Below are 71,670 nucleotides of genomic sequence, written 5' to 3' on the forward strand. Positions count from 1 at the left end.
CTCTGGCAACCGCCTGAGGGGAAAACTCGGGGGATGGAAGTCCAAAAAGCCAGTGGAGGGTGTTTACTGAAGGAAAGAAGCTCCCACAAAAGACAAAAACAAAAAACCATCTCACTCTGGAGCTGGCCGCTGTCCGGGACGGATGTGGTCCGGGCCCTGCCCAGCACCTCTCCCTGTCTCTCCGCTTCACGCCGACGGCCCCGGGGGATGCGGTCCACCGAACGGAAGGCTACCAAATCTTTCCTCTGCTGGCCCTGACCTAATTCCTTTCCACCCCCGCCCATATCCGCCATCCCTTCCCCACAAACCGAAAAGCTCCCGTGAAACTTATTTCCCCGCCCCCCCCCCAATTAAACTTGCTCGGCGTGGCCCCCTTTTCGAAAGAATTACGCACAAAAAAAAAAAACAGAGAAAGAAAAATCCCACAGTGCGGGATGTCACAGACTAGACAGGTCTTTCAGACGGATGTGCTTCCATGCCACCCGTGTCTGACACCTTTCAATCAGAAACTGAAGGTCCGAGGTCAAAACAAGTTTTCCAGAGAGAAAGATGCCCGACTATAAGAAAACCCTACAGTGGAGGGTTAACAAATCATTTAATAAAACAATTTATGCTTAACTAATATTTCTTTTTAAATAAAACTGGAGTTTGTAAATCAGGATTTGATTTGAGAGGCATGAATTCTATTATATGTACAATTTAATCACGAGGTATTTAAAATAGACATTTCCATCTAAAATCCAATCAGAAATCAACACAGTACCTCGAGGCATTAAGATGATCATCTCCATTTTGCATTTGTAAACTGGTAGAAATAAATGTGGCTTGTGGATACCAAGAGGTCAAGTACGGCTGCTCAAATATTTTTCTTACAAAATGACGGATTTATTAGACAAATAAGTGGCCCGGCTGATGCAAAACCCCCAGTGATTGAATTTTGACGTTGAGTCAACAACAACTCGAACTACATCAGTGCTCCAAGATTTAGTTATGATGGTAGAGATTACTGAACAAATAGGAGGCAGAAATGAATACAGATTTCCTAGGATCTGCCCCTGGCACCCTGCTCTTGACATTCCCCTCCATATGCTATCCCTATTCACAGTGTATTCTAATTAAAGGACTGGGCTATGTCTTCTAATTTTACAAGAACTTTTAAATAATTAGTCTGGTGTGTGTTAAAAGGGAAAGCTTCAGACATGAGGGGATTTCAGTCCCTTTAGGATCTCTCCCCGGCTTTGCAGTTATTCCAGTCCCTTCCATCAGGAAGGCTGGAAATCTTGCCTCTGATGTGATTGCAGAAAGACACGAACTCTGATCAAACTGCCGTATGCAAACACAGGCGTCCTCCGTTCATTTCCAGCCTCTTCAAAGAGGGTGGTTTGGGTTTTTTTTTTATTTGCGATTTCACTGGAGATTTTATCCTTTTTCTTTTTTTTCCCCCCCCTCAGTGGAAGAGATGCCGAGGGTCTAGAATTCCTGGAAAAATCTGTCCACAAATCCAAATCATCTGTGAAGCGAGGTTGGGATGCAGCCTTGCACAGCCTCGACAGTGGATTTTTTTCACGTGTTGAACCTGCCCCCTCCCTTCTTCTCCCTTCCCTCTCTTCCTCCCCCACCCCCATCCTCACCCTACAGGTGTATGTATCTAAGAGAGTGGCCCGGTCGGAGGGTTGCTAGCCGGCAGGGAGCTAGGCATGTGCTGGGAAGCCTACGTGAGCTGTGGGAAAGCCATGTTACTCTTGCTTCATTTCTTCAGAGCTTTGGAGTGTTACTTTTACTTGCTAATCACGAAGGGGCGCTTAAATAATTGAGAGTACGTTTAACCATAAAGCAGTCAGTTTCTAATCTTTTCAGGGGAAAAGGGACTAATCTGCACCTGCTGTGAGAGCCCTTTTTTTATTTATTCTGTATATTACTTCCACTCCAAGCTGGACCTGATGGCTCCAATTACAGTCGAGCCTTGCGGAATCCATACCCTCCCTTTCACAGCCCCTTCCTCCACTCCCCCTCTTCTCCACAGGTATAAACTTTTCCTTGACAGAGAGGAGGGAACAGGGGGAATCTTACCAGGTATCATTTAGATGAGATTATTTTGCTTTAGGTTTTTTGTTTGCTTGTTTGTTTGTTTAAAAAAGCAACTTCAGAATTCCCAAGCTCTCCAAATTTGCCCTCTTTCTGTTGCCTCCACTGCATTGACTGCAGATCTGTAGGAGAGGGGAAAAAAAAAGCAGCATGAACTGGCTGCCACAGATTATTTTTTCAATAAGGGATAGCTGAGAGACGGTTTTTAACATATATTTCCTACTTTTTAACATTTGGAAAGCAATTGTTTAATACTCCTTTCTCCTGCTATGTATTTTCACTGCTGAGTTTTCACGTTGGGTAGAGGCTTCTTAGAGTACTGCCAAAGTTAATTCCAGATTTATATTTCTGTAACCTACTTAGGATGCAAAAAGAAAAAAAATCCTGTCAAATTAAAGTGAGTCCTCCCGTCTTGCCTGCTCCCAGCAAATAACTTGCAGCACCTAATAAATCCAGATGGAGTTCCTCATATAGCCTGGTGCAGAAATAATTATTGTCCTGGCTTGTTTCATGTCAGAGGCCTCTTCGGCTCATCTGTCATGAAACCAATTTCACTTTATTTACATCCATTTGCTAGTTTAATTACTGTGCTGATGAATAGCCTGAAGGAATTAAGTTACGAGTCTTTGGAAACCTAAAACGACAGATATATGGGTTACCTTTTAAACAGAGGAAGAAAATGATGGGTGGTGTGTGCACCAAAATTTAAAGGTAATAAGAGCCTTTCCCCAGATAGGTAGAAATGTAGAATCAACTGACACTCAGACTGTGCATTTACCTCTGTCTTGATGTAAAGTATTGCTCAGAAAGGCTTTCATATTTTTCGCAGTTTATATGTTAAATCAAAGGTTCCTGAAGACGGGTGCCAGCTTCAGATCTGAGCACAGACACACTCATTATTTTTTTTCCAGCCACTGAACAGGGGAAAAAGGTCAGAAAATAATCCGTCTTAAAAATTGGCATCTACATAGCCCGTGCAATGTATCATCCGACACAATCAATAGGGTTGCTCTCCTATGTCTGCAATTGCAGAAATTGTCTCAAGCGCTTCTTCCCTCTGACTTGCCTCTCCCTCATGTCCTGTATCAACAGAGGGAATTTCTACCAGCTAGAGGATCTTGTGCTCCTGTTATAAACCTATGAAAAGCGGAGTTTACACTTGTGGTCTGTGTCCCTGGTCTAGCCCGCGTCTTTTCCCTTCCTCTGGGTGTACTCTAACCCTTTCCAGCTTGGCCTGGAAAGGAAGGGTAGGGGACCTGCCCCATCCATCTCCAGGAGGTGACCCTGCCGCTGAGTCCTGGTGCATCGAAGTGAGTCACTCCTCCCCCTTCTCCACCACTCAGTAACTTTCCTAAGCCGCTGGATCACTTTGTAATAATAAAGAATTGTAATAATCAAGAATTTCAGAACTTTACGAGCCATGTGCCTGAGTGAAAGTCTCTTTAGTTACCCCATCATTCATCATGAAAGAAAAGCACAACAACAACAAAAAAACTCCCATCAGTCTCGGATTTGGATTTAGACCGGGAACGTTGTTTGACCGGGCTGTGCCCCGACATGTCACCTACTGGCTAGCCAGCAGGATCCAGGAGGGACCCGCGCGCACATATTCGTTCTCATCCTGAAGAGGAAGTCCCCCCAAACACCCCATCTTCCAAGCAAAGGGCAGAAACCAGACCCGAGAGCCCGTGCATTTCCTCAGGCGTCTAGCCTTGGCGTCAGGCACATCAGGACATCTTTATTTGCCTGCACCGCAGCAACTGGCGGGGGGGGGGGGGGGGCGGGGACGGGACGGGACTGTCCCGTTTTGAGGGCTGCGTGGAAAGTTCAATCACGTAAGGGCTTTTATACACCACTCTCCTGCACAAACCTCGTCTTCTCTTGCTCCTGATATAATTTTGGGGATCCAGTGCTTTTGTGGATCTCACACACTTAGTCACGGAGGGACAAACCTCCCGCGGTAGAAATATCATGATGCAAAAGGTAACGGGTCACATGTCCGAGAGGTAAGGGAGGTCGGGGTCTGGCAGGGGCTGTCCTTGGCTCGCTAGAAATGGCCTTCCCTCAAAGGCACTCTCTGCAAAGAGAGGGATGGAGGAAGAACAAAGATCCCCTTTTGGTCACAGAAGTTGAACAGCAATTTTAAACCAAACCTTTTGACGGGGGAAACGTGACATATTTCCCCTCCCTCTCCCCCCCAGCAAATCCCACTGCCGGTTGACCTGAGCTGCTTTCACTAGGTTATAAAAGCGCGGATCAAAAGAGGATTACAGTTGTGTGTTCGAGGTATTCCGGGTCTTTATATCTGAGAGAAACGAAAAGAGAAAGTATACAAGGGAAATAGGGTGGGGTAGGAAAAGCTCCCTTCCCCTCCCCCGATCTCTCTCATCTTCCCTCTCCCCCTTTGATTAATAGATCCATGTGGCTAACGGCCTGACATATGGTGTGCGAAGCAGCTTGAGATGGTACCTCAGGCATACCCCGCGGCCATTAACATATTACAGGCTTCTGTGCAGACACAGGCAGGCAGGCAGACGGGCAGGCGGACAGACACACAGACAGTCAGCCAGAGCCTCCCCCGCACCCCGCGCTGCGCGCCCCGTGGAGCTCTCCGTGGTGCTGAAGCGCCGCTGCCACCCGCCCGCGCGCTCCCAGACCCTCCGCCGCCGTACGAGTTCGAAAAGCCGCGACGCGCGCACACACACACATACACACACGAGCGCACGCACACACGCGCGCACACGCAGGGATTTGGTGGTGGTCCTGCCCCGCTTTCAAGCGCAGAGGTAGCAAGAGACAGCTACATCACTCCTAGTCTTTAAAATGGGAATTTCTCTCTCCCTGGGTTTCCCTCCCCACCCCCCATCTATGAAAGGGAAGTATTGCTATATATATAAACCCGTTACTACTGAGAACACGAAATTCACCTCGTGTGGAAGCTTGCATTTGAAACGCGATGCCTGCTTGCAAGACAATTTCCTTGCAAATAACTCCAAAGTTAGACAACTCGCAACTATAGCATCTACAGGGGGGAGGGGTTGCTCCCAACAGCCTTGTTTGGAAGCGGGAAATCTCAGTACGGTCGCTGAGAATGCAGCAAAACCTCAGGTTTAATTCACCCGTTTCAGAGGTTCTGATAGAAACATACTTCACTCTCTGCACTTTGCCATTTTGTCTCCTCTAGATAACTGCCCTCGCTCTTTCGAACTTTGTTCTGGCTGTTTTGTTGGGAAATAAATGCTAACACTATATTAAACGTTCCAGGTAGCTTCATCTTCTGATTTCTGGAAAATAGTGTTAATAAGGAGCTTTGATGTTGTTTTACTTTCAGACTGTATGCCTTAAGGCAGAACAACGCATAAAGGTAGACGGGAAAGTAAATTGCCAGAAGCGAAGAGCATCCTCCCTTTCAAAATCCCGTAAGTACTCCTCTCTCCCGCATCAAACCGATCCTATGCAGAGTAGCACTGGCTGGTTCGAGGTTCCCTGTTTTTTGCAAACATCTCTCATCTCAGCACAGACACGGCGGTGTGTGCGCCTGGGGGGGAAGGGGGAGATGCTCTGGCACTATCCGATGTTAATGAAGCCGAAGACGATGGGCGAAATAGGAAAAGCTTATTGCAATAACTGCTTTTGGTTGTTTGGGGGTTTTTTTAAAGGTTATTGTTATTTTCTTTTTCTCTAATAAGAATATTAAAAGTCCGGGGGGTAGGGGAGAGGGATCCCCGAGCTTTGCGGTGAGGAGTAAAGCCGATGCAACGTGAGTAGAGAACTGCAGACCATGCTGAAGCAGCCCAGAAAAGTTTCGCTTGCTGTACATTTTGGATCTTTCTACCTATCCTACCAGCAGCCTCCTCGGTTCTTTCGGGAACCCAGCGCACCCCCCTGCAATCGATACATTTTGCGTAACATGGGTCTCTCTCGCATGCTCGCTCTTCTCTCGCTCTATTTCTGCTTGCCTCTCGCAGGTGGACTGGGTTTCAACACCGGGCTTTGCTTTTTAAAGAAATTAGCACGATAGAGAGTCTCAAAAGCCAGCCCTGCGGGGCAGCTGGTGCTAGTCACTGCTTCCTCGGGTCAGAAATTTGGCCGGAGCTCCCTATAGCCACCTTTCAAGCATCGTGCGCATTGGGCTCAGACTGACACAGCTTGCCTCTCCCCAGTCTTTAACATTTCCCCCCCGCTCCCCCCCATTCTTCTTACAGCAGTGCTTTAATAAAGTCACATAAGTGATTGAAATTAACATAAATCATTATTAGTTATTAGGATTTGCTCTAAATTACTCTGTGAATATAACACCAAACCCCATCTGCCACTCCTGCTCTAGCAGCAATAGATTGCAGATAAAATAAATGTCCTTACCCCATTAGAATGTTCCTGTCTCTGTAGCCAAAAGCCAAACAAAAGCAATAAATACAGAGCTTTTTTTCTCTCCACTATTCAGCTGTGACTGTTTTCATCAGCTCTTCCTCTAGAAAAGCTCGATAGCTGCCTGAAAATATTGCATTTTATATCACCAAAGGGCGATTAATATTGCATTAACTGTATTTAACATTTTTTAAGCGCAAGTAATCTGAAGTGAGTAAGTTTCTGTTACTAAATACAGAGGATGTCAGAGCTGGTGAAAACAGCTTAAAATATCTGTATAAACAGATTATTTGTTTCATACTTTGTATTTTTATAATGTTATGGTATAGTGTGCTCTGTTTGAAGTAGAAGAAGCCATGCTAATGGTCTGTTTAAAGTATTCTGACACTGTCTGGAGACATCCAAGTCTCTGCCTTCATTAAATGTTTATTGTCAACACTTCAGTGAAAAAAAAAAAAAAAGTCTTGTGTAAGTGAATTTCCACTGCTGGATGCTGTCAACACTTTGTTTTATTCTGATCCGCGTGTACAAAAGTTTGTATACATTATGCTGAAGTGAAGAGAGGCAGAGATTTAGTGAACTATAATTAGTTACCAAGCAAACTTTTGTTAGTGATTCGCTTTACATAATGACCATAATCAAGGGCTAAGTTATGTGTATCGACGCTTTGTCTTCTATCTACCTAGCCTGTAAAAAGATATAATCACATTGACATGCTACCCACTTGTCAAGGGACATCTTCTTTTTAAAATAAATACATTTTAAAAACAAAATAATCCACCAAAAAAACCCTCAAACCTGCAGCTTTTACATATTTTAGCTCCGGCTTACACTATTAAGTTTCTTTTACCCGGCCGAGGGATGCAGCTACAATCCCCCTCGGTACATCTGTGTCTGCAGCGTGAGCCCAGGGCCATGGGTGTCTGCTGGGGCTCAGCGAGGGTTGTGCCCCCACCGGCATCTTCTCCGCGGCACCCGCGCCCACGAAAGGAGGAGGCTGTTTCCAGGCTTTTGCGACTCCCTTGCGACAATCAGTGTGAAGTTACAATTTATCTTCAACATACCAGAGCGGTGTGTCTTTATCACTTAGTATTTTGATATAAAGCCTTCCATATACTTTAGAATAGTGAAGGTTTATGACATCAGAATTTTTTAAAGCAATTCTCTTCCTCACTTCCCGATTTTTTTTTTAAGAAAAGAAAAAAAAAAGGAATAAGAAGAAAGAAGAAAGTATTTAATAACTTTCCCCCCAAGAGTCAGAGATGTTTTGGCATACTTAGGTGAACAGATTGAAGGAGTTAAAACGCATTTCAAAGCAGTACTCCTGCTTTCTCCGCGGAAGTCCTGAGACTAATGTGGTAAACAGTTGCCCCTTGACCATCAGACAGAGTAAGCTCTCGGGCAGAGTTTGGGCTGCTGACACGGCCACAAATCCGCACCGGTAGAGTAGACCGGCTACTCTAGCCCCCTCCGCCCGCGGAAACACCGCGCAGCAGGAGGAAAGCCATCTCATAAGACGGGGGGGGGGGGGGGGGGGAATATCCTGCTGGCCTCCACCTGCGAGCAGGAGCGGTTAGGGGGACTCGCATCGTCGGCCTCTTCTGTCGGCGATGCGAAAGCAAAGGCAGAAAGTGCGCGTCCTTGCCTGCCCCTGCCTGTCCCTACCTACTCCTCCCTGCCCGCAGCCCCTGCCTGTCCCAGCCTGCCCCTGCCTGCCCCCAGTCTCTGTTTGTCCACTCAGGGATGGAACTGAGCCCTACCGGTGCAGGCACCACTTTCTGCTACCGCTGCTTTTTCAAAGATTTATGCGTGACATCTTATTTTTAAATTAACTTCAGAGCCCGGAATTTCCACCGTCCACCCGCCCTCCCGCCAGCCTGCTCGCCCACCTGCCCGCCTATTTCTCTTGCCTTGATGCAGAGAGGCTTGTTTGCAGTTTTACCACCTCGGCCCCATCTCTGGGACCTAGATATTCATCTGGTCTATATATCCACCCACTGATTTTCTCCCAAACCGAGTTTCCTCCAGGTGAAAAGGGGTTGCAAAGTAAGAAAAAGAAAACGTTTTCCAAAAGCAGAAGGGGAAGAAGGGGAAAAGAGGTGGGGGGGTGTCGTGCAGCACGCCTCCCATCAAGCTGTCTCGACAACAATTACTAAAGTTTTTAATTAGCCTCTTGTTATAATTCATTTTATTAATTTTCCAAATCTCAGCCCATGAATTATTAACGGCGGCTCCGTAATGGTGTTTGCCGCGGCACACGTGACGGCGGCGGCCCCGCCGCCTTCCCCCTCCCCGCACCCCGCGTGGGTCCCCTTCCTTCCTTCCTTCGCGCCTCTCGTGGGTCCCCTTCCGTCCTTCCTTCCTCTGCACACCGCGTGGGTCCCTTTCTTTCCTTCCCTCCTTCCTTCCTTCGCGCCCCGGCTGCGGGGACGGAGCCCCGGCGGCTGCCGCGGCGGCCTCCCAAGCGTTATCCACTCCTAAACAACGTAATTATCCATCATCAGCCGCTCGTCTGGCAGGTGGAAACGGGTTCCCAAGTGGATTGGAATTCTGCCGCTGATCTTTTAAAAATCAATTAGGCTTTCCTCCTCTTTGGAATCAGCAGGTAAATAATAAAAAAAGCCTTGAAAATAATGGGGGAAAAAACCCCTTCACCCAAATTAAAACCACTTGCTGAAAAGAAAGATATAAATAACTGGAGGGATTTAAAATCGTTTGGGAAATGCCAGAATAACACAGGTCAGTAGCGGCGGTATCGAGCTTGATGCACTCGAGTCCATCTGAGTTAAAATAATGATCTTTCGACAAATCTCTCTCGAAGGAGGGAAGGGGGGACACGGGAAGGGAGGCACATAAACCATAAAATGTGTGCTGTAGGGACACTTCATTCTCCTTCTGGAGAGCTTTTTTACTTGTTGAACCAGGACCGAATTAGTCTTAATATCACAGGAGAGTAAAAATCAATACGATCGTGGCAGTGGGTGTCTATTATTCACTTATGATGGCCTAATCTAAGTTGAAAGCAAGTGTTACACAGAAATTCCTGGAGCCAACCCGGGTCTTGCCGACTTAGGACTGGAAAATCACATCAGGAAACCAGCGAGATCCCTCAGGTGTGGAGAAAAGGGCCGTTCGAGATACAGCAGTACCGAAGTGTCCCCGACCAGGGTCACAGCTGCTGAACTGGCTGAAGCTCAGGAGCCGTCAGAGGAAGCAGCCGCCGCGGGGCAGCGGCCTCGGCACGTGTCACAGGGGGAGCGGGGGGCGAACCTAGTTTGGGGTTTTTTTTCTCATAAATTGCCCTTCTGTATACGAGAGGTTATATACTATTGAGGAATAAATGCGAATCCGTGTTCTGTCTCTTCTTCTTTTTTCACTTTTTATTCTCGAATGCGAAAGTTTTAACAGTCGTTAAGTTAGACCTTATAACACGAATATAACCACTCCTCCTCCCTCTCTTTCTTTTCTTTTCTTTTCTTTTCTTTTCTTTTCTTTTCCTTTTTCTTTCGTTTTTCTCTCACTCTGTTTCTCTCCCTACTTATTTCCTCTCCCTTTCTCCATTTCTTTCACCCTTTAATCTCTTTCTCTCTATATTTTTTTTGTGAGGCATTTATTAAAAGGCCTCCGGAAGATTTCGTGGGTTTACGAACCGTTCAGATTCACCCGACGGAAAACAGGATGTTCCGGTTTTGCACAGTTTCCTACCATGAAAAATAGGAAACTCTGCAAAGCGTTTGATTTTCACCATCTGTTTTATTAACATATTATTTCTTCTTTGTACTCGATAAGGATTGTACTTGTTACAAAACAAACTCCTTAACTTTTCAATACATACATCGGTCATTACTGTATAATACAAATGTGGTACCGCTTGCAACATTTCCATCGTTTTGGGGCAGGTGAAAAAAAATCTCAACGTTTGTAATTATTTTTATTTGTTCATTCCTGACTCTCCAAAAATGATATCCGGTAATACTTTTCTATAAAATAATATTTTTACAAATGCATTTATTAAAAATTCTGATGACATTTCAAGTTAATAACAACAGAAACAAGTCAATTTCTGGTGGACGAGACTTACGGGTTTTTTTAAAAATACCTTTAGTGCTTCTTTTTTTAACATCAACAGTTGTTTAAAATCACAGCTTTTTGAACGCATTATTCTTTTCTGAACATCACGTGTCTTGATTCACAGATTTACCGGCGAAATTAAAAAGATTTGGCTAAAATATGTCTACAGAAGAAAGAATCCCAGCTATTCAGTAACTTTTTACATTTGGCATCTGATCTAGTCACAGGTCATCAGAAAATAGAAGGAGGTTCTCTGATCCCTTGGAGCAGTAGGTGGCATCCTATGCGCTCCTAATGAGCCATCGCATGCCCAACAGGAGAGATCAGTTTAGGCTTTTCATATTTATTAACCCCAAAATAAAAATAAAGTATCTTGTTACATACTTAAGTGCAATTAGGCCAGTCAGAACAACATATAAACCTGAAGCCACCCAAGCTTTTCGTCTTTATACATATTTTGTAGGTGCATAATCCTTTCCAGCAAACTGAAAAGACATAATTCAGAAGTCCTTCTTAAAATTTTACTTTGATTTATATTCTGCAGTTATAGAATAAACTTCAAGAAACACACGCAGCTAATATACAGTTAATTTTATTCGGAGCACCGATTTTCACATAAGAGCTATCTCAAAGTAATGATTTCTGGATTTAGCAGAAAAATACATCTCTCACTATTTTCTTTTTGGTAGAATTAGTCTTATTGTCTAACGGCCATACCTGGAATTAACCAGCCGTGTCTCGAAATTGACTTGATTTGATTTTTTTAAATGCACCCAATAGTAATAACTATTCTGTTTTCACGTTTGTTTTATTTGTAAGTATGCTGGGACACATCTCCCTGATGTATTTTGGCGTACAGAAATATTTCTGATAGAAATAAAAGTAATAGAGGAAAGACACAACCAAGGAGAAAGCTCAGCAAACGTACATGGACAGGTAGATTATTCAGTGAGACATTTCAGGATCCACACGTGGTTGCGGTTTGTAGCCTTTTTTTTTTCTTTTTCTGTGCATTAAAGAAAATATTTACAATCATCTTTCTTCTCTTTTTTTTCCCTCTTTTTTTCCCTCTTTTGAATCTAAATACAAGAACGTGACAAGAATGTTTGTGTTTTCAGTGAAAACAGGCAGTTAAACTGTGAAATTACACCATCCACAAAAGATTCTACCAGAAGCTAGTCTATTTAGTGCTCAGTTTCAAAATGCATAGAATGTTTGCGCTGCAAACAATGATACACGAAATAATATTATTAATAATAGTAATAATATTAAAATAAATAGATAGATAAATAAATAAATAAGATCGAGACTTTATCACGGATCTTTCTATGCCTTTTTTTTCCTTTTCTTTTCTTTTTTTTTTTTTTGAACAAGGTCATGTATCGTTTCAGTCTATTGTTTGTTTTGATTTAAACGGAAGGGTTTTCTCTTTTTCCGGAATCCCTTGTTACTTGAAAGCCTGAACAGCCGTTTGGTAACAGCCCGAGTCAGCAATGGCTTCTGGACGTAACTAGCTTTTTTACCTAACGAGTCCTGATGATAATAATACTAATTATTATTTTTTTCAATCCGCGAGACATATAATGCACCTTGATGACTACGAGTAGTACCAGTATCGTTATTACGGAAAAAAAAATAAATAAATCATCGCTTCCGAGTCGGGAGATTGTGACAGTGCAAACTGAACCTCCACACACATTCCTTACACCCTCCCAGAAGCCATCCTCTACCTCACGTTTATTACTTACAATAAAGGACTTTTAAGCCCACTTGGGGTTTTTTGGCGTGTTTGTTACCAACATGCAGACCGCTCAGAAACAAATGTCATTTGAAACCATTTCTCCACTGGTGATTTCGTTTGCCCACCGGGTGCAATAACCCCGAGCCCTCGGAGGAAACCCAGGCGGGACCTGTCATCCCACCGCAGCCCTCCGCCAACATAAATCCTGCAGATTTGGTAGGGATGCCGGGGGGCATGGAGGGGGAAGCGGGGGCGGGGAGGGAGGGGAGACGACACAGTTAACCACGAACCTTAATGAATCTGAACGTATTCTTTCGGAGAGCATCCCAGATCGGGCAGGTTTTGCGTCTGCCTTCAGACCCGTCTCTGCGGACACAGCGACATGTCTTCAAGGCACCGACGGAAACGCCGACCACGCGGAGGAGGGAAGGGAAACAAAGGGGCTGTGGAGTAACTTTTAGTTTTGTTTGTTCTCCTTGAGCTAGCTAGGACTACTGAGGCAACAGCGGAGAGCAAAGTGGGGGACTGCCCGAGAGGTCCGGTTGCCCCGGCTGCGGTCCCGCTCTTATCGCTAGCCCGGCACAGACAAGTCCCATGGCCAAAGCCTCGCGAAAAAACGCATAAAAGGGAAATTAAAACAAACAAAAAATTAAAATATCAAACAAAAAAAATCCCAAAACAACAACAAAAAACCACAACCTCAAAAACCAAGCCAGCCAAAGAAAAAGACCCCCCCCACACACTAAACCACCTCCATCCTCATTCATTACCAAGCCAGGGAAAAGAAAGAAAAACTAGAAAGCAATGAAAAGAGACCCAAACCAAACGTAGCGTCAATCACCGACAGTTTCACCTTCCGGGTTTGTTGTTCAGTTTTGTTTTTCTTCTGAAAGTTGTGACTTAGGTTTCTCGGTTTGTGGTTGTTGCTGTCACGGTATTTATTGGTGTGTGTCTGTGTGTTTATGCTTTAAGTTGCTCTTTCTCCCGCTTTCTATCGAGGAGTGCGGGGAGGGGGGGAGGAGGGGGGAGACCAGAGAGGAGATGGGGCCGCAGAAGTGACCCCCACGGGTTTCTAGAGCGTTTTTTACCTCCGCTCTCCTCCTCCTTCTCGTTGGTGTCCCGGTGTCTTTTTCTTTTAATAATTGATAGCGCACCCGCCCCCCCCAGCCCGCCCCCCTCCCCCCTTCTCCTTTCTCATCAAGTAGTTCGCCTTTAATTTCTACAACGTCCCTTGGTCCCCAGGAGCTTCCCACGGCGTCTCGGGCGACGGCGGCGGTGCGTGGGCATCCCCCGTGGCCCCAGCCCGGCCCGGCCCGGCCCGGCCCACCCTCCCCCCCCGTGCCCCCCGGGGCCGGGGCCGCCCATCCCTCAGCCCCTAGTAGGTGGCCGAAAATTTCATCCGTTTCTGCTTCTGTCTCTGGTTGCAAAACCAAACCCGCACCACGTTCTTTTTGAGGTCCAATTTCTCGGCGATGGCAGCGATCTTCTCGGAGGAGGGCCGGGGCTGGACGGCGAAGTAAGCCTCCAATGAGCGCTTCTCCGGGGCGGCGATGGAAGTCCGCTTGCGCTTCTTCTCGCCCCCGTTGAAGAGCTCGGGCTTGTTCATTTTTTCCCGCTGGGCACCCTCGGCCTCCTCCAGCCAGGCCTGCAGGATGGGCTTGAGGGCGATCATGTTGTTGTGGGAGAGGGTGAGGGACTCGAAGCGGCAGATGGTGCTCTGGCTGAGGGACCCCACCCCCGGGATCTTCAGGTTGGCCAGCGCCGAGCCCACGTCGGCCTGGGTCACCCCCAGCTTGATGCGGCGCTGCTTGAAGCGTTCGGCGAAGGCCTCCAGCTCCCGCGGGTCCGTGTCTGAATCGCAGATGGAGGCCAGGCCGGCCGCTCCAACCACTGCCGCCGCCGAGGCCACCTGCCCCGCGGCCCCATGGTGCGCCGCCACCAGCCCCGGGTGCGGCAGCCCCGACGGCATGTTCATGGCGGCCGGGTGCGAGAGGTGGCCCAGGCCGTGCATGTGCGAGTGTGGATGGGCCGAGGTGGAGATGAGGCCGCCACCGCCGCCGCCGCCGCCGCCGCTGCCCCCGCCGCCGCCGGCCCCGCCGCCGCCGCCGCCGCCCGCCCCGTCGTGGCCGCCGCCGCCGCCGCCTCCGCCGCCTCCGCCGGGCATGAGGGCTAGGGAGGGGGAGGTGATGTGGTCGAGGAGGTCGCCAGGCTCCAGCGCCTGGTGGTGATGGTGGTGGTGGTGGTGGTGGTGCGCCAGGGGCACGGTGGAGGTGGAGGTGCAGGGCACGCTGTTCATGGTGTGGTAGGTGGCGTCTGGCTTGAACGGGTGGCTCTTGCCCTGAGAGACAGCGATGTCGACGGCGGCCAGAGCCTCGGCCCGCGCCAGCAGGGTCTCATCGAGGCTGGCGAAGATATTGCTCTGCAGCTGCAAGGGGACACAAAACAGAGCGGGGCGCGGGGAGATGAGGGCGGGGGGGCGCCGGGGAGGGGGCGGAAAGCGCCGAAAGGGACAACGATCGGTGGGGGGGAAAGTGTGGAGAGCGCGGTAGGGAAGGAAGGGGCACAGCAGGGGGTTCGAGGGAGGGGAGAGGTGGGTAAAGTTGGGGTGACCGTGCAGGAGGGGAGTCGGTAGCAAGGAAGCGCGTGTGAAGCGGTACGGAAGCGAGGGGTGAGGGAGAACCAAGTCAACGGGGAAAGCGGGATATAGCAGGAGACAGCATGGGGAAGTGAGGGGATGGGGTAGAAGAATAGAGGGGAAAGAGAGAAGGGGAAGCAAAGGAAGAAAATAAGCGAAGAATGGAAAGGGCAGGAAGCCGAGGGGGGGAATCCGGAAAAGAGGACGGGGGCGTGAAGGGTACAAATAAATGAAACCAAACCAAACCAAACCAAACCAAAAACCACAAACAAAACAGAAACGAAAGAAGAGAAAGGAAGAGAAGAAATGGAACTGTAACTCTCAGTTGGGGAATTGTGTCAAACACAAGAACACGTAAAGCGCATTCCTTTTCAGAGGCCGAGTCATAAAAATTAATACAGAAAGTGGATGAAGTCGGAGACTCGTGTGAACACCGCTTTCAAAAAAGATCACAGGCGCTCAGATGATTGCAGAGGAAGACATGAAAAAAACATTAAGCGCCGCTTGTCAAAATGTGCCTCGCAGCGGTTTTTTTATTAATGCACATACACATACATGCAGTATACAGAAAAGAGAGAGAGAGAAAGAAAGAGTGTGTGCGTGTATGTAAGAGAGAGAGAGAGAGAAAGAAAGAAAGAAAGAGAGAGAGAGAAAGACGAGAGCTGCAGCTTCTGTCCCTTACCGGTGGAGTTGGTAGACATGCTCTTCTTATTGCTTCCGAGCTGGAGTGTAGCGAGGGGTATTTGTGCTCAGGTAGGGTGGGATGCATGGCAAAATGCGGCTGTTTGCTGTTCATGGACATCATCTTGAAGGCTTGGCATGTAAATCCACAAACACTCCTAAAGTCGGGGGAAAAGTGCTCTCCGATTGCTCTCCTCCCGCCAGGGGAAGCCGCGGTCGGCGGCGGGTGGCAGTGGCGGAGCCGGTGACGGTGGCGGCGGTGCGGCAGCGGACCCTGCCCCCGCCGCCGCCGCTGCCGCGGTGGCTGGGGCTGGGCTGGGTGGGTGAGCGGGAGGCGAGGCTCCCTCCGGCCCCCGCCGTCTCACTCCGCTGCCTGCCGCTGCCCGGCGCCGGGCGCGCTGCGCTGCGCTCTGCCCGCACCTGAGCCCCGCATCCCGTGGCTACCGCCGGGCGGGCTCTCGCGAGAGCGCGGCGGCTCCGGCTTTGACAGGCATCAGCTGTCTCCCCCCCCTTCCTCCTCCTCCTCCTCTTTTTCCTCCTCCTCTTTTTCCTCCTCCTCCCGCCACCCCCGGTCTCTGCCTCCCCGCGCCTTGTTGCATCTCCCGCAGCCCTCGCCCGTCTCACCGGGGTGGCGGCGGTGAGGCCGCTCTTATACCCACCGACGCCGAGCACCGGCCGGGCTGCGGCACCTGTGGCTGCCGCACGTGTGCGCTGCGCTGCGCTCCGCTGCGCGGCCACCCGCCTTCCCGCCCGGCCAGGGGCGCCCCGACGGGGCGGGGATGGGCGGCGGGGAGCGGTGGCGGCGCGGAGGCCCCGTGGTGGGGCGGGGCGGGGTGGGCCCGTCCGGGAGACGCTTCCTGGCCCTCCGAGCGCCGGCGGAGTGTACCCGGTCCAGGGCAGCGAGACATCGAAGCTATGGGGCCGGGGCAGAGACCAGAACGCGCCGAGGGCCTTCACCGCGAAACGGGGAGTCTTCTGGCAGCAACCCGCGGCTGTCGAGAGCTGTGCGTCGGCTCCTTGAGGAGAAGCGCGGCGGCTGACGTTGGTTTGAAGCGCTCAGAGGCTGTAGATTTCCATACCATGTCACTGCCCCCAACCCCGTGCATAGTTTTGTGGCAAGTACGATTGTCAGGCACCGTGGGTGACAGCCGATTTACCCACGACAAGCGTGGGCTTGTCGCAGGGATGAACCCGTGTATTCTCTCCTGGCTCCTCAGGCAGCCCCTCGGTCCTTCTCCCTAGGAAAGCCCTAGTTTCGCTAATGTGTTTTAACAGTCGTTAAGTCAGACTGTATAACAAGAATATAACCCTTCCTTCCTTCCTTCCTTCCTTCCTTCCTTCCTTCCTTCCTTCCTTCCTTCCTTCCTTCCTTCCTTCCTTCCCTCCTTCCTTCCTTCCTTCCTTCCTTCTCCCTTTCTGTCTTTTTCTTTCTGTCTTTTCTGTAGTTTATTCTTTGGTTACTCCTGCATTTGAATGACGCGGTAAAGGTGTGTCACTTGGGTTAATAACGCATGGTTGTTTTTATGAGTGATCCATTGTTACTGTCACATCTTAAAGCAGATTTTTTTTTTCTTTCTTTCTTTCTTTTAGCTTCTTATGAAGTTTGGAGGCAAAGCTGCCGAAGCAGTAAAGCTACTACTGTGCCTATGAGATTAGCGTGAATCCCTTGGGAACGGCCTCTGGTGAATCCTGTCCCATGGGTCAGGCTAGAGCCGTCTCTCGGTGCCCGGCCAGCTGCTGCCTGGCTCGTTTCAGCGAGGCTGCAGGCAGGCACACGGCGGGGAGAGGCAGCAGGGTGTTTCGATCAGGGACGCTGATAGCCTCGGAGTGCATCGGAATTACTCTGTTTCTCCCGAACGCCTCTTATTTATGCGCATAAACAAAGCCGAAAGGGCACGCAGGCACATACACACACATCCCACACACCACAACCCCAGGTAAAGTCCACATTTGTCTTCCTAAGCCCTTCCCTAGCTCCCCATGCAGTTCAGGGGAGAAGGAGTGGACGACTGCCAATTACTTGTGCAAAAGGGAGCCAGGGCTCCATCCATTACTGCGTCCTCTGGGGTGCCGGAGTGCAACTTCATCTCTGAGGGGGTGAACCTGAAATCGAAAGACATTGGTCTGAAGCGGGCTTGGGCTCTTTTTATTTATCGAAATCATTGCTTCAGAATAGCCAAATCGTACTTTATGTGGATGGAGTTCTTTTTAAAGCCATATAACTTATTCTAGCTATTTCTAAGCTACCATGCCTTGTAAACAGAGTCTCCCGGGGACGGGATGGAGAAGAGCAGGAAAGCGAGAGACACCAACCGCTTTTTGCGGAGTCTGAGAAGTGACTCACTCCTGCAGAAAGGCCGGAGAACCCTGCCTACCCCTTGCCTGCCACCGGTCAGAAGCCAGTGCCCCGCCGGCATCCCGGCAGGGGAGCCCGGACAGTCGGGCTCACTTCCTCGCTCGGTGGAGGAAAATGAGGGACGCCTGGTGTTCCTCTGCTCCTCTCTGCGCGGCCCCAGCTCTCCGGGATGCTGTCAGGCCAAGTTCAGCAGGTTTCCCTAAGGACAACGCTGAGAGTGAGGGGAAATCGTGCACAGGCAGCCGGGGGCGGGGGTGTGCGTGCTGGATTTCTAGGCTGAGCAGTGACCTGCGTTCTTCCGCACATGCCACCGGGCTTGCGGCCGGGGTCTCTAACCTCTGGGCTGGCAGGGGCTGGTGAATGTCTACAGCAGTGCCGGCAGCCCGGGCCCCAGGAAGGGGGACTGGAGCAGGAGCTGGAGGGAGAGACCCTCTTGTCCGAAGGAACATCAAACCCCTCCGGTATTTCTAAAACGACCCCTTTTGTTCACGTGCTCATTTTTTTCGACTAGAAAGACATGACATTCAGCCATCCTTCCACCTCCGCCCCGTGCGCCAATCGAAGCGAAGACCACCGCATGTCCTAAGGGTCTTCCGTTTCACCTTCCCGGTGTCTTCTGGAGGCAGGGATGGGAGATAGGCATGTTGTCTCTGGGACAGCTTGCGATGCCCATCCTGCTACGCTCTCCTCAGTTTGGCAAATAAGGGGCAAGTAGTCCCACCCGTCTGGAGAGAGCCCCCCGCCCCTTCCCCGTCAGGTGCTGCTCCTAGGTCCTTCATTAAAACCCCCTGGGCCGCGGTCTCGGCTGCAGCCCAGAGGCTGGGGCTGACTGCCTGCCTTGGAGTGTGGGATCCCGGGGCTGCTGCCGGCTCCTGCCCCGCCGCTTCTGCTGCTCTCGGAGGCAGAAGCATGCGGTGAGAGAGTCACAGCCAACTTTTCTGCTGTCTGAGCCTTCAGAGATGCGAGAAGAAGAGGGGAGGAGGAGGAGGAGAGGATTTTTTTTTAAGACAACTCTCGGTCTGTCGCGTATCATGCCCGAGAGGAAAAACTTTCCTCTGCAGTCCCTGGGACACTTTTCTTTTTGGAAGAAGGGTAGCGTTAACCTCTGAGGCAACGCTTCCAATTCCAGCCCCCTCCTTCCCCGACTGTAACGCCCGCTGTGGTGTTGCACCTCCTCTCCGAGTCCCCGCTCCCCCTGCCCCACCGAGCACGAGGGCTGCTGCCTCAAGAGGTTCCAGAGCTCCCCCACCCCCCAATTGTCCCCAGCTCCTGGAAGCCCCTCGCTTTCCGTGCCACATGCGCCCCGGGAGGACGGCTTGAGCCAGGAAGAACATCGCAGGGGCCTGGTAATAGATTTTATCTTCATGTTCGCTGTTATTTCTGTTCCTCGTGGGTATGTGTGTCCAGCCTCATGAATACTGATGGCAATAAACTCACAAGGCTTTGAGGGACGAGTTCGTTGGAGATACGACCATGCTGTAGCCCTACCTTTATGGCCCAAGATGCTCAGTAAAGAGGCATATATATATACATACATACAGATATATATCTCACATTTACTTGTCTCCTGTAGTTTTCTCTAGCTTCAAACGCCAGAAATAGGCATATTTCCTTAATTGACTGAACTGCCTATCTCCAGAAAGTAATAAAGTAACCTCTTATTCCCACAGTGAAACGATTTATAAATTAATTACCGTAACCCATTGTGTTTGATTTCTTTTTTTTAGGATTCCCCAAAGATGAATATACTAAAGCCTGGATATTAAGCATTAACGTCTGACCGTGGCTTTGCTATATATCCCGACTTGGAAAAAAAGAGAAAGTTACCGTGGCTCTTTCAGAACAGCTCACTCTAAAACCTTCTGGATGTTTTATATTCACCAAACGTTAGCTTTACACTTGTGAGTCGTGGTATTTGTCCTGCCCTGAGTGTCAGTGGGAGAGCTGAGAGAAAACTTACAGTACATGTGTTATTTGGTGAAGTTCACATGAAGTCAATATCCCATTTCGTGCAAAAAGAAAAGGCTGTTTTCCCATTAGATGATAAAAGTCAACCTTCAGAACTAAAAAAATACCCACCCCAAACCAACCCGACAACCAACCCTGTGGGTGAATGCACAAAAAGTGTTTTCATGTCCTAATGAGGACTTTCCTTACATCAGCAAAGACCTGCTAATTACTGATGCAATAATTGCTTTTGCAGCCAAAGTGTAGAATGTTGTCGTATTAAAAATTGAAAGGCTTGATGGTGGTTTAAGTCCCAAGGTAGTTCACAACGTCCCGTTTCGGGAAAGTAGGGAGTGCGGAGAAGCCAGGCAAAGGGGTCCGGTGGAAACCACTGCGAGTCCTGTAGCCCCTGAAGTTTCTCTCTCTTCTTTTAAGTGACGCGATGATTAAAAAAGCTCAGCGAGAAGCCCCTCCACCTCCCAGACCATGCTCTCCGTCCGCATCGGCTCCGTGGGCAAAGTGACTGGTAGCTTCCACCAGCGTCCACGATCTCTCCCGCTCTCAGGACGCCACACTTCCACGGAGTTAGCTGAAAAACGGTGTCTCCCTCCCCTCAGAATGACCCGCAAGGGGGGTCGGTCATCCCCCGCACTCTGGGATACGCTCGGCGCCAAAAGCGGGTGCGGAGAGCAATTCCCCCCTCCCCCCCCCGTGAATCAAAACACCTTCCGAGGGGCTGGGAAGTAGTTGCCTTGTCATGTAACACATTGCCCTGATTTATTATAAAATTTTAACGAAATCATGCATATTTTAACAGCCTTTAATCACTGCATGAAAATTTAATTCATGAACTGTAGCGCGTTTAAATAAATGAAGTGTTAATTCATTAGGATTAATTAATTTGTTAAAGGATTGTGTGCAAGGTTAAGGTGGAAGAAAAACTCTTTGTTAGTTTCGCGTCTTAATCACCGGGTTTTTTTAGCAGTGAAGAGGCGGGGGAAGGAAACCCGGCACCGAGGGTTTACATGGGGCGAAGGCGCCCAGAGAAGGGCAGAGCTGACGGGGAAGAAAGCATGTGGTCTCTCCCGGACCGTTTTTTTTGGCGTCTGAGGTCGGGCCGGTGAATTCACTGCGGGCCGGCAGAGGCTATAGCTACAGGTGCATTCCCCCGCCGGCCTCCGGGCAGTGGCTGGGGTCTCCGCGCCTCTGTCCTGACAGCAGCTGTCGATTCTCCTCGAAATTCGTAGACAGTTCTAAGCCGGGCGGGAGACCCCTCCTTCTTAAACAAAAATGCTTGACAGCGTTTCCAACCATGTCCGGTCCCCTGTGGAGTCGCCCAGCCCTGAGCCCAGTCCCGGCTGCTCCGGCCGCGGCCTCAGCCCTCAGGTGTGAGTCAGTGGGAGAGAGACTCGGGAAAGGCTCCTTCGCGATCGCTCCCCGGGCTTTAACCGGCCCATTGTGCCAGCTTCGAACCAGCACCTGACGACCCTGAGCATCAGATGTGAGAAGTAGCTGCCTGACAGATTTTGGCACTGTCCCTCTAGGTTTCCTGAAACAAAGCAGACAGCACCTACACTGCCTGTAAGATGAAGAGACGAAGCTTTCTACTGAGAAAACCTGAAAAACCATCAGGAATACTAAACTTCACTTGTTTTCAGCCAAGTTTCATCCTCCCCTGCAATCTCCTGCAACATCAAGGGCTGACAAAGCAGATCCAAGCCTTCCTCCCTGCCATCGGTGCTTCTTTTTTTCTCCCCTTCAGCCAACGAAGATGGCTTTTCTATTGAAGGGATATTGAGGCAACAGGCTATGCTTTTAGGCCAGGGCTGAGCGTGGCTTGTCACAGTGGGTACAAGACTGCTGCAAGGGACTGAAGTGCAGGAAGGGTCACACCTACATTAGCAACCACAGTGAACTTCTCCTCATCTCTATCAGCAAACTTTGGGATAACCACCAACTCCCTCCACCAAATTACCTCAGAACTGCTTTTTCTCTCATCAAAACCTAGGAGGGGTGAAGTGAGAAGCCTTCGTCTATTCATGTGGCACAGTGACAAAAGCAGAAAGGAAGATGCATCATAATTCACAGCTTGTGAGATGTCCACCACAGCCATGAGACAAAAGAGGTCTGTAAAGGCCAATTTTCAAGCCTATGGCTGGTGGGAGTCAGAGGCAGGATTGCGATGCTGTACAAGAATTGGGATCAGACTTGGATGGCTTAAACTTGCAAAAAGGCATTAATTGGTGAGGGAAACAGTTGTGACATGAGGAAGGGGGGAAGGAAGAGAGATATACACTGGCGCATCTTGTATTGCGTTTATAAGCTATGCATTGTCCCACTTGTCCCCTTTTTGAAGGTTTTCCAAAAACAGACAATAAAGCACATCAAAAGCCAAACACAGCCCGAGTCAGTATCTGGTGCTGGTAGGTAGAGCTGTTCCAGTAGCTCTTCATCTGAAGAAGCAATAGTTAGTAGTACCGGGCCCTCAAGAGGTCTTCAAAGAATCATGGAGGAGGAACAAGTCACTTGGCAGACTGTGTGTTGGTAAAACTGCCCACAAGGAAGCAAGAAAAACCCTGACCCCAGAGTTCTTGCCCTTAAGTGTAACTCAACAGATTTCACTGGCCATGACCTGAGGGCAGCAACCACCTCATGGTCCCGTGTTACTCATCCTCCTGCTGAACCTTCTTCCATGGTGATAACCGCAAGTTGCCTGGTGTTTAGCACACTCTGTATCATGAGAGAAAATCAAAAGGGTATGAGCTATATAACGAAATACTGTGTGCCATCATAGATCTCTACATCAACTTTGAAACATCAATGGTCTCAATCAGAACTGTAATGCTAAGCTTTAGGTCTCATCTGTTCCAGTTCTGCATTGGTACTTAATTTTTTAGGACAGTTCCTGAGTTAACAGCAAGGATCTCTCAATGAAGATCTTGTTGAATTCAAAGCACACAGGGAGTGCTGCAAGAGATTAAGCAAGCAGTGACAGAATGCAGCCTGGAGAACTGACACTCTGTGTATGGACAGAATTTGTAACTGAAAAAGTTCCATTCATTACATATAGCTCTCATTTCTAAGTTGATATTGTAGCAACTAACAGTGTCCAACATTTTCCTTCATTCTAGTTCAATTTCAGCCATGGTACTAGTTACATTCATGTTCCTATCACTGAAAGTTACTTGTGTATCAGAAATATGCTGGAGCATATAATGAAGCCCAGATCCGCCTCTCCCCTTGCCTCCCCAGCTAAAATGAAACAAAATGACAACCCACTCTAGGTGGTCCTGCTCTGGCAGTGGGGTTGGACTAGATGATCTTTCAAGGTCCCTTCCAACCCTTAAGATTCTGTGACCTTAACACTTACTTAGTGCATCTTTGCAACTGTTTTGCAATATAAGGATATTTTATGAAAGTACTAGAGACGTATTTGAGATACCTTTGCCTCTTCTTCCAAAGAAGGAAATGGAGATGTCATTTTCGGACTTAATTGTTTTGGGGCTTAATCAGTCAAATGAAGTAGCAACTCACATCCAGATGGTTTTGTCAGCTCCCTAATTTCTGAACAAAAGTAGAAGTTAAAACTGATGAAGTAGGCTGCTCTGTGAAAATTAAAGGTTTGTGTGATATACTGAAGCAGTGCATTAAAGCACTGCCTGGTACCAGGAAAAAGTTCTTGGATTTATGGCTGGAATGATGATTTTTTTTCTTGGTAAAAGCTGTTTCTCAAAAAAAGGGATTCTCAAGTCCCACTTGAGAATCAATATAGCTACAGCACGAACGCCCATACACGCGTTACAATGTGGAATGCAGTTCTCATTCAAATCAACTGCAGGACTTCACAAAAGATGAGGCAGCCTATTGAAATTTTCCAAGTGGCTTTGCCTTGTTTCAAAGGGGAGAAAAGGCAGCATATGGATTTTTCATATCCATAGGTATTGATGAAAGAAGGATGTCTCTTCGGGAGACGTGCCATCAGAGGCCCAGAAAGAAAGAAAAACCTGCATCTTGCAATTAAATATGCCCTTAAAAAAAACCTTAAAACACAATAATGCAAAGAAACCAATTTTGCTCTGCTGCTTAATTAGGTCTCCTGCCTGTCGCAGGCCATCGCATTGTGTTGACCTATGCAATACTTTATGGAAGAGTCACCTCCAGAGAGGCCGAAAGCCATTTCCATCAACTGTATTGATGCTGACACTAGAATGGTAATACGTCTAACAAGGACAAGGAAGGGAGATTTGGGTTTGGGTTTCTGGTTTGTGGGTTTTTCTTTGGGTGAATAAGCTCAGATTTACGTTTTACAAAACTCAAGGTATTTTCCAAATTATGAAGTGGGGGGGGAAAGTTTCCTCATTCTCCTTTTGTTAATTCAATATTTGAAGCAACATCAAGGATTACAGTGCTTATGTTTTATTCAATTCACATAGAAAAGCATGCAGTATTAATGTAAAATGGTACAGTATTAATGTAAAATGTTCAGTGCACATTAGGTAAACAAGTCATTAGCATACAAACCCATTTTTATGGTCTATACAGGCATCCTGAACACATTTGGAATAACAATGCTTTTTGGGAACTAAATTAAAAATTGTGCTTAACTTCAAAAAAAAAGAAAAATCCAAGCCATGTCTGCAGACTTAAAAGGCATTTTATAACCCAAGTGCTATAACCCTGAAAAGAAAGAGGCTGCTACCTTACACCCACTTAAAGCAAGACTTTCAGTACAGTACAGTGCTACAAAGCAGTCCAAGCAGCAACATTTCCTCTGGGAGGCAAGTTTTATGGCAAAACTGACATTGTTTTAATAGCAATTTCATGAATCCATAGGATATATAGCCAGTAGCTGCCTTACACGCACAAAATGTAATCTTTAGGAATTGGAAACGTAACCTTTAAAACCAATTCTTACATAAATGACTGATTTGACAAGAACACTTTAAACCATCCTCTTCAAGGGAGCCGTTGGCTGCGCTCACAACTGGAAGATCATGTAATCTGAAAAACTGAAGCAAAAAAACCCAAACAAAACCCCTCAACCTCCCCCAGTAAACAAAATCCCCACCCAAATAAAAGAATCTGGAATGGTTCTTCCCTAGGAAAAAGCTTGTAACGGGCAAAGGAAGGTTCAGTTTTCACACAGTCGAAAAAGACAGGATCAGATTGCATGGAAGTCATTAAAAATTAAGTTCACCTGTAAATATTAAACATTTGCAGGTTGTCGACTTTGAGTCACGTTCCGTTTCCACACAGAGTCAGTTTTTGGTGGTTTTTGATGGACTTGCACTGGAAAGGCTGCTTTGAATTTTCCTCTTGGTCGACTGACCGGCATTTTTATTTTTCCTTTCAGCTATAAATGAAGACACCCAAGGAGGATTAAGCTGATTGTTCAGGTCAGAGGACGTCTTTAAAAAGCAGGAGCTGAACTTTTGTTCCTCACACAACCTTTGCGAGTTACCAAATAGTAAACTCTGGGAAAAGTCTCTTTGAAATAAACAATTTGGAGGTTTGATATCACTACCCACTACATTTTGGCCTGTAAACAGAGGGAAGTGGTCATTCATACCCAGCTCAGACGGGGATAGGACAGAAAACACAGCAGGTTTCCAGCCAGTTCTGTCAGCCGTCAGATCACTTGTCTCCGGACACTTCATACTCTGTTCTTCATTCATCTCTTCCAGTTTCTTCTCAGTTGTGCTCAGAAGCTTAGAGCATTCTGTTGACTTTGAAGAATTATCGAGGTCGGAGGACTTGAAATTGTAGCAGGGGCTCTTGCTGTTGTCAGACTCGGACATCATTGAATCCAACTCAGAAATTTTATCGAGGTATGCTGCGTCCATCGACGCCTCGCTGGAGGTTCTCGTGCGATTCATTTCAGAGGAGCAGAGAGTGTGTAACCTTTTAGGTAAACAAGAACTTGTTTTATCACTGGACTTTGTTGATGTCTCATCTGACTGACCAGCTACCGAAGCTTGTTCTGATTCATCAAACTCTACGTTCTCAGCAAAATTTGTTGGGCAGGTCCCCCAAAACCCCGTTTTTCCTGTACCAAAACAGTTTAGCTTCTTTTTGCTATTACAGCTGCTTGTGCTGTGTTCTGGAGAACCTTTGCTGCAGTCACCTGAAGCATCACAAAATTCTTCAAATTTCAGTTTTCTCAGGAACATTGATGGTTTTCTTGTGTTTTCTTTTCCATCAGGAGTGTTCAACTGAAGGCGACTGAGAGACAGAAAAGGAGTGCACGGGGGTGGAAGATCGTAAAGTTCTTCATCCTTATACGAGGTACATTCCTCAATTTTATTCCACTGCTCTTCTAAGCAGGCATCCATATTGGTAGTATTTTCATCCAGGAGAACCCCGTGACATCCTGGAAAGAGTTCTTTCTTTGGGGCACACTGGGTATTTGAGCCATTTGAATCATCCTGACTAGAAGAGCTTAAAGAAGTCCCGCCGCTTGTCATCTGTTCGAGATTGTCAGGACTTTGACTGGCAGTCAGAGCTTTGTTCTCCTCAACTTGGGTTTTCAAACATGTTGCATCTTTGCTGCTCTCAGCTCCTTCAGCATCTGTGGAAAGTGCTCTCTCACTAACAGCACTCGTTGCCTGGGCTCCCCCGCCTATCTTTTTCAGCTGTAGAAGCTGACACTCCATTTCTTCTATGTATTTATCACTTCTTTCCAGTGCCTTTTTTAGACGGTTCATTTCACGTTCACTTTGTTCTACTTTGGACTGAAGTGCAGCTACTGTAAACCTACCAAACCTGCAAGAAGTAAAAAAGACAAAGAATGTATCATCTGGAAAGAGGCAAAGACACTGAGCTGTTAAACACTGGGTTACTTTGAAAACAAAAGTCAAAACTTAGGATCCCGATAGTTACAAAAAAACCCCAAACCGTCATATATAATGTACAGGTGCGGGTGAATTCCTGAATAGCCAAAATTAACCTATTAGTAGCAGTAAGGCAATAACAAGCAGATTATCCTTCCAGGGGCTGGTTCTATCAATTCAACTCAAATATGCATGAAGAATTATCCCCTAAAACAATGGCAAAGATTTATGATAACATTTGAACAGTGGTCCACATCTTGAAATATTTACATTCAATCATTTTCCTACAGTACAGCAGCGTTTTACAATACAATTCTTACCCAATGTCACCTTGTCAAATACAAAATGCCAGTATGAAATTCAGAAATCACAGTACTCCTTTGAGGTGGTTTAAATACTTATATAGACCATTTCAATTACGTCCCTGTTAGCTACACAGCTTTTTCTTGGTCATCGTGGGGATGGTACTTCCACTTACTTCAGAGCAACTTGGGATTTTTTTTGACCTTTACAATGTGAACAATCTGATTTCTTCTTTGGCTTCAATACAAAAAAACCCTGCCACTTGTGGTTTGTGAAAGCTTCGTGTTTGTGGGGCTTCCAGCTTGAGCACATTTTCAACTGCCAAGATATGGACTTGCCTTTCCCCCATCCTCCATCCTCTTTGAAGACTGACCTTCCCCAGAGGGCAGGTGAAGGTTTCAGCTATATGCCCTGACTAATTCTAACCTGTTCCTGACAGGTGGGCACCAGGGAATTCCTTGCTCCATTCGAAGCTTTCAATTTACAGAAAGAAAAACAATTAAAGTCCTGATATTATTAGGAGGGAAGGAAGGACCCGCAGCCACCCTACAACTCTGACACGTAAGGTTTTCTATCACAAAGAAATGACAATTCGCTATGTGGGCTTACACCAACCTCTGCTTTCCATCTTGCAGCTCCATGTTACTGCATAAGTTTATATTCACTCTTCCTGCACAAACACTGCCTGGGACTTCTATCCTGTTTCTTTTTCTCTCTGTCCCTCCTTCAGCATCTTGCAGAGACACAGGGAATTCCCCTTCCACTTTCCCCATTCCATCCCCTCACCCCTTTGCAAAATGCTCCCAGGCTGGCAAAATATCCTTGAATCTATGCATGCATTTACAGCAAAGGACCAGACTGTTTTTTGTTTCTTCAGTTCCTGAGGCAAAAGCAAGTAGGAAACCACTCTATGCTGACAATCTCAACACAGTTATCTGGGCAGTTGAGGGAAGGAATAGGGGGGTATCACAAAGCCCCAAACATGTTTGGCAGCAGCAACTGGATGTACTGACATATATGACCCTTCAACTCCTTCTGCATGTAAGATTTTGCTGTAGATGGTTCAGTGATGGGGAAGTCTAAGTCAGGTTATTCACAGAACTGCTGCCAGACCACTTTTTCAACCAGATCAGCCTAAGATGCAGGCAGTTTTGGTATGTGCCACTCGTTGCCTTTGTAGAAAAAAAATGGCAAGGTAGTAAGCTTCATATTGAGAAAAATATTGTTTGCTTTGTAACATATTTTCCCCCAAAAGAAGTTGGCTGGATTAGAACCCTAGAGGCAGGGGACTTCCTCACTTTCATACCCAATTACCTTTATCTCCATAAAAATAGGGTCAGGTCATTTTTCATTTGCCTACTCTATAGGGCACAAGTCCTTAGCTGATTATAGCAGTTTTTCTGTTTCTGGTTGCATGCAAGAGGGAAAAGGGAGAAAAGGCAAACAAAACTTCCTCCCTTTCCCCTACGAAACTAGATAAAAGTGGAGTTACAGACAGCTCAGGAATGTTGAAATTATATTTTCAGGTGAAAGGGGTTACAAAAGAACAAGCACTTGCTCATATACAACAGATTTTGGCTTATTCTCTCCTTCAGCAAAAGGAACTCAGATTTTGGTTTCAAATACAGAAGGAGCCACTGCAGCACAGCAGGGCCCAAGCAACACCCTTCGTGCTTCCTAGAGTGATCCGAAAGTACATATTTTGCCTTCCTCTAATGGACCTGTTCACATAGCCTCACCAGAGCAAACCTTACACTGCTTAATAAAGCGCCTAAAAATGTTGCAAAAATACAATTTAGCTTAATAGCTAAGTGAGAGATGGGGAAAAATGCTTACATAAAATAAGCAAGATTTTCTGGGGTCTGCTGTAATAGACACTTTGACATATAAAATTAAACATGTTTATGATTATATGCACACCTGGCAATTCCCTTTTAATGGAAGAATGGTGTAATATGTTTATTTAATGCAAATAGCACTAGTGACAGCCTGAGATTTGTTTATGAGGAAGAAGCACTGTATTCTCAAGTGCAACTTTTATAACAAGTGTCCTCAGGTTAAAAAAAACCCCCACAACATTATGTTGTTCAAAGCCAAACAGCATCACTAATATGTTAATTGTTGTAGAGGGATGTGTTTGGGAATTTTGGTTTTCAGAAATAAGACCATATGACATGGTGCCTACAGTTACCTCTGCAGCTAGGCACCAGAATAGTAGTTGCTTTCTGTTCCTGTTTCGAGACTTGCATGCATTAATTTCAGACTATCAAGGACATGGATGTTTAAGAGCCATACTACAATGCACATATTTAAACCAATTACTCCAGACCAGAGCATGACAAAAAGTGTTTTGGTGACTGATCTGACAGGTCAGTAACTAGTTTAAAAGACAGGCGTATTTTGGTTAAAGAAGTTGGGACACTTGAAGTCCGTATTTCAGGACTTTTCCTCAGACAAGAGACCTGATATAGGTTGACCTGCTTCTGCACTGGGGTTGGACTAGATGATCTCTAAAGGTCCCTTCCAATCCCTACAATTCTATGATTCTATGACTCTTGTCCTAGCATGATTCTAACTTGACACCAATCAGATAGTTGCAGTCAGCTCTCACCTGCAGTGAGCAAGAAAAGGTAACATTATAGCTACAATGTCCGAGTAACCCTTTTTCACATTGTTCCACAACTGTTCCTTCAGTTATGAAACTCACCTACAGGAGAGCAAATTTCTCCAGTTGTTTCTTCTCTTATTTATCAGTTCTGCAAATTCAGATTCAGGGTTTTATTTTCACCCATCAGTGACCATTGACTGTAGCAGATCTGTCTACTTGGGCCTTTAACTCATATCAACTCAGTTTTAAACCACACCACCCCATCCAAACTTTCTTTGAGTTTGTAAGTAGTTGCAGCTATTTACTTGTTAGTAAGCAGCTGCAGCAAGGTTTTCCTGCATGATCATTTATGACTGGGGCTGCAAGGATGCCACAGAAGGTGACTCTCAAGTTCTAACCACCTGATGGCTCTGACTGGGGACCACTCTCCAATGATCAGTCCTCCAAGGGAAAGAAGGGTGAGAAGTGGGAAATGACAATGTACAGTCAGGACTTGTCAACAGTTTGAGACCAGGGCAATGCCAGCATGCACAACCAAGTCCAATCCCATCATTTAGAAACGTATTTTTCACTTGGGTCCCACAGTTAGATGGAAGAAAGAGGTAGGAATTCCAAGAACACAACAGCTGAAAGCCCTGCTGGCTTCTGCTAGTGATACTTCTGTGCTATCATGTAGCTGGACGAGAACGAGTTCTACAGCCAATCTCCACATTAACTATGAAAGGTTATGCAGCAACAACCTGACAATATCCCAGGTTGTATACAACTGCCTTAAAAGTGTGTCACTTTTGCATAGGCACGTTTAAGAAGAAAAAACAGTTACTGTAAGATAGAAATCTTTTCCTAGCAAGCAAAATAAAAAAAAAAAGAGTCAAGAAATACACCTCAAGCTTGTTCATGTAAGATTTGAAGACAGAAAAAAAAAAAGAATCAGTAATGGAATTTGGTTCTGCTGAAGAAGTAGCCCTGGGTATAACCTGATACTGCTTTCCATTCTGCAGACCAGGTTGGCTGACAAAAGAAAGCAAACAATATCTCCTTCTTGAAGGCAGCAGTAGAAACACCTGTTATAAGTAATTTTCTAGGCTTCTAAAAGAACAAGTTATTTTCAATCCAAGCAAACACTGGGCAGTAAATCTCCCCCATTGCACACTTTACGGAGTACAAACCAATCTGAGGACACCATGGCCTCCTCATGAAACCTCTCCTAAGCACCAGAGCAATCCACTTCCTTCACAATTCATGAGCAATATAAGCTTTACTGTTTGCTGGATGACTGTAGAGCAACAGGATTTGAACAGAAGCAGAGGCAAGGTACATTCTTTAAAAAGAGCTTTTCTTTTCACTTTGGGAATTGGATGAATTTGGAGAAATGTGCAAAGCTCCTTCAAGCTTTTTGACATATTTCAGTGAAGCACTACTGGTCTTCCATGTGGGAAAGCCAGACTATACCTGAGGTTGGCAAACAGCAAAACCCAGGAAGGATTACTTTGGAATTAGCAAAAAAACCCGCCACCAAAGCAATACCACACTCCAAACAAATCCCACAAAACTAAGCAGTGACATCTGAATGTCCCGATTCATCTGCTTAAGGTTTAGAACTTCATGACTGGAGTGAGTGCTTCCTCAGGATTTAATGCTATGATTCAAAGTTGTTTTGAAGGCTACTGCAGAGCATTTTCTCCTATTTACTTTTAAGGCCACTCTGCACTTGTCTTTGAAGATGGCCATTCCTTTGGGACAAGCCTGTGAGTTGCTGAGAAAGAAGTTCATTTTTGTGACCAGGAAGATGGTCTCATTCTGCTCCCTGGACATAGGTTACTGGAAGCCTATGTGTAGGCTCAGTGAAATGCAGACTGAATTAAACAGTCTGGCATGAGTGGAAATACTTGAGTTTGATAACAACTGAATATTGTACAGAATGATAGCCTTACATTTCAGTGTGAAGGTACCTGAAGTCATAAATCTAGACAAGATAAACATTAACATTGGAGGAAAAAAAAAATTCCCAACCCAAACCAATAACAATAAAACAACTCACAAAACAGAGAAAAGAAATAATGCAACAATTTTCCACGTTACAGATAGTTTTTCAGACTGGGATTTTAACTGGCAGAAGAAATTAAATATTTAGGGAAAAGACTCCTAGGAAGCCTAGAAGTCTGCTTCAAGCTAATTTGAATCTAACCATTCATAAAATACACTATACCCTGGAGTAGATGGGCTTGCTAGTTATTTTCCTTCAGGTAAAAAGCAAACATCCCTTTGCCAAAAATGCTTTTAGAACCATTGTGCCCTGCCAATAGGCCTAACAGTTTTCTATTTCACGTGGAGTTGGATGTAAAAGGGCTTACATTACTCTGCAAAAGTTATAAAACTTAAGTTTTCCCCATTTTGTATCAGGAAAACGCAAATCACTGAAAATCCGTCAGGAAAAAATGCAAATAAAAACCAAGCAATAACCACCAATCCAACTGATTTGTCTGAGAAATGGAGACTAACATAGGTCTTTGGTAAGAACTGGAGTGAGAAACTAACCTCTACTTGCCTTTCAGGCCTATGTCTGAACTACACTATGGTACAGTATTCTGTTGAAGGTCCACTCTCAAAAATGTTTCAAGGGAAAAAAATGAAAGCTAATCTATCAGTACCATCAATTAAAAATCGTGTGAAAATCCCTGACATGGCTGCAATGGCAATTTTATTGACATATATGACATTTTTCATCAGATTTTAATGGACACAAACAAAGAAAATGAACTCAAGACTATGACAAAAGGAAAGTTTTTTATTGACCACTGAATAAGGCTAATTATATTTTTCCTGTTATGTCACAGAGTTTATGTTACAAAGAGATCGTTCATCTGCCATCAGCAATTACTTTGCTATAAAGCAAAGCCTAATGAAATAATTTACACTCTGATATTTAGTTTCATTATGCACAAAATAAACTACATTTGGGACAAGGAGACTGAATACTGACAAATTCTTTCAAAAATAATTTGATATCAGTTTTATTTAGTAACCTAGCCAGTTTTTTAAGCATGACTCCATATCTGACAATCTGAAGGTAAGAAATATATGACAAATAAAACCAGGGTGGTGATGCTAAATAATGAAAATCTAATCCAGTAGCTATTTGAAATTGCATCTGAGAGCCATTCAGAAGCTTCTGCAAAAATTACCTTCTGGTAATTTTTTTACCTAATAAAGTCTACTGAAACAACTCCACTGGCATATCAGTGTACCTGCACAGAAAAGTTTAATTACAGTGACACTGTCAGGCTCTGATACTTATGCCTTCAGTTCTGATTTCACAAGCAAGGTAAGAAAATATTTATCACAACCTCTGTTCAGTGTGTGAAGCCTCATTGAAAGAGTTTTCAGATATTATTGAAGTTTGTCATCATAACTGCAAGCACATTTCAAAAAGAAAAAAAAAAGGCTTGATGTTAGGTCTGGTCTAAGTATTGACCAGACTAATGACTACAAGGTTGAAAGTTAATTTATAAAGTCTGCTAACAACATTAAGACAGGAGAGACCACCTGAAGGACGTGACTGGAATTCCAAAGAAATGTTTTAAATTTGACATGTGCATCAAAATATAGAATCATTGAATGGTAGGGTTGGAAGGGACCTTTAGAGATCATCTAGTCCAACTCCCCTGCAGAAGCAGGTTCACCTAGATCAGGTCACACAGAAACACGTCCAGGCGGGTCTTGAAGACCTCCAAGGAAGGAGACTCCACAACCCCTCTGGGCAGCCTGTGCCACTGCTCCCTCATCCTCACAGTGAAATAGTTTTTTCTTACGTTTAAGGGGAACTTTTTGTGTTCCAGCTTCATCCCATTACCCCTTGTCCTGTTACTAGCTACTATAGAAAAAAGGGATGCCCCAACTTCCTGACACCCACCCTTTAGATATTTATAAATGTTATTATGATCAACTTATAAGATCAACTCCTCTCAACCTCCTCTTCTCCAGACTAAACAGCCCCAGTTCCCGCAGTCCTTCCTCATATGAAAGATGTTCCAGTTCCCTGATCACCTCGGTGTCCATATGCTGGACACTCTCCAGAAGTCCTCTGTCCCTCTTGAGCTGAGGAGCCCAGAACTGGACATAGGACTCCAGATGAGGCCTCATCAAAGCAGAGCAGAGGGGGAGAAGAACCTCCCTTGACCTGATGGCCACACCCTTCTTGATGCATCCCAGGATGCCATTGGCCTTCTTGGCCACAAGGGCACATTGCTGGCTCATGTTTAGCTTAGTATCAATCAGGACTCCCAGGTCTCTCTCTGCAGAGCTGCTCTTCAGCAGGTCAATCACCAGCCTGTACTGGTGCATGGGGTTGTTCCTTCCCAGATGCAGGACTCTGCACTTGTCCTTGTTGAACCTCATGAGGTTCCTCTCTGCCCAACTCTCAAGCCGGTCCAGATCCCGCTGAATGGCAGCACAGCCTTCTGGGGAATCAGCCAGTCCTCCCAGTTTGGTGTTATCAGCGAACTTGCTGAGGGTACACTCAGTCCCCTCATCCAGATCGTTGATGAAGTTGTTGAACAAGACTGGCCTCAGAACCCATCCCTGTGGAACTACAACTCCAACTCGATTCTGTGCCATTGATCACCACCCTCTGTGCTTTGTCATTCAGCCAGCTCTCGATCCACCTCACTGTCCACTCATCCAAGCCACACTACCTGAGCTTTCAGATGAGGATGTTATGGGAGACAGTGTCAAAAGCATTGCTGAAGACAAGGTAGATGACATCTGCTGCTCTCCCCTCATCTAGCCAGCCAGTTACGCACTCATAGAAGGCTATCAGGAAACCCAATGAAGTCTCACACTTTGGAAAGGGACGTTAGCTACTTAGAAAGTAACCTTCCCACCTTTATTTTGCATTTGTGTGGCTATTTAGTGGAATTGGTACTAGCCATTTGCTCTAGAGGTGCCAGGTAAAAGAAAACAACAAAAAGGGTACCAGGAGGTGTCAATAAAAGATGCTGTAGGAAGACACAATACAGTTTTTCTGCTCTACATAGTGTTACTGAGGTATCGTTTGGAATTTAGTACCCAGTTCTAAGCACCGCTGATTCAGAAAACCGTGGAGAGCCTTGTCAGTACAGTAAAACCAAGTAAATGAAATTTACTCTTAAGTCACACTTACGTAGACAAACTGGACAAAGTCAGCCTAGAAGACATGACTCAGATTGAATAGGTACAGGTAGGGTGAATCAAAATTGCTAAATTTAAGGTGTGCAAGGGTTTCTTCTAGGAGGTATTTTTCTTTGCATATATTTAAATTCTTGTAGTACACCACTGGGCTCAAAGTGAAACCAAAGCTGAAGACAGCAAAAGTAGGGTACAGACATGCAATTGTCTCCACTCCTGAAGTGCCTGAACTATTCCTGGCCCAGCTTAAGCCTGATTCAACACATGTGCTCCATTCCCATGCACAGTTCTAGAGTTACCATGGCTCAAAGATCATTCCCAACACGTAAGGAGGGACATTTGCTCTGGAGACTTAAAAATTCCCAAATTGTAGAGAAATGGACGGGCCAATGTAGCTGGCACCTGGGTTGCAAAAACAACCTTGATACTGTCCAATTTCTAACAACATGTCAATATACCTGTGCTCCTAAAGAAGAAAGGGACAGGCTACTGTTTTAGGTCACACTGGTAAAAGATAGGAACATAATCAGCTTGCAGAAAGACTAGTTCTTCACAACCCTGCCCCTCAGGTATCTTTTTTTTTCTGACCAACAGTGTGGTAAACAATGCACAAGCTAGGAAAAAAAAAAAAAAAAAGATATGCTCTCCACTAGGGACTTTACCTGATACCAGTAGAAATCACATCAGATGATATGGTTTCCTCTATCTCTTCCAGGATTTATTTAGTTATATCTATTTAATCTTCAAGTTTGCCAACCTGCAAGGAGCCAACTCACTATTGAATCTTATGGGAAAATATATTCTATGCCATTAAAGTCCTCCCTATTGCCAAGACCTTAAATGGGGCTCTATCTCTCTTATTAGGGGCCTTCAGGGCAGAATGTACTTTTACGCATTTATGAGCACAGTACAAGTGTCATGCATCTTCTTTCCTGTGGTCTTGGATGACAAGCACTCTGGCAAGCAAGTTCACCATAAAGATGAATTTAATCTTCCAGGAACTAAACTGGGAACTAGAATGAAACCTAGAGAGTTCTCTTCTCTCATTAGCAGGTGCCCCCCAACTCCCTTCCTCAAAAGCACTTCTGGGCAATGATGTTCTTAGATTTCTGAGTTCTAAATGAATGAGAGAAAAAAAGGTAGAAAACCAGTGAAAGAAAGGAATACAACCTTTAAAATATGAATACTTTGCTTCACAAAGTACTTCCAAGGAAGGGTACCCTAGCACACAGTTGTAATTAGTATGGCAAAGTTTCTGCTTGTTGAGGTCACAGAACCACAGAATCATTTCATCTGAAAGAGCTCTTTAAGATCATTGAGTCCAAACTTTGTCCCAGCCCTATCAACCATTAACCTAAGTGCAACATCCAACCCTCTCTTAAACACCTCCAGGGACAGCGACTCCACCAGCCCCCTGTGCAGGCTGTTCCAACACCTGGCAACCCTTTCAGTACAGAAACTCCTCCTCATATCCAGCCTGAATCTCCCCTGCTGCAACTTGAGGCCATTTCCTCTTGTTCTATTGTTTGTTACTAGGGAGAACAATCGACCCCCACCTAGCTACAACTTCCTTTCAGGTAATTGTAGAGAGTGATAAGGTCTCCTCTGGACCTTCCTTTCACAGAGAATCACAGAATCTAAATGGTTGGAAGGGACCTCGAAAGATCATCTAGTCCAAACTCCCTGCCAGAGTAGGACCACCTACAGTAGGTCACACAGGAACTTGTCCAGGTGGGTTTTGAATGTCTCCAGGGAATGAAACTCAACAACTCATCTGGGCAGTCTGTTCCAGTGCTCCATCACCCTGACAGTGAAGAAGTTTTTCCTTGTGTTTCTTTGGGAGGTCTTATTTTCCAGCTTGTACCCGTTGCCCCTTGCCTGTCATTGGACATTATTGAGAAGAGCCTGGCTCTGTCCTCCTGACACTTGCCCTTTATGTATTTGTAAACATGAATGAGGTCATCCCTCAGTCTCTTCTTCTCCAAGCTAAAGAGTATCCCTCAGCCTCATTGTCATTAATGTTTGTTTTAACTGTTTAAGACATAGTATTAAACACAAGTGTCAGTTCTGGGAATGATGTTCTCAGCTACAGAAGCTCAATTCTACATATCTTGCCCAGACACAAAGCTATCAGGGGCTTTGCCTGAAAAGGGAGATTAAGTCCACAGAATAAACCCGAAAGGTAGAAAACCTCCTTTCCAAAATAAAACCAAATACAACCAGAACATCTCCACCCAGCAGCAGCCTCTTCTTCTTTGACCACATACCAGATTTAGAAATTTCCCAATTACAAAACCAAGTTCACTGTAGAATTCAACTAATAAATGCATTCCTTCAACACTGGCCAAACAATAAGAAGGAATAGCACTTGTAGTGGTGTTACATTCCTTTGTTGTACATGTGCTGCTATTCTGTAACTTGCATTTGTCACCTAACTCTTTGAGGATAAGATCTCCAAAGTCCACCTGGAGACATGTGCAACACCATGTACACCACCACAGTTTTAGGTTAAAGTCCTACAACAGCTAAACAGTCTATTAATAAAATAGAAAAGCTTTTAAAATATTCACATACTTTTGGGGTGATCTACTATCAACTTCAGCTTTTAGTCGCAAATTCTCTCTTAAAAGGCTATTGTTTTCCATGCTCAGTTTCTTATTTGCCTAAGGAAAAGAAAAGGGAAAAAAAAAAATAAGTACACAGTAAACCAGAAATGACTTCCAATATTTATGGGACAAGCTGTTTCTCCTTTTTAAAGGGACAGAACTAGAAATTTGAGGGCAGGAAACAGCCCTCAGACAGGGACACCACTTAAAAATCACCACGGGAAATGGCTTGCAAAACTGAATAGCGAACAGACATTTTTTATTTATATTCCCAAAATACATCGCAAGTGTCCTATCTAGGGAAATAAACACAGCTATGTTAGTTAGCACAGAAAGTCATTAAGGAGATGTACTAATGGCAATTCCATGTTTTTTTTTTCCCACATGACTAAATACGTTAAGTACATTAACATTACAATGTGCAGGTATCAGCAAAACTAATGTTGAACGGCTTCCCCCATTCCAAATTAGAGTAAGATTACTTTGTGGTTTTTGGCTTGTTTTTAAAGCATGGTTATCCTCTGGATGTAAATCCATTGCGACAAGCTATTTGCAGTCTTTCTTCACTTTCTTCCAGGATGTTGTGATCAGGATTCCTGATTCACAATTCTTCTTGAATTGAGGTCAATTCCTTCTTCTCAGTTCAGCAGACACTCTTGTTAACAAGATACTTCATACAAAGAGAAGTTTTCCTGCCACCGTGCTTCAGAACAATAAACACCACTATCCTAGCAAATAGAAAATACTCTTTGCACTTCATAGTCTGCTCAGTCTCTGCACGCTTAAAACAGTACCATCAGCCCAGGACTCCTAATTCATAGCCCCAATTAGATGCTTCTACTGCAGATTAGAAGAATAACCTAGAGTTAGATCCAAAGAAGAAACTATGCACATGGGCTCAGGAGTGACACATACTTGTTCAGAAGCATCAAACGGTGCAAGAAGAGAGGCAGAAAACTAAATATTTATATAACTATCCCCAGCAACCTCTCCAGGTGAGGCTAAGGCACTGGGAGGTAGAAGAAACAGTGCAGAGAAAAAGAAGCAAACACCCTCTACCACCCCCCAACACTAAAATATTCCTTATGGATAGAAAGATTGAGTAGAGACTTCTGGTAAAGAAGGAATGGGAGAGTGAGCCCAGAGCTTGGATGCCTGAGTGTCAACTATCTAGTATATAAAAAATAAAAGCACAAAACACTATCCTGAAAGCAATAAGTAAGAATCCAAGCCACCTCCTTTCCAAAGGAGCATCAAAATAAACATTTGAACATGGCCAAGACCTTTCTCTCTTTCCAGAGAAACAGTCTCATCAGTCACAAAACTCAAACAGGAGAACACACCATTCGAATGGTGTCAGCAGTAGGGCATCCACCTGGCATGTGGCAAGGCAGGACCGAACTTCTTTGGTGCCCTGCTTCCAGGGAGTGCTCTACCCTCCAACCCAGTAATCTACAAGAGATCCTCACTTGCAGCACAATGTCTAGATTAACAAGTTAACGTAACTGCATTATTAATGAGTGTACTTTGTCTAGTATTTCTACTGCTGGGTTTGTATCACCACTTTGATACTTGTTATGACTCAGTTCAAAGTAATAATGCCTACTTTGGGAGCCTGTGCTTGGGGACATGAAATGATCTGTTTCTTCACTCGGTCTCGTTTTAAAAGAAAGTGATGGGTAACCGTATTTTCTGAGGGACCCTGTCTCACTGGGAAGCAATGTGTGGTTGAAGCTCTTGGGTCAGGCTTTTTAGGGGATAAAAAGGTTTCTGGTTCAATGTATGTGGGAAAGAAGTCTTGCTGTTCAGACTGAGGTTGGTCAGTGCATGCTTAGAAGTGAAACAAGGTCTAAAAGAAGAGTCAATTGACTTGAGGTACTTCTGGAATTGAGAAGATGTTGAACGTGGAAGAGATGGGAATTGAGTGTTGGACTCAATGACCTTCAAGGTCTTTTCCAACCTAAATTGTTCTATTAAGACTTGATTCTTAAAGTCCATCTAAACCTCTATTCCTGTCTATCCCTTAACCAAGTTCAGAAATTCCATAAACTTGAAACTCTTTTCCTGCCAAGGCTGAAGTTATATGAAAAAAACTCTCAAACACACTCCTCCCTCGGGCCTTGTTATATTCCTCTTTTTACTTATCTAGGGAAAAAGTTAAAAACCTTAGTCACCACAAAAGGTGGGGGTGAGAAGGAGGGAAAAGAGAGGCAGTACAGCTTAACTTTATGGAAAACAAGAATTAAAACAACATGAGGAAGACAAGAATTCCTTGTTGCGATTCCCCTTTTGCCAACTACAAGTGATTCTGAAGCTCCTGGGATCTTCTTAGGAGGGCAGAATATATACCCTGGCCTGTAAACTTGGAAGTCTGAGTCTAGATAAGCTGTTGAAAAAAAGCTCATTTTCTTTTAGTATTTATAACACAGTGCAGTCAAGGCCAGAATTTGCTACACAGAGGCTAATCTGGAAGAGTCCCACCACCACCAACAGACTAGCTGAACAGTACAATACGGGTCTTGGAGTTTGTAGCACGGGAAAAGTCTAAACAGTATTAGTGCTTACAAAGGAAAGAAAATGTCCTAAACACCTAACACTGCAGATTTGTAGGATGCAACTTGGGATTGTTAATAAAAGAAATAAAGGTAGCATTTTGAATAAATGCAAATCTAGTTCTTTCTACCTTGCCTTTCAAATTAATCTTGAAATCTCACTCTTCTTCAGTGCTTGAAGTGATCCTTCTTCTGCCCACAGGTAGATTTTTGCAAGACATTTTTATTTAGATATATTTTCACAGGACTACCTCCTGCATCCTTCTCTTCCTGCAGTATCAGGTTTTCTTTTATGTTACATTCAAGATGTATAAAAAAGCTGCAGGCTTCCAGTAAAGGATCTTCTGGTCATAAAATGCTGAAGCTTGTCTATTTTCGGTCAAAGGGTCAAATTACTCTGTCTCAGCAAATTGCACCAAAAATATCGGCTAGTAGGGAGGGCAATAGTGCAAAATCTGCCTCAGCCAACTATACTGTGTTTGGGCACTGAATGTTGCAAAATAGATATATTATATAGATTATTGCAAGCCTGAAAAATCTGGTCATCAATACTGGTGACAAGTGCTACTATAATCCAATTACCCAGTCATAGAGTGACAGAGGAGTTGGAGAAGAGTTACATACAAGACTCACTAGAATAAGCAATAACATCTGACATGCGCCAAGGCTGTATGGAAATACTGTGATACAACAGTCACTGGAATTCAATTTTCCCCCTCTTTCTTCTGGGTCTATGAAGTACTCAGAAGTCATGCTAGCTCTCACTCCTGTTTAACTGACATAAAACAGTTACACTACAAAATAGCTGAAGAAGTCTGCTTATTACCTCCTTTAGCTTTTCCACATTATCCATCACTTTTTCACACATATCATTGGCAGCTTTCAGCTTTTTGCTCCATTCCTCTGGGGTTTCTGGGCCACTAGTACTCGCTTCATTTGCAGATTGGCTACTTTCCTCATTTTGGCAAGACAAAGTTGATGTTGTAGGATCCAGAAGAGACTTCAGCTGTGTCTGTAAACTGAGGTTTTTACCTCTCAGGTCTTCCACTTCTTTTTGCAGGGATTCTATTTCATCCTAAAGGTGTCAGAAATTCACGGGAATGAAAGTAACATGTGACATTAATTAAATAACACCAGCAAGCTCCCTCAACACTTTAGAAACACAGGTTCTGGCAAGCCCAGGTGCATGCCTTTGCTTACATGTATATCTAAGTATCCTTATGTGTTGTGCTCTAGGCAGGATTTTAATCAACTTGCACACTCTAGCATTGTGAAGGTTTCAGTGAAGGGAATCCCTTGCCTACATAAAGGACTCTGAACAAACTGGTGGGCAGACCAAAAGCTTCAAAGCATTCAGCAACATGAATCTATTATTAGGGCACTCTGTGGGAGGATTTCCTGTATCAACAGCGTTGTTAAGGTCGTCCTCTGCTGACTCATTTGCTGTTACTTGAGAATGTTTCTCTCCTGTCATTCTGAAACATCACGTGTTCAGATGCTGGAAGCCTCGAGGTTCAAAATGGACAGAATATTGCCTAGGAGAGGCTGCTCCAGCTACAGGGAAGTAACAGCACCTTAGGAAACACTCTCAAAATGCAAAGAACAATGCTGTTATTGGTCTGATGCCACAGAGACATAAAAAACCTTCAAAAGCCTGTTGCTAAAGGGATAAAAGAAAGAATTTATCCTGAATACTTGTCTTCTATGCTGTTCACCAACTTAAGTACTTGAGGTGCTCAAGGTCAGTTTATTAAGTGAGGCCATATGTGGCATTTCCATCAATTCAAAGCATTTTTGCATGAATAATCAAGGTTGAGCCAAGCCACTCTAAATTTAGGGGTCTTTTTAAAAGAGATTTATGTTATCCTGTGCCTACCTGTGATTTTGGAGTTGATTCAATGAGGAAATCTCATTTTCCCAACTCCCTCTTTCATAGGGGATGAAAGAAGCTGAGCTATAGGCAAGCTTGTCATAAAAGACAGCCCTTACTTCCCCACAGTTGAGGATATATACCATGCTCGTTTTCTTTCTCTCATTCTCCTCCCTGAGACAGGTTTCTCTACAAAATATGCATGTCTTCACATTGGTGCTACTAAGGAAACAACACCTGAGAAAACAAACTAAGCATATTCCTTATTAACACCTTTTCACCTTGTTCCTAAGTGAATATATTCCCAGCAGGAGATTGCAGATAATCCTTCATGAATTTCAGTCACTTTCAGAAAGCAATAAAGCAACAACAATAAAAATTAACCTATGTTAGAAGGTTACAGTAGGCAGTATTCTTTAAGAAGAAATTTAGTTTCCCTGAGCAACTGGGAATTACTTCAGAAAATGTTTGCATTTATATTGATGAGAAAACAAAAAGCCTCCAATAGCCAATATGCACAAAGAAAACATCCCCATATCACCTTGGTCTGGAATTCCCACAAAATTATAGAACTGCCTGTACTTTGTTACCTGTAGCATAGAAAGAATATCACCATAATTTCAGCAGGATCACTTCAAGCACTAGCAAATGCTCTCTTATAACTTTAGCCAGAAGGTGGGATTTTAATGCAGCTGAGTTTCACACAGATCCAGTCGAAACCTTTACTCAAATGACAAACACTGGGATGCCAAGCAAGAGGACCAGTTGTATACAGTAATTTAACAGTTGCAGTTCATCTGGAAAGTCACAACACTACCTTGTCTCCTTACCTCATATTCTTTGTGGAGCAATTCAAGCCTTGTTTTACGTAGGTGTTTTCTGACCGTTGGACTAAATATAGGATCACTTTCACTCGTCCCTCCTAAAGCAGCACAGGATGAAAGGAACACAAATATTCTTTCTTTTTCTGTCAATTCAATACTTGTAATGGTGTATTAAATTTCCTATTACATTACATTTCCTATTTTCAACTACATAAACAGCTAATATTGGACTAATCTTCTACCATGGGAGATTTAAAGCCTTTTCATTTTCAGAACAGGTTAAACAGGAGTATGTGCTAGTGGTGCTTAGAAGGCAAAATCCTGCCTCATGGCAGGAAGACAACTTTTGATTTTTTTTAGCTTGGTATTTTCCTTGCCAGAATCCTATCCTATTTAAGACCAAATAAGCTGGGGGCAGAGGGGTGGGGAAATCAAGTATATATTTCATTAGTACAAGGTAATGTAAGTTTCTAGTGAGATTGTTCAGATATATTTTTCTCTCAGAACCAAATAACAGAGCTGACATTTTGTGCCAAATAAAGATCACAGTATTTTCTAGCTCTAGAGAACTTCAGATCCTTATTCAGGTGTTGTAGTTTTGTCTTACTTTTGAGCTAAGAGACGTTTTCTTCAAAATTAAAGGAAAGGGGATGAAATGTTGAATAAAAACAAAAATAATGAAAAAAAGATCACATATTCATCCAAGATTTTGGATTGAAGTACACTACTTCTCAGCTAAATGCTATTCTCTTAGGTCAATGGGTTGCAATGTAGAGGACCTCAACCAAAATGCACTTTTTTTTTTCCAGTTACAGGTACCATCTAACCAAGATTTCAAAAACAATCATTAGAGCTGTGGGGTACTTTGCTGCCTTTGAATAATCTAGCCATTAATACACACATATTCTTTGGAATTCTTACCTTCTAACTATTATGTATGCTTCCAGAAATATTTAAAGTTACATCTTCCTCAGATGCTGATAAAAAAAAAAAAAAAACAAACAGAGGAAAAAAACCCATATCCAGACATCTCTGCACTTCTCCATCAGTAAATATCAGGAAGTTATTTCAAAGCCTAAAGTCTTCCTTACCTATAATTTCTTTGCAAGGATTTTCAGGAGTAATGGGAATTCTGCAAGCGGGGCACTGATTATTGTTCTTCAGCCACACTTCAATACAAACGGAACAGAAGACATGGTTGTTGACACAGATGACTGGGTGACGGACCTTTTAGTATTAAGGGTGGGAAAAAGAAAGGGAAGAAAAAAAAGACACCATAAATACTTCAAAATTCTTTCAGGTCATAGAATATGAAAACACATTAGTCTGTCTCTTAGTGCAAGTCTGATCTTCCAGGAGAGAGATACTGCTGTTTCACAGGACTAGTGAGGAGCGACCTCCTGACTCACAACACAAAACTTCCCCATTAGTATAGGCACCAAAACTATAACCAGTTTTGCAAAACTAAGGTCCTTGATCCCAAAAGGTCATTAGTACACAGTGTGGCAGGCACCTCTCCTTCACCTCACAAGCCCCAAGAACTGCAGCCAACCACTCCAGTGAAATGCATTTGTCTCCTTAGCTAACAGGAGACCAAAGGACACGCATTAACTGATTTTTCAAAAGCGATGGAATGAGGATTGCTCCTTGGCAACGACCAAGGCAACACTTTGCCCTGGAAGAGGTGTCTCTGAAAAGGATAGTGTTACAGATTAACTCTAGCCTGCACATAATCAGCCTCATGGAAATCAGCTTTAAAAAGGATAAGGGCCAAAACCACAAAGCAGAAACATGAACTCGCAATCACTAATTCAAGCCTCCTGCTAGATATGCATTGCTACTAAATAAGTCATTACCCAAGAATGGGGTAGCTAGCTGAAGGATTAAATATTCCAATCAGACACAGATCCTTTCAAGAAGCTTTCCCTCCCCTTCCAAAACAGCAAGGTAAACAAACTTTTAGAAAATATTAATGACAATGCATTATTCTGTCTTGTCATTTAACTATAAACCTTGTTTGAAAGGAAGTGTGCAGAGAGGGACCAAATAAGTCACAGAAGAAAAAGACATTCCCCTATATCTGTGTCTTACTGCAGCTTCTGTTACAGTTTAACTGTAATACACACTCTAAAATCTCATAAGGCTTAACATTAGTATCTGTGTTAGGTGTCTTATAAATAATTATTTATTCTTCTTCCACTTTGCCTTTGCCTAAGAAAGGTGTTTTGAGACAGAAGTACCAGTACTTATTACTTCAGATTCATAGAATCATAGAATGCTAGGGGTTGGAAGGGACCTTTAGAGATCATCTAGTCCAACCCCCCTGCAGAAGCAGGTTCACCTAGATCAGGTCGCATAGGAACATAGCCAGGCGGGTCTTGAAGACCTCCAAGGAAGGAGACTCCAGATTCTACTGCATTCCACTTAAAACCCAACTTCAAGAGAATCCTGTCAACTTAAAAGAAGTTCTTATCATCCCCAATATCGTCCTCTTTCATTGTGTTAGTAAAGCAGTCAAAACAAAAAGGAAAAAATGAAAAATTGTTAGGGAGAAGCAAGAAACTGTGAAGGATAACCAATAACCACTTGGGAAAAAAAATGAGATGTGCAATACTGACTGTATGGGTATGATTGCTTCAGGACAGATGCTAAAACCCAGGCCTTTTACCACTAAAGCACACATAGAACTGTCCAGATCTGTCAGCTTTTTCTCCAATTTCCTGTCTATGCCTCTGTCACAGGACAGATTCACAAATTTTTTAAAAACTCCAATATGACAGTCCTTGGAGCCAAAGGATTTAGTTATACACAAACAGAAGCTCAAGTTACTGAAGGTGTGACAGAGACACTAAGTGATTTCTCCAAGTGTCTGCACACTTTCACCTCTAATTAAGGAGGCTTTTTTTTTTGGTGACTAATGCAAGCATTAGCACACCAATGCTCTGGAAATATTTAAATGATACAATATCAATTATTTAAATAACCCAAATCTTGTTATTTACTGCATTTCTTTACCAGAAAAGGAGCTTTCTCCAGCTTTCCCATCAGAAACAAGAAGAAAAAAAAAAAACCCAACTTTTTCTCTAGCCATACTTCTTTCTTACTCAGAAGCAGTCTGAGAATACTTATACGTATGGCAATGATAGGATCAAGAGTAGAGTAACATTAAATAATCCAAATGTGAAAAGGCATTCCAGGAGTGCAGGTCTCTCCCCTAGTAAGAGACACTCAGTTACTCCAAATCTGACATGGAAGTGTACTTCATGCAACTGAATGATTACTCCACATCTCCAGCAAAACAGTAAGTCACATTTATTGCTCTCCAGGGTACAGTGGTTCTGATTTACACACCTTTACAAGTTTCAGGGCTGAGGTTTCTACTTTTGTTGGCTCAAAATCCACACAAAGCAATGCAGGCGACCACAGCAGAAGCTGCTATTGAAACGCCACACAATGGCTGGGGATGGGTGCCGCTGCCCTTCGAAGAGACTCTGAACCACCGACTGTGACAAGCCCACAGCGGGGGGTGGGGGAATCGCAACAGACTCATTACTAAAGAAGCATTTTGCTCTAATTACAGCACAGTTTCAGTTCCCTAATCAACTATAATGTCTAGAAAGACTAGAGCTTATTTGAGAAGGCTTGATTAGTTACGTAATTTTGAGCAATTCCTTATTTTTTCTCCCCAAAATAACGTGATTCCTATACAGGTCAGGATGTACATATCCTGTATGTCATTTTGAAGGCCCTTCTGGACCTTCAAGCGGCACTAATGGTGTAGCAGGCACATGATAAGACAGGCATGCTGATACCATTGAACAATTTCCCAGACAGCCTAGGAGAGTTCCAAACACACAGAATTGTGTGCCTGAGCCCAGGTAAACTGTCAACACCAAAACCAACAGGAAAGATCTTCCAGGACCAGCAAACCTAACAGCCTGATGCAGATGGCTTCTGATCTACTCACTAATTATGAATACAGATACATCAGATGATGGCCTAGACTGTGTTAAAAGAACATTCAGGTGAAAACCATGAAGTTTATCCAAGCAATCAACTCTTATTACAAATGGCTACTTACAAACCTTGCCAATATATTTGCCAATATATTTTACGATATTGTTCACACTAACAAAATGGGACGATATTCCCCCTCCCCAACTTTCTGCTCCATTAAAAACAAGGGGTCGACATTATGCAATGAGTTTCTCTTCAGTATCTCTTTTTATCCTCTTATCATTGTGCCCAGTGAATAGTTTCTATTTTGCAGAGAGCCCTTTGCAAATTTTCCAGAAATAACAAGAGATGCATTCTGATTGCAGGGTGGGCTTTCTACTCAGTTTGAAGGTTATGTTAGAATCTATGTAAGTATTACAATATGTCAACCCTCCATGATACTTGCTGGATTTGTTCTGTCCTGTAGAGGGGAGCAGAAAGATTTTTCCCTTAATTTAAACTAAGTAACTTTTTCTTCCTCTAACCTTACTATCAAGAATAGCTTTACTTGATTAAGTTTGTCTTTAGCTTGGAATGTCACTGAAAAAGATATGTATTAGAATCATAGAATGGTCCTGTATTAAAGACAGGACTGCCAGAGTTGTCACTTTTGGCAAAATTTAAACAGCTTCCCACATCTAAAAAGGAAAGCATTCAAACACCTTTACTACAGATATAACCAGTAGGTTCAATTATATAATGTTGAGGTATTACCTCAGTGCAACACAACTAAGAGGAGTGGGGAAATTTCTTCCAGCACAAAATCAGGAACATCTATTTCCAACCAAATCCAGAAATGAACCAGAAATATCAAATAGCAGCTTGAAACAACCCAGTGGATTTATAGAAAAAAAATATGAGTGGATACTTAATGAATCTGTCAAGTGCTTAGATTAGAAAGTCTGCAGAATAAGATTCAAGGAGCAAATACACTGTCAATTTGATTTTGCTCTCCTCTTTTTTCAAGAGCATCCACTCTGTATTACAGACACGCTAAATCCATGTTCTCCTCCATTTTCATTAAACAGATAAAAGAAAAGGTGAGGTAAAAGGACCACAGCCAAGAAGTCTTGCTTAGCTTCCACAGAAAAGACAAGAAATGAGGAAACATTGTTGCTAAAAGCATCACTCTCTGTCAGAGTTGAAAAAAGGGAGATGTCTGACTACATTCACTACCGATGCCTACATCTACTTTATACATCAAACACATCTCTTGTTTTCATTTCAGCGGGAAAGGTCTTGGAGTAAAGGCCTCGAGAGGTAGAAAGAAAGTGGACAGTAGTAAATGCTGAGAATAAACATAAAAGGCTATTTCCTCCCTTGTAACTACTGTTGTGCCTTAAGAGGTTTGTTTTGTTTTAGAGAGCAAAACAACCAAGAAAAACAGAATAGTACTGAACGAGCAAAGAATTTGAGAAGCAATTAGTGACAGTTATGAAATTAGCTCTGGGGCTTTCAGAGAAGAACAGACTAGCAAGAACCCTCCACTCCCTGAGGGAGAAGAGAAAGGGGCTGCAAAAGGGTCGGAAACGGGAAATGGAAACTTTTTCTCCAGACTGGTGCAGTTTTGCTCGATACTTTTAAAATCCACTCGGTCAGACAACCCCTCTTTGTTTCACTCGTCCTCTACAACACACCTCTGCGCTCAAACACAGACTCACCTAGTGCTTCAAAACAATTATCCTACCGATAGCGGAAGGAAACGGAAACCTCAGAACCTTTCAACCTAGCAGCCATACACTCGCGTTTGGCGGCCTGGGGCCCCCAGCCTCTTCTAACAGCCCTCGGGAGCCTCCGGCTGGGGGCGAGTCGGCACGGTTAGACCATCAATCTCGTCCGCAGCCGGGTACGGCCCTCCTGGCGGACGGGACTCCCTCCTCGAGCTGAGACCCCACCACCACCACCTTCAACACTCCCTTGGAGAAGGGACCCTACCCCCCAACTTTCTTCCCAGCGCGGGGCCGCACCCCCTTAAGAAGAGACGAACCCGGGGCTGCGGGCCACGGCGGGGCCCGCCGAGCAGCTACTGGCTGGATCTGATGTGACCTGACCGGGCCGGATCTCCCTCCCCGGTTCCCATACCCCCGACTGGGCCGCCCCTAGGCCGGCGCTGAGGGGGAAGGACAGCGGCGGCGCCGTTACCTTCCCCAGGCAGATGTGGCAGGTGATGGGCAGCGTGAGGGACAGCGTGACGCTCGGCCCGTGCTGTGCCATCGCGGCGGCGCGGCCCGGCTCGGCTCCGCCAGCATAGAAGTCCCGCCGGCGGTAACAGCGGCGGCAGCAGCAGCAGCGGCCCCTCACCAGCCCCACTACGGCAAGCCGACGAGGCCAAGCCGCCGCCCGGCTGCGGGAACGCGGCGCGCGCGTTTACAGCGCTCCCCTGGAGGGCGGGCGGGAGTCGCGGCCCCTTGCGGCGCTTCCCGCCGCCGGGCAGCCGTGGCGCGGGGCCCCGCCCCGGCATCCCACCGTAGAAGGCCAGGCGACGCCGGAGCTCCGCGGGCTCCCGAGGAGGTGGCCGCCTGGGAGGTTCACGAAGTGTTCGGCGTACGCAGCCTTGAGGGGAAGTACGGCAGCTTGGGGAATGCTTGATGAAAGGTCATTCATTGCAGGAGGTCGAGGCGATTACAAGGGCTCTCCTTTCTCTTTACAAACCTATCTCTCACTCAAGAGTTCATTATGCTGAACTAAATAAACTGGCAGTTCTAATCCTGTTAATTCCTCCGAGTCTTTCTCTATGCTTTTCCCTATGTATTTTTTCCCCCTACTTCAAAGTATGATACGGTAAATGGGAAAACGTTCCAGGGGAAACTCCCAGAACACAATTTCCCCCATCTTCATCACCCCACTTACTGCTGCATCCGCCTGTACCCAGCAGCAGTCCCGTGCCTGGTGTTGGCCTTTGGCTCCTGTGCTGCCCTTGCACTGTGCAGGTGGCTCAGCTGAAACTCCTTGGTCTTGGCCCAAAATATTGCCTGTTGGCTCAGGTGGGAGAGTTCCAGACTGGAACATCTTTCATATGAGGAAGCTGTGAGACCTGGAGCTCTTTAGCTGGAGAAAACTGAGGAGGGACCTCATAAGCACTCATAGATACCTAAAGAGTGGATGTCAAGAGGATGGGGTGACACTTTTTTCTGTCATGTCCAGTGAGAGGACTAGGGGTAATGGACATAATCTAGGACACAAAAAGTTCCACTTAAACACAAGGGAGAATTTCTTTAAGGGTGAGGGAGCTCTGGCACAGGCCACCCAGAGAGGCTGTGGAGTCTCCTCTGGAGGTTTTCGAAACTTACCTGAATGTGTTCCTATGCAATCTAATCGAGGTGAACCTGCTTTAGCAGGGGAATGAACTAGGTGATCTCCAGACGTCCTGTCTAACCTCTACTATTTGGTGAGTCTGTGATTCTATGATGGAAGATCTTGTCCTCCCTTGAAACCTGGGGGACAAATCCATGGATGAATATTGACATCTGCTGCCCACCTTGCACCAAGAACTCTCCAAATTATGGAGCCTTAGAGCTGTGCTTTCTGTGCTGTCAGAGAGCAGCTGTGAAGTGGTGCTGGTGGGATAGGAGGCTCGTAGAAGTCTACTTGCTTGATCTCAGTCCCAGGATTCCTGTAGTTTCTTGTAAAGGTGCCACAGCATGCTGAAAATTATAGACCTGACTGATTTAACATTGCACCACACGACGAGTACTTAGAATGCTGAGCAGCTAATTCAAACAAGCGTAAAGTTGTGGATGCAATGATTAACAAGGAAAGTATCTTAGGCCGACAAAGCAGAGTTGCACAGATGCATTTCAATTTGATATGGGTAAGTCACTGCAAATAAAGTGAGCAAACTAATCCATGGTGACATTCCAGTGTACGTAAGGCCTTGCAGCTTTGATGGTAGTATATCCATAGGTGGGAAAGGACAGGTTTGGATGAGGTGTGCTTGAGAAAGACTGAATGTTCATGTGGTAAAACACAACACTTTTTAGTAAACCTCAGAAAAAAAGATTTAATGGCAAGTAAAAAAAGAACCAAGTAGCAACACAATGGACATACCATTAATTACCATAAGCTGGAGTGAGTGGACAGTCTCTGCAAGGAGATGCTTTCAGTCCTGACATGGTCAACCTGCCACTTACAAGGGTGCTCAGAGAATTTTTGCAGGAGAAACTTAAAATTATTGGGGTTTGAGGTCTAAAGAGAACTACTGGAGCCGGAAATTTGTTGAGTGAGTTTATTGTGTAGACAGCAAACTGCACAGGAATGCAGTGAATCCCTGATATTTATCTTTCTTAGCTTTATTTTTATATTGACTTTTATTGAAAAAATGTGAAAATACAAAGAGCAGAAAGGGTAAATGCATAAAAGAGAAGTCAAGAGCAAGGAAATGCGTCTTACAGTTGTCATGTGAAACTCTTTTAAATGAATCTGGGATAACGCAGGAACCCTTTCAAAGGCATGACTTCCACTGCTTCAAAAAAAGTGTGTGTAACTGGGAAGTGACCTGTTAGAGAACAAGCTCTGTTGGGATGAATACATTTACTCTCAACCAAAAATAGCTTGTAAAGAAGCTTATTTTTCTGAATAACCTGCTAAAAGGAATATGTTTTCTGTTTAAAGAGGTTAATCTTATTTGTTTAGCAGATTTCTGCTGAAGCTGGGTGCCTAGTCAGTGAACGAATACTTCAAAAATTATTTGTGATCTAGTAGTGCCTGAGGTTTAGTTGAAATTTATGGGATGATGTTATCAACTCTTTAGGGGCATGGAAAATATTTAATTCTGTAGTGTTGAGAGAGAGAGACTGCAGAGAGTGAGAAGAGGGGAGCTGGAGGGGTAACATTCTGCTGCAGCTAAGGAGAGCTGAGAAATATAATGTGACTGCAGGAGGTAACAAATGTTTAAAAGGTCCAGGCTACCCAACACCGTAGTCTGTGTAGCATAGAGGGTTCTTTATCCATCAGGCTGGAGCCAGGATGAAACAGAAAACTTCCAGGAATGCATGGCACAGATAAAAAACTTCCTGGAATGCCTGGCATGCCTCTGCAGAGGCACTGGGGCATAAGGACAGGCAGGCAGGAGATAGGTGTCTGGCCACTGCTGTTAGTAAATCTACAGAGAAAAGATAGTTTAAAGTTGAGAACCCAACCATAAATGATCTCCCAGGATTAGGGCTTTATTTGTGAAAAGCTTCAGCCACTTCACTACCTGCTCTCAAAATCTCAGAAACCTTCACATGATTAATAGTGAAAATATGAAACATTATCCATCACAAAGATGAAAGGTTCTTTGATGAGAGCTTGAAAGGAACCAATATAGGACAAGATAAACTGGTTAGAGTACTAAATTCAAGTGTTTTCAACTTGAGACTTATATTGTTTGATTCATAAAGACAAATTACAAGTTACCATCTTTTTGTCTTAAGAGTGGATAAGTTGCCTGCATTTTGGATCTATGCATGTTTCTCAGCAGGACATTGTGCAGAGAAAAGGAGGAGCAGATGAGGATGTGAACAGTGAAAATTCCTGTCTTCTTGGCTGATTTATTCAGCTGATAGTCAATAAGTAACTCATGCAGTTGTATCGTTTCTAATGCATGTGTGGCATTATGCTACAAAAACCTAACTTGAAGCTCACCATTCACACCTGTAAAAAAGATGTAAAACACTGATTTTTTTTTTCCTCATTTTTCTTTTTCTTCTTCTGCTAAAGTAGACTGGGAGCTGCCAGGTGATACCAAGCCAGGCTATCCACTCTCAGTGTCCACTTTGGCAACAGTGAAGCCAGTTGGAGTTTGCCTTGATGAGTTTCCTCTCTGAGAAACAAGGCTGGATCTTTAGCTTTTAAGAAGGGTTTCTCAGGTGGTTTTACATGATTTAAGGGAATATAAAATGAAATTTGCCTAAAACTGAGGGTAAAGAAACACGTGATTCTAGGCACCTAAATTCAAACCTGTGACCCTTAAAGCATAGTAATTTCAGAGAGATTGAAAACAGCTCGCCCTTGCTCAAGATTTCAACAGAATCATTATGGTTGGAAAAGACCTTTAAGATCACCAAGTCCAACCACTAACCCAACACTGCCAGGCCCATCACTAATTTTACTGTTGCTGAGCCCTGCAGAGTGATGGCCTTGCTGGCTGCTGTTGTGAGGCGCTAGCTCAGGGATTCACTAGCTGCCTACTCCTTTCTTGATGCCATTCAGAGGCTGTTCAGCAGGAATATGTAGCTCTCAGATACACCCTGTCTATGCTGCCTGAGCACTGCAGGCTGCTCTTGCTACTTGCTCTTTGGGAGTTCCTGTGTTGTTTTAATCTGAAAATTAAGCTGTTCATTTTGAAGTGAACAATGTTTTGGGTTTTTACTGTGGAAAAAATGTTGTACCACTGGAAAGAAAATAAAATAAATGCCAGGGGCCAGAAAGTAAATCTCTGGCTGTTGGGTAAGTGAACAGAGGGCAGAGTAAGAACATAGCTTTGGCAATTTAATAATGTTTGAGACTGACAGACTTGTGTGAGCTTAGTGCAGTTAGTCTTCTCCACACAAAATAGTAAAAAATGACAAATTGCTTTTACAGATGCAGTTTTTCATTTTGAGTTTAACGGCTGTAACTTCATCTCTTTTTAAAGTAGAATACACCTGCTCTCAGGCTCTGTGATCCACAAAGGAATTCAAAGCGACTAGCTCAGACCTCGGCATCTTAGAATCATCAGTACTGATGTACTGAGCCCTGGGGGACACCACTCGTGACTGGCCGCCAATTGAATTTAACTCCACTGACCACAACTCTTTGGACTTGACCATCTAACCATCTAATCATACAAATGTATACCCATCCAAGCCAAGAACAGCCAATTTCTCTAAGAGAACGCTATGAGAAACAGTGTCAAATACCTTACTAAAGTCAAGGGAGACAACTTCTACAACTAAAGTCAAGGTAGACAACATCCACAGTCTTTCCTTCATCCAACAAGCAGGTCACCCTGTCATAGAAGGAGATCTGGTTTGTTAAACAGGACCTGCCCTTCATAAACCCGTGCTGACTGGGCCTGATACCTGGCTGTCCTGCATGTGCTGCATAATAGAACTTAGGATGACCTGCTCCATCAGCTTCCCTGGCACTGAAGTCAAACTGACAGGCCTGTAATTTCCCAGATCATCCTTCCATCCTTTTTTATATATGGGTGTTACACCGGCTGACTTCCACTCAGATGGGACCTCCCCAGTCAGCCAAGACTGCTGATAAATGCTGGACAGTGGCTTGGTGAGCACCCCTACCGGTTTTCTTAGCACTCTAGGCTTTTAGAGTGAAGTGAGACTGGAATTAACAGTGTAAAATCTTGATTGTGCAGAGCAGTGTGATTCCCCTCCGTTATTCTCCAAGTCTCAAATGTTTACCAGCCAATCCAAGTATTCCTTAAAACCGAAGATTTATAATAAAAATTCAGCCCAAATTGAATTTCTTCATTAAGAACATCATCAAACAGATACAGAACACCTTACACCACCTTGTTTAAATTAGATTCATTTTTCTGATTAATTATTAAAAGGAAAGTTTAAAAAATCATAAAATCTTAAGTGCTATTAAAAATTGATTAGGAATGCATTTTTTTCATTGACCCAGTTTGTATTATTTTTCATTTTTTTTTTCGTCAAAGCTAATACATTTGAGTAGCTGCCTCAGACAGAAGTTTGTAATCATTTGGTCATCAGTCAATTAATCACAGCTTCATAAATATTGATCTCAGATTACATTTATTCTTCATTCTTGAAAGATAGTTTTTTATTAATTTAGACTCACTCACATACATTGTGGTTTACACTGAAATTATTTTTAAATGTTTTATTAAAATTTAATTTGAGCAGCCAGCCAACAGTGCATCCACTGCATATTGTGCCACCTTTTGGCAGGTTTATCACCTCCTCCTGAAAGGTCCTGAGCACCCACAGCTTGTACCGTAGGGCTTGCGAACTGGCATCTGTCACCTATAAAGCCTCTTTAGATGGAAGCTGCAGGCTGCTGGCATCCCAGCAGAAGGAGTAATTTGAGAGTAAGAGTGGATTTTTTTGAAGGGACAAAAGAAGGCTCTGGTGTTTCCCATCTCACCCTCAATGGCTTGATTCTTGGTAGTCCACCACAGATGGTGATGCCTTCATGATGGTCATACAGCACCTTGGCTGCTCTTTGGCCTCTCCCAAGCCAGGAGAAATAAATCAAGAAGGATGTTGTCTGCTTTGGGGATAGTAATTTCCAGCAGAGGAGTGCTAGCAAATGTACATAATGAGGGAGGTATTAAGTTACTCCAGTCATATCCTTAAAAAGATGCCTATGTATTCTCTCTCTATGTTGCATAATCAGAAGTGGATTTTGAGTCTAGTGGCAGATGACATCTTCAAACAGGAGGGATGCTAAGGAGATCTAGTAAATGTATCACCCTCTGAGCATTTCTTTGCAATAGCGTAGCTGTGGGACCCAGCTGTCTGTTTATCCAGTGATTTGACAGATGTAAGTGTGAATGTGAGCAGCGTGTTAAGTTTTGTACTCAGCTCCGTAGTCCTGGACATTCTTTCCTGGCAGAAGAGAAGAAAAAGCTGCAAAGCAATTGAGAGAGATGACTGTAACAGTGCCCCAACTCTTCCTGGCTTTTTGCTGCAGACACCTGCAAAATGGCCCAATTGGAGTTTTCCCACTGAAGTATTGTGCCACTAACTCACTGCTCAACAACTTCAGCACTTCTGAGAATGAATCCAGGAACTGAATATGAGCTACAAGTTTATGGAAATGCATCTTTCTTTTTTTAAAAGAAATTTAATCTCTCCCTAAACACAGAGAGTTCTTTTAGTCCAGAATATGCAAAGCTGTGTAATTTCATGAAATTGTTTTAACTTCATATTAACATAAGACAAAAACAACGTCTCTCCTGTGAGTGTATGCAGTAGATACTTCTGCCTCTCTAAATTTTGCATTAGTTGAATTGAGTTGATTTGATAAGTTCAGCTGACCTTTGAAAGGCTTTCTAATGGATTTAATGTTAAAAATTGTAAAAAGTGTTGTTTTACATTTTTTTAAATAGATACGTTTACCCTTGGCTTAAAATCAGAGATCTCTGGAGTGCAGCATCAGCCAGGACATTGCGTACAGCTCCTTGCAGGACCAAGCATTCACTGACAAGATACATAAGATGCTACAGATCCAAATTACTCTGAGGTCTTTTCTGCTTGACTTTTCTCTGAAATCCATCATCCCAATTTCTCTGTCTCTTCATTAACAATAACGTTTAGCAAAGATGTTGAGTGTACAAGTAATTTTTATTGTTTGCTGCGATAATGTTACCGGATTAAAACAGAAACACCCCACTCGTTTTTTTAGTAGTTGATGATAGCTTGTCAGACGTGATTTCAGAAGCTTCAGAGTGCTCCTGGGACACTGCAGGTCAGGTACATGTAGACTTAGCCTCTGAGGCTGGTTTCAGGACAAACCCAGTTAAGAAATAAACGGCTGTGCATGTTTTAAATTGACAAGAGAAGAAGTGAGGGAAGGATATAACATACATCCAGGAACTGCTGGAGTTTTATAAGCCTTATGGTGGTGTTTTTTAAGTCTATCCAGGGGGGTTATGTTAGGAAGGAAATGGAGAAATGGTTAAGCAAAGAGAGGTGATTTGAGCAAACAGCCAAGAATAGAGGAACCAATGTGAAAACTGCAGAGATATTCTGATGTTGTTATCAGTATCCATCAGTTCCAGCTTGAATGGTATCTTCAGCTGTTCTGCCAGCTTTGCAGAGGTTTGGTGATCTCATCTCTGCATCTTCCCACACTCCTCTGCTCTTGGTGCTGAAGGAGAAGGAGAACCTCTGTGAGTCCTGGTGGCCATGAAAGGAGGCTCGACCAGCACAAATATACTCTTCAAGGAACTTTTTAAAAGCCATCTGAAGGGTGTGAAGGGTATACAGCTTTTATCTTGGGTGTTTGAAAAATGTGAGATTTTTGGGGTTTTTTGTGGATTCCTCTTCACTCAATGAAATGATGTAGATATCTACATATGAGCAAATCTTACCAAACACATCTGGGAGGCATGGCAGAGAAATAGCTTTCTAGGATACGATGCATCACGTTTTCAAGAGAATATCCTAAACAGATCTGATGAATTGTATTCTACAAGTGCCTAGTTTTTTTCTCCAACGGCTATAAAGTCACCCTAGAGTGAGCAGACCAGACACTGTAGATGTATCTTAAGACTGATGAGGTGAAATCCCATACTTTGTATTGGGAAGCTGAGACAAAGAAACATCCATGCTTCAATTCAATATGATTGGCAAAAAGGGAACTCCTGAAAAGTGACTCAAGATCTTGATTTCAGTGACATTCCTGTAATCATATCCCAAATGCAGTGGGTTTTAGATCCATCTCTTCATCATCTGGGGAGAGACTAAGCCAGATTTGCTTACAACAATTCTTTTCCTGAAAGCAACCAGACCTTTCCTTACTAATAAATCTATACAGGAACTATTCTACCAGGTATACTGCACCAATAGCTTACCTTGTGAGTCTCACATGCTACAAAACATCCTTTGAAAAGGATTACACTCTGGCAATAAAATTTGTCTTTTTAAACTTATTTTTACATAATTAATTTACAATTTTTGTCCTTTTCTCAAGTATTTTCTGTTATTCAGAAGAATAGTTTAGAGTCAGTTGATGAGTACGTGCAGTTGTTGAGAGTGCTTGTAGGAAAGCTGGACTGCCTGTGTTGTGATGAAATAGATGGGTAATTCATTCGCTAAGTGCATTCAGGAAAAATCAAGGACTATTTTTGTCTGGCCTTGGCTTTGATTTACTGTTAAACCTCATTATAGAAAGTCAAGTGAAAACTTTGATCTTACAATGTTCTGAAAAAACCCAAATTTCACTGGAATTGAAGACTTAGGGAGGCAGCCTGCAGTGTCTGTGCCTGAAGGCCTCTGTGCTCAGAGCTGCTACTGACTTCAGTGGGGGTTTTGCCTGAGTACAAAGAGATGAGCAGGAACCTAGAATAGGAGCAGAGGCTGTGTTGCATCTTCACCTGAAAATTAAGCTTATAAGGGCCCTGAAATGTCATGTGGGTTGTTTTTTGGGGGTTTTTGTTTGGTTGATTTTTTTCATGATGGGCTACAGGTATTTTAGATTCAAATTGGACAACTTTAAAGTGGAAAGTGAACTGTACTCATATGGATAACTTAATAGCACATCTAAATGTCTTTTTAAAAGACTTCAATTTACCTATTAAGACCAAATAGACTGTCTGTTAATTTGACAGAATATCCATGTTCCCTGAACTTAGGGCTATAAAAATTGTTCATCTGCTCAGTCACAGGCCATTTAATTTTGGATGCATCATTGCCAGTTGGTTACAGTAATTAGCATTCTCTGTATTGTAGCAGCTTCCCTGAAGCTATGCTAAGTAGGGTTACGCTTCTGTACAGAAACATAAGCAGCCTTGTGCAAATGAGCCTGGCCACCCATCTTAGAGACAGAAGCCCTAGCTACAGCTTCTTGGCTCAGGGTGCCCTATATGCCCACCTGCAGATCTTATTTACTGGTTATTAATGACGTGAAGCATAGACAGCTGTGAAAGGCACAGCGTGGCAGCTTAAAACCTCTGCTCCAAACTATTCTCTCGTCCTTGTAATTTCTTTGAGTGACACTTGATTTCATTTTCTTTTAAATTTTTCCCATTTATATTCACTTGTAATTAAGTTATTGTACATAAATTAATTCTTTGAATGTAAATTGTGTGTGTATATATATATATATAAACCTGTGAAGTGAGATATAACAGTTGCTAATGCAGTTACTTGCCACTTACAGCACAGGAGTTCTCAAATAAAAATGTTTTGATAAGTCCTTCCTTATTTTGCAACATGTGTTGCAGATATTTTGGTTGTGCATGTTTTTCCATGTCCTCTAATGCCCAAAGTAGTGTTTTTATCATATTTTTGATAGAAACACCAACTGCCAGTACTGGAATATGAGTAGTGCTGGAATTGTTCTTTTTTTGTAAAGGTTAGAATAAACCTAAAACTATAAATTAAAGAGAGGCCAAGATTTTTTTTTTTTTTTGCCAGTGGTTCTGCAGACTATGCACATTTTCTTGCTCTGTATTGAATGTCTTCGCTTCCTTTTTGTTTCCTGGGAAACAAGTGAAGGGTTGTATGCACTGCAACATATACACTAAGAATAATTCTTCCCGTTTAATCCACTCTGATTTTTACTTCTTAATATACTGGAAGGTAACTAATATTTAATACCATTTAATGTATCTGTGCATGTTTAATGATTCAATTAATCAGAGAGAAACCTTCTTTATCATTAAATATGGATAGGCTATGGTCTTTTCTTCTCGTTGACTGATGCTACTGAGAATAAGGGATAAGAATAATTTTATGCTATTATTCTGTGTGCCTTTTCTTAGAACTTTGAACTGTTCAGTGGAGTAAAATCAACCATAAAAGTACATTCTTTTGTAGAGTTATAAACTGTACACTTTCTGTACTCCATGGAAGTCTAATATGAATTTAGGTAACTGTTGTATGAAGACTTACACGTGTATTTAAGTGCAAGATGAGTTCAACTGATGCTAATATGATCACTCACATTAAGTTTAAAGCCTATGCTTGAGCATTTGTAGGACTGGCTTTTTCAATTTCTGAAAGAGATGTGATGTAAGCTTGGAAGAGATCATATGTGCTTGCTCTGTAAACCCCAATATGATTGCGGTTTGCAGCCATAGCTCATTTCTTTATAAGTAGCAATTTTATTAATCTGGTGGCGGACCTCTCTTGGCTTGGTTACTTAAAGAAAGGTTGCAAACCTTTTCTACAGCTGCATCCAAAATTCTCTAAATACAGGCTACAAAAGACCCAACTGTCTTCAACACAATAGGCAGATGGGGTGCACGTATCGGCAAGTTAATAAAGCAATGATGTACATGCGGGCAGATTTAAATATGGAAATGGAGATTTCCTACTTCTTGACTTTGTATAAATTGTTGAATATATTTGTTTAATGATTTATACAGAGCCTCTAGCCATAGCAACTAGGTGCTGTTTACAAAAGTTAAAACATAAATTACATGCACATATTACAATGGACTCCATTAAATGACCACTTCTGCTGCCAAGGATACCATATGTTAATAGTCATGTTGCGAGACTATACCTATCTGTTAAAATGCCTTTCCATATCTGCTTCCCTCTCTACTGGTAAGTATCATGATATACTATTGTGTACACAATGCTGTTACACTGTAAGTGATGTGTTACTTCTAAATATTTTCATATAACTCTGCTTTTAAGTTTATAAGCATACAGCTGAACATGCCTAAGTGCCTGGAAGTGATTGCGTGTGGTTGGTTGTGTTTCCAAAGGAAGCATGAGTCTTTTGTGTGTGAAATCCATATGGGCTGGTGAGCTGAGATAGCAATCCCAAATTTTACTGACCTTTCTGTTGAAGGCACAAAACCTTCCATTTTAAAGTTTTACATGCTCACTTTTCATGGAGTCAACACATATACCTACCTTTTTTAATAAAAGGATATTTTTCCTTGTCAATGTAACAGGGGAATAATTTGCAGAAAAATCAAATGCCAAACTTTCCCTTTTTAAATAGGTTACACTTACAAAAGGTAATATGAGGCCAGGAGATGTCTAGTCTGAAGAACAAAGACATGATTATGCTATATCTATAGCACTTCAGTCAAGAAGAGGCCATTCCTTCTTTTTTAGGATGACCTTAAGCCTGAAAAATAAGTGTTTTGCTCAGTTAGGGCCCAGGTATCTAGTGCAGAGCTGATGCATATTATTTGAAACTTTTGTGTTGAGACCTTAGAAACTATGGACAAAAACCTGAAGTCTATTGGATATCACTGAGTCTAGGTTTTCATTCTTAGGGGCAGTAGCATGCTGCACTCAGGTCTTTATTAAGAAATCAGTAACCTTCTCAGGATAAATAATCCAGTCAGTATGTAAGTAGGAACTGATGCCACTCATGTAGGCTGTCTATCACGTTTGAACATTTTAGTGCCTCAATATATTTATTTTAGAGATCAATGCTCAAGGATTAAAACATCCCTTCATTGCTGATCTTCTGTTTCTTTTAACCGGAGGTAACAACTGAAGTAATGTTCTCTCATTAGAGAGTGAAAAGCTGTTGATGGTGAGCAAATGTGCCACAGGTGAGGAAGTCAACAACTACACCTGTATTGAAGGAAGTTCTTCTGTCAACCTTTATCTATACAAACTGCAGGATGATATAGTGGGGAGTTTTATCACCATGTGTAGTGTGCAGTCAGCACACTACATGTTAGTGTAGGTGCAGTCAGCACAGTAGCAAACTTTGAATAAGCTATGTAATTCAACTGCAGATGAATGCCAATGACAGGTTTGGACCATGCCAAGTAGTCACACATTGGGAAGGAGTTTAAGTGAAGATGTTTTAAGGGAACTCACTATTTTAGAGAGCTGTAAGCAATGTTATTTGCAGTATGTCTGAAATTTCTCCCACCTTGAGTAGCTCTTCTTCCATGAATGTGTATCATTGCATGATTTTAAAATGTGTTATCCCACTGCAGGGTGGGAGACATAGGAAACATTCCACTGGAAAGCCAAAGTTCTCCTTTTCTTAAAATGCCCATTTATAGCATAAGCACATTGGGAAATGATGTCTAAAAGCCTAACATTTTTATGTACAAGAACGTTACTACTTTAAGATGAATTCTGCACATGTAACTCAATGGACATTTGCAATTGTGGGTAGAACTCCACTTTCACTGGGAACAAATTTTTTTAAAGGCAAATTTAATGTGACTGACTTGCCTATTTGGCTTAGTCATATGGATATTGGTTGTGTGCAGAAAACAAATAATCCTAAAAATATAGTTGTCACATGATTGTCCAAGTTAATGTTGCCATATGTGTGACATGGGGTATACAAATATCACAATGTTGCCATGTATGTGACATGGGATATACAAATATCAATCATTCATGAGCATAAGAAGAAGTGTGAAGAGGAATCAAGCTGATTTCTGTTTGGGTCCCAACCCCAGGATATCTTGTGACTGAAATTTTCTGAAAAAACGAAAATGGAGTTGAGAGTAATCGGAGAGTAATGGAGAGATGAAAAAAATAGAGATCTAGTATCACTGACTGTGAGGTCTGTTGGGCTGTGGAAGAGTCTCTAAAAAAAGCCTAACTACTAAGTTCCATTTTAATCTAGACTGGATAAAGCACTAAAAATACCCAGTAGGGAATGATAGTGTATTGGCAGTGAGATGAGAGAGATGATCCAACACACCTCACCTACCTTGTCTTTCATGTTCTTTACATGCAAATGCAGTGTGTGGTATAGACTATATTGAATATATAGACTGTATTGAATAAATAATACAGTCACGTTGTGGGGCTTTTGTTATTGCAGTGGTTGTGTCTGGGATCTTAAAATGCTTTATGTTGAGCTAACATGGAAGGCAGCATTATTGCTTAGCCACTCATAAGTATCTGTCCCAGGAAAAACCTGGAAAAGCTGATGAATTCTTCTCAGGCCAACAGAAAGGATGACCAGGTGTTCAAGAACAACAAGAAGATGGATAAAGAGGGAAGGAAGAGTTGCAGTGGCAAGTTTCCCATACTTGATGTTTCTGGTTCCTTTCTGAGCAAAAAGCCTGGAGGGGTGGTAAGGATATGACATGAGCTTGACAGTAGCTGTTACACATAGGACTTGGCACTCAGTAATATCATTTGTTCACTTCAGTGTATATAGGAATGTTCATCCCCTGATCGTGCAGACTAGGGAATAGTTTGGATCCAACTGCATCCTGCCCAGGCAGCAGTCTAGGTTTCCTTACATTGAACTGCAAGTAATAATAGCAGCATAAAAAACATATGAGTCTGCTGCATGCAGTGACCTAATGCTCCCAGTGTGTAGTTGAGATATGGCCAGGACATGTCCCTGGACCTTAATAATGGGCCATGCTGTTATTGATACTGATTTCTTGCTGTAAGTTCTGGCTTAAGGAGTGTAAGGCAAACAACCTGAGTATGCTTTTCTTCCATGACACCAACTCCCTTATGCTACTTGCTGTCTTTGCACACTGCTTCGTAAGGGGTTCTAAAGCATGGAAATTGAAATTGAAAACCACAGAGCACTTACACTTTCTTGTGTAGCTCATGAATCCCAGTCACTCTCAGATCTGGTGTTTTCCCAGCAGCAGAACTTCACAAATATTTAAAACTTGATGCTTCAGCCATTAAGTCTAGACTCTGAATTTTGGACTTCTGATTTAATAAGCCTTGTATCACAGGTTTTGAATTTTGCTTAGACTGTCCCATGGTTGCTCAAGTCTCTTTCTGGATATGACTTTGTAGCTGTGGTTTCCAAACCTTTGCTCTACCATAGCAGCACTGTCCCTTTACCAAGAAAACAGATTTAGTTTGAATTCCTGGCCTCGGGTGTTTGGATCAGCCTTCTGTGTGCTAGAATATTTTTTTTTAAAAAATGACTTGCATAGGTGTAGCCACTGTTTTACTTGGCTGTCTCAGGCAAGGAAGTAAGTTGCCCCTCTCATCCTTCCCTTTCCATATCTAAGATTTGTCTTATTTTTGAATTATGGTTGTATGAATTGCATTCTTATGTTTCCTGTTTAGACAGACTTATATTTTTATTTCTGTGCAATGTTATTAGTGTTGACTCTCCAGTGAGTGACACTTCCATAGCTACCTTCTCCCTTTCCTTCACTCTACAGAAGAAAATTAGACTTTTCCCCAAGAGCTTTCTGAGACAGAAGTAATCCGATGTATTTCGAAGTGGGGTTCTTGTATCAGATGGAATGCTTTAGTTATGACAGAAAAACAAATAGTGAATAAATATGCTTTTAGGTTTGTAAGTGGATGTCAAGGAGAGCAACTAAGAAGCAAGATGACCTGCCCTGGCACTGTCCCTTTCACTTCCACTGGGAGTTGGGGAATCAGAGAGAGGAGAGTCTGGGAAGCAGAAAAAAGAGCTGAGCCTCTGTAAAGACTTACATCTGTGTTAACAGCTTGCCGAGGAAAACTTATGCCTCTACATTAATCTGAATTATCACAGTCAGTTTTCCTTTTGTAACTAGCTCAGTCACAGCATCATGATCTCTTTCTCGAATAGGAGGTGAAATGAGCACAGCACGGTGACAGCACTATGAAACCTAGAGAAGGAGAGAATAAAATTAAGTGATACTAGACAATGCAGAAACAGAAAAGACTCCAAGAACTGGCACAAGTTTTTTTTCATCTAGTTATTAACATCTCAGTCATCCTTTCCTTCAATAATTCCAAGTTATCTTTTTTTTCTCCACAAAAATCTCTGCATCTTTTGAGTGTCTCTCATGTCAGGTTTTCCTAGTGATTTATGCTTATATTTTCCACTCTTTGTGGAAGGAGTTTCAGTTAAGATGCTATAAGTAACTTTAAAATAATAACCTTGGTTTTGAGCTCATGTATTCATTTTAAAAGCCCATCCTATTGCTTATCATGTTTCGTAATACTCTTAGAAACATTAAATTTGGCTATCTGTAGACATTTTTTCTCATGGCATTGTAAATGATACTGCTTACTTCCAAAATTCTTGTTCACATACAGAAATAACTGTTCAGGACTGAGTAAGAACTCATTAAAATACAATTCTTCTGTTGAGTTTTGGATCAGACTTTCAATGAACTATAATATGTCAGTTTTCACTCTTCCCACGCTCTCCCTTTATTTCATACTTTTGACAGAAATGCAATATACCATGACAAGGGGTCCACCCAGTTTATGCTGCATTTAGTATTTCAGACGTGGCTTGACAGTTGTCTTATATAAAACATTGTATTTTTAAATGTATCTGAAAATCTCTAGTATCATAGGGAAATGTTTTGTTTTTCTTGTGCTCTCCAAACTAACTCACAAATCCTATTTTCCTAGTTGTGTCTCTGAATGATGTGTTGTGTTCAGCACATATTCCCTTGATGGGTTAGCAATTCCCAGGCTCTGGGATAAGCACCGTAAGAGAGATTTGGAGGGTTTTCAGAATCATCCAAGGGTTTGTGAGCAGACAGGAGAGTATTTGACAGTGCAGAGTCTGAAGACATTAACTGAATTTTTTGTATATTTTGCTTTTTGTTTTTCTTTTGTTGTTGTTTTATTTTGGGTTTTGTTTTTTTATTTTTTTTTTAAAATTTTTTAATATGCCAAATACTCAGTGCTAGTCTGGATCTCTCCTCAAATTAACATAGGGAACAAAGCTCTTACCTTTCCAGGATGAATATGTAGTTCTATTACTTCCAGGATGAATATGTAGTTCTATTACTTCCTTTCTAAGGAAATGTGGGAAATTAACTATCTCCAGGACATCAATTAGATTTGCTGGACAACTGGATAACTGACTGAGGTTAGAGGCCCACTGCAGAGAGAATAGTAATAGATTCCCTATTCTTTCTCACTCAGCAGAGTGTAGAAATACATAAGTATTCCCTCTTTAAAAAATTCTTTTTTATCATTTTGTCTTTCTGTCTGGGGGAATGCTCTGATCTCCTATTCTTTCCTTAGGGAGACATCCATCATAAACTTCATCAGCATCAGCTCTGTGATTGCTGCTGTGGCAATACCCAGTCCCACATGCATGGGAGGCTTGAGCAGTGGGTTCTCTTCATCACAGGGCTGTTGGGTATCTCTTGGCTGCATACGTACACTTTTTGCTTTGCTTTTGCTTTTGTTAGTGTCCTGAGGTATTGTGCTGACAGCCAGCCTCCTCCTGCATGAGTGAGCCAGCTTCTCAGCAGCATCTGCAGTTGGAAATGTTTGGGTTGGTTGCAAATATTTTCTGCTGACATGAGCCAAGGGAGTATGGAAAGCACAGAAAAGTACTTGCAAACTGAGCACATAACACAGGTGGTTGGGATTTTGCAGAGATCTGGAGCTGGATTTTTAAAGGTGCTTGGCACATCTTATGCCTAGAGGGATTTTCCAAACTAACTTGAAGTAACAGAAACAGGCCTTTCGTTTTACCTAACTTTGGTTTCCTAATCAGCTAGCTGTCTAGACTCACTCTGCAGAGAAACAATTTCTAGATCTCATCTCATGCAAAAAAAAGTGCCTAAGGGAAATGAACTAGACCAGTCTCTCTCATCCCACTGGGTGAAGACAGTGAGAGAACATTAATTTGCAAAAAGCCCAATTGTATTCCTACCTTCAAGACAAACCCATATAATTGTGTAATTTGGAGATTATGGGAGGGCTACAGTTGTTAAAATACATTTTCTGCTAGACAGTGTTTTTTTCTTTCTAATGACCTTGTCCTTCTGTCCTACTCATATTGCTTATCAACCAAAATACTTACTGCCATGTCTAATATCTCTTGGTAGATCAAGTTGAAGGAAAATACAAATTCAGGTAAATCCAAATTATATGTTCTTTCTAAGCTCAATTCATAAAGGTGTTTCAGACATAAAGCAGCTACCCTTTTTTTTAAAGCTATTATAAAATCCTGTCACATTTTAAAAATTTTTTTTAATGTCACAATGACATCTTATATCAAACAAGATTTATTTTTAAGTGATTGAAGCAGCAAGTAAAGTGTAAATGTTTCACAGAGACCTGTAACTCAGTTATAGACTACTTATTTGTTTTTACTACTTGCAGTAGCTTTGTAGGATGGTAAATAATTTGTTTATGGTGGTCTCAGTAACCTGAACACTTTCCATAAATTTATTTCAAATACAAGCAACACATATTCATGCTACATCTATCCTGGTAAATAACACTGGAAATCTTTCTGCCCGTAATTTTGGCCCGTGCTGAATAATGCTTTCACTCTGCTGCAAAGAGTAGTAGGGTTTGAGTTTAATTGCTGTCATCTGGGCTGTGCTGTGCAGGTTGACCACAGTGCCAGGGATTGCACTAGGGAATGTTAGACTTACTGACAGAGTTTGTGTTGACAAGCAGTGAGAGGTAACACAAGTAATGAAACAGAGAAAGCATACCGCCCCAAACTTAACACTCATTCTTATAAGGACATAGATGATTCTGGTAGTGAGGTTATATATCTAACCCAGGCACAGTGATAGTAACCAGGCTTCGTACTCGTTCCATGGCAAGAAGCGGTATTTATTTGTTCATTTTGACAGAGATGTCATACTACACCTGATGAAATACAGAGAGAAAATTTAGACACCCAGATCCAAAGCTGCACTACATGAAAACTTCTCCTAAATGTTAGTAACTTGGACTCTGAAAGCCTCCTTTTTTCTGGAGAGTCCTGTTCTTCAGTTCCAGTAATTTTGTGAGGGAGCATTGTTCAAGTCTATCTAAATAGGCTTTGGCTATGATTCCTTCTTTTGCTTACATCCACATGGAATATTCTCTATGCTGTTTAATCTTGGCTCAGTAGTTTCAATATATATTTTATTTTGTTTTCATTTTCTCCCCATTTTAAATTCTCCAATGTCTTCAATTAAGATCCACTTGGCTGGAAGACTTAAGGAGTGATCTCATTCATGTGCCAGACAAACAGAGTCTCTCCCAAGTCCACCAAGTGTAAGTAATGACTTCCACTTTCAGGCAACAAATTGAACTTTTTAACTTGCTCTTGTATCTATCCTTCAAAGCAATTATTGAGCCAAACATGTTCTTGTTCCTTCTAGGTGGCTTGAAGAAAGGGGGCAAAGAAGATGAAAACTGATTTTGGAGAAGAAAGAACACCCACATTTATGTACACACACATAGGCAGGTGAATAGTAGATCTAAATTAACAGTCTTGTTTTATTAATTGCATAAAGCTCTATGTGAGTCATTGGGGAGTAGGAGAGGACAAAGAAGATGGTGACTGTGTTGAAACTTTGCCTGCTAAGAGCGGCTCCTGTTTTTGGATCTCTTCCATACTTGTCTCCTTTGAACCTGAAGCAACTGTCTTCTGATTTGTTAGCTTCCCATAGCCACTTACATGCTGCTTGTGTACAGGTTTATGGTTACAAAACTCTTCTTTATCCAAAAGGCGTTAGATAAAGGAATGTATTACTTTTTGATGGATGCTGTATTCTGAACTCATTCAGACAGGATAGTTAAGGCTTTTGGTTTGCATACTGGATTAGTACAAAAGATTTTCCATCTTGAGCAGACCTGGCCCACAACTGTTACACACACATTGCTTCTTTCTTTATAGAAGATTGCTTTTATTTTTTTGAGGATCTACAAAAGTTTGGGAATTGTTTTGAGCTCTGTGACATTGGTGTTCCTCTTACTTACTTCTGTTTGAATGCAATTGGAAGAAGGATCTTGGGGTTTTGGGGTTCAGAATGTGTGTGAAACTGAAGAGCAAAAGCATATATTTAGTCTTTGATCTTACATGTGCATCTTCCAACCATCTTTTCAATTTACTGCATGATTTGATTTAAAGTCATGCTTTCTTTAATTTTTCTTGGAAAGTTTACTGAGCCAATTCCATAGCTTTCACAGTGATGGGCGTTTACTTCCCAATTAGTCCCACTGAGCCAGCAAGGCTATTTGCCTGGGAGCTCTTCTTCCTGTGAAAAAAACCCAACCACCAAACACAAAACAATGAGGATGGCAATCTGGCCCTTTGCAATTAGCACAATACTGTCAGGGTTTCACTTTCCTGCTTAAACCCTGTAATGAGCAGCCATTGGAAGAGGAGGTAAATAAAGCTGTCATGCATATTGACAGTAATACAATATCACTGCTCTTTTTTTTCCCCCCAAAGTTAGAATTGCAGAATTAGTGTGGCACATGATGTTCTCCCCTCTCCAGCAAAACATGTACCAGCTGCAGTCTTTTAAAGTCTCCTATCATTTTGTTAGCACAATGACTGCCTACGTGAGCAAAAAAACATGGAAACTGCATCCTACCACAGTTGACAAGATTTTTTATTTTCATGATTACTTCTCTGCCTTTTTCTATTTTGCCTGCAGGCAAAGGTTGGCATACATGTCAAGAGAACATTCTCCAGCTGGGGCCTGCAGTATAGAGAATTGTATACTCCAGAGGGCTCATGGGACCTTAGGCAGATTATTATGGTAATATTGGAGACTGCTGTCCTTTCCCTCCCACAGCTGGGCCGCCTCTCTCATTGTAAGTATTGAAGCAATATGTTTTGCAAATTATACATTGGGAACAACAGGGACCCGGGAAAGTGAGGGAGAAAGAGAAACATGGCAAAATGTTGCCTTTAATATGATATTTTTCTTGTTCATCAAGCAAAAATAAATTAAAGCTTTAATTTTTTTTAATTAAATGAGGATCATATATTGGGAAAAAACGGCTATAATAGTAAAAAACTTAATATTGATTTTATTGAGTGAGAATTTTAAGAAAATATGTTTTATTATAGGGAAATTTCACACAGTAACCTGATGCAAAAGAACCAGAGCAAGATTACATAACAGCTTTTATTACAGATTTCAAAAATCCTTTTGAGTCCAATGAAGCTGGATTAACAAAAACAGCACAAAAAAATATCATTTTAATTAGTGCTAATGTGATCTCGTCATGGTCCAGCTGTTTCACACAGGATGAAAATCTGTGTTGCTTCATTAGCAATTCACCCTCCAAAATAATGTCACTTCTGATTTTTAACATTTCTTATTGATGTATATTTTAATAAAATAGCCAAATGATTTGGTGAGTACTGTTGTAAGGAAACTGAGGGGTTTTTTTGCTTGTTTGTTTTTAAATAAAAAGAGAACAATTTTGACTTAAAAGCATTACTGATAGGTGAGGAAATATTTCATTTTTGAACCTTCGTCAGAAACATTAGCATAAAAGTCCAATTAAGATTTTTATGGTGGTGTTTTAATGGTGATTTTATATTTATAAAGCTAAGAAGGGAAGTAAATATTACTAACTGGGTATCAAGTTGAAATGGTGGCTTATGTGGGCCAGATACTTTTCCTTAAAACTTGTTTTCTTCTGCTTTTTAGTAAGCCTGGGCTTCAAATCACAGTCTCTAGCTGGTATTCCACTATTCTGTTAGCCGACAGTCATTTAATATGTAGATCTCTATTTGTTTTGGACAGGACTATTTCACATCTCAATTCCATTTGGAGCTAAACTTCAATTTTAATCTAAATTAATTTCAAGTTACTGAAACTTACTGCTTTATTTATATGTGAAACTATAGTATATTGCCTTAGACATCTACTTGAATTCTACATTAAAAATAAACAAATGTAGAAAATCTCTGTCCTCACAACTCAATTTTCTTCTCCATTATTTTTATATGCTTTAATACAGTGGAAACTCCTTTCATGTACCATTGTAGAAAAAGATATTTATTTTTAATAGCTTTATTCCTTTTCCCTATGTTATTTCAAGGATTTCATTATGCACTATTGGTGCTGTGCTAATATATTTATCAGCTCTCTAATTTAGCTCAGACTTTGCTAATGTAGTCCAGGATGATGGGCTGGAGAAGCCACCCTTTGCAAAGTGGAAAGAATCTCCAAATAGTGAGTTGGTTCCATGTGTCACTGTGGTAGTTTGAGCCTGGCTGGATGCCAGGTGCCCACCACACCACTTTATCCCCCACCTCCTCAGCAAGCCAGGGAAAGGGAGAAAATAAGATGGGAATCTCGTGGGTTGAGATAAAAGCAGTTTAATAAATAAGCAGCAAAGCCACGCGCGCAGGAAGCAAAGCAGAAGCAGATAAAGCTGTTACTCTCTACTTCCCATCAGCAGCGATGTCCGGCCACCTCCCGAGAAGCAGGGCTTCAGTACGCGTAGCGGTTGCTTTGGGAAGGCCAGAAATGAATCTCGCCTCTCCTTCCTGCTCCTCTCCCCCAGTTTATATTATTGAGCTGACGTCATATGGTATGGAATATCTCCTTGGTCAGCCTGGATCAGCTGTCCTGGCCATAGTCCCTCCCAAGATTGTGCCCACCCACAGCTATTGGTGAAGGTGGGGGAAGGAATGCTGGAGGGACAGCCCTGATGTTGTGCAAGCGGTAGTCATAATATTGATATCAACAGTAAGCACAGCACTGCAGGAGCTGCTGTGGAAAATCACTACCGTCCCAGACCCACTACAGTCTCCATGAAGCCAGATATTTGCTGCTTCTGAGCTAAGTGAAGACTTCTATTTCACAACACGTGATGCAGGATTGCACACAGCAGAGTGAGGTGAAAAGGAAATGATAAGGGTAAAGAGTGTTGTCAATGCTGTGGTGCATTGGTTCTTTGGTTCTCCTGAAAGCCGTGGGACTCCTACTCCCAAACTCCCTTCCTCCTTCCTTCTTCTTCCCACTTTGACTTCCCCTCTCTAGGGACCTCATATTTCCTCTCATTCTGAGTTATGATAACTCATTCTTTAAGGCAGATTTCTGCTTTAAGTTGCAGCATTCCCTGCTTTCATCATTATCCTGGTGTCAGTTTTGCCCTATATTTCTGAGGTTCATCAGCTGCTTTCAGTAACTGTTCTTCCTTTCAGCAATGCCAAAGACAGACTGCATTTTCATAGAATCATAGAGTCATCATGGTTGGAAAAGACTTTTAAGATCATCAAGTCCAACCACTAACCTAACACTGCCAGGCCAATCACTTAACTAAACCACTAAACCATATCCCTCAACACTCAACATGTACTGTTTGAGTAATGCTTACATTCCTAACACAGAAATTGTTCTGCATTTGACATGTGTGGGTAAAATGTGACATTTAGAAAGACAATCCAATCTATCTGGCTTCTTCCTTTCTTGTCTATGATAAAAACTCCCAGTGGAATGAAGTGAAGAAATTCTGAATTTCTCCCTTGGGGATAATGTCTGAGGCTGAATCTACACTGCCTGATGAATCTGCCTTAGGGGATGACCTTTAGCCTATAAGTGATACACACCTACTTGTTCATATTTTTTCAGTATAGTAGGACAGTGCAGGGTTGACAGAGTCAACTTTGGATCAGTCTGCTCTATATTGTCTCTTAGCAGTGGTCCCCACAGTGAGCTATGCCCCAGATTCCACTTGATTTCTGTTTTGAAGGTTGTT

General features: G+C 43.1%; 2 protein-coding genes across 3 annotated transcripts; both read right to left on the reverse strand.

The window, feature by feature from the left end:
- Positions 1-13,640: 13,640 nt before the first annotated feature.
- On the reverse strand, positions 13,641-15,705 carry POU4F1 (POU class 4 homeobox 1). 2 transcript variants are annotated; one of them, XM_062020518.1, is made up of 3 exons: positions 15,583-15,705; positions 14,428-14,690; positions 13,641-14,337 (listed from the first exon to the last, which is right to left on the reverse strand). In XM_062020518.1, the coding sequence occupies exons 1-3, from the start codon at positions 15,703-15,705 to the stop codon at positions 13,641-13,643; spliced, it is 1,083 nt and encodes a 360-aa protein (XP_061876502.1). The 2 variants fall into 2 exon arrangements, with proteins under 2 accessions (XP_061876502.1, XP_061876501.1); XM_062020517.1 differs by having other exon boundaries at positions 13,641-14,690.
- Positions 15,706-24,938: 9,233 nt separating this feature from the next.
- Positions 24,939-48,918, reverse strand: OBI1 (ORC ubiquitin ligase 1). Its single transcript, XM_062020519.1, has 6 exons — positions 48,782-48,918; positions 43,735-43,870; positions 42,650-42,741; positions 40,776-41,024; positions 37,366-37,454; positions 24,939-26,646 (listed from the first exon to the last, which is right to left on the reverse strand). Exons 1-6 carry the CDS (start codon positions 48,851-48,853, stop codon positions 25,143-25,145), a joined length of 2,142 nt encoding a protein of 713 aa, XP_061876503.1. The 5' UTR covers positions 48,854-48,918; the 3' UTR covers positions 24,939-25,142.
- Positions 48,919-71,670: the final 22,752 nt, after the last annotated feature.

The sequence above is a fragment of the Colius striatus genome, chromosome 1, assembly GCF_028858725.1.
Source record: "Colius striatus isolate bColStr4 chromosome 1, bColStr4.1.hap1, whole genome shotgun sequence".
NCBI lineage: Eukaryota > Metazoa > Chordata > Aves > Coliiformes > Coliidae > Colius > Colius striatus.

What these genes read in the sequence shown, in the direction of transcription:
- POU4F1 (XM_062020517.1), bottom strand. Translation starts at nt 15,705, where the DNA reads ATGATGTCCATGAACAGCAAACAGCCGCATTTTGCCATGCATCCCACC. An exon ending in CATGTCTACCAACTCCACCG is followed by an intron (nt 14,691 to 15,582) that starts GTAAGGGACAGA and finishes GTCCCCTTGCAG; the next exon opens with CTGCAGAGCAATATCTTCGC.
- OBI1 (XM_062020519.1), bottom strand. Translation starts at nt 48,853, where the DNA reads ATGGCACAGCACGGGCCGAGCGTCACGCTGTCCCTCACGCTGCCCATC. An exon ending in TCCTTGCAAAGAAATTATAG is followed by an intron (nt 42,742 to 43,734) that starts GTAAGGAAGACT and finishes GTGCTGCTTTAG; the next exon opens with GAGGGACGAGTGAAAGTGAT. An exon ending in ATGTGGAAAAGCTAAAGGAG is followed by an intron (nt 37,455 to 40,775) that starts GTAATAAGCAGA and finishes TCTTTTCCTTAG; the next exon opens with GCAAATAAGAAACTGAGCAT.